Source organism: Nomascus leucogenys, chromosome 19, assembly GCF_006542625.1.
Source record: "Nomascus leucogenys isolate Asia chromosome 19, Asia_NLE_v1, whole genome shotgun sequence".
NCBI classification, from domain to species: Eukaryota; Metazoa; Chordata; class Mammalia; order Primates; family Hylobatidae; genus Nomascus; species Nomascus leucogenys.
In genome coordinates, this window is record NC_044399.1 from 62,350,905 (window position 1) to 62,422,993 (window position 72,089).

The 72,089-nt window shown below is 41.9% G+C and overlaps 1 protein-coding gene and 1 non-coding gene across 2 annotated transcripts; one reads left to right on the plus strand and one right to left on the minus strand.

Moving 5' to 3' along the window:
* Positions 1-2,535: 2,535 nt before the first annotated feature.
* Positions 2,536-33,483, minus strand: TEKT3 (tektin 3). Its single transcript, XM_030799795.1, is given in 10 exon segments — positions 2,536-2,732; positions 5,783-5,835; positions 6,000-6,045; positions 6,048-6,232; positions 10,728-10,882; positions 14,315-14,537; positions 16,146-16,289; positions 21,067-21,143; positions 30,058-30,186; positions 32,905-33,483. Coding segments are annotated over 10 exon segments (1,788 nt in total).
* On the plus strand, positions 13,403-13,505 carry LOC115831680. The gene has a single exon (XR_004027187.1). It is a non-coding gene; the product is annotated as a U6 spliceosomal RNA (small nuclear RNA).
* Positions 33,484-72,089: the final 38,606 nt, after the last annotated feature.

Genomic DNA, 72,089 nt, shown 5'->3' on the forward strand with positions numbered 1-72,089 from the left:
CACCTCTGGGCTGGCTATTCTGTGCTTAGAGGGCCTTGCTTTGTCCTGTTTCCTAAATAGGTAAAAACTTTTTTTTTTTTTGAGATGGAGTTTCTCTCTTGTTGCCCAGGCTGGAGTGTGATGGCACAATCTCCACTCACCACAACCTCTGCCTCCCAGGTTCAAGCGATTCTCCTGCCTCAGCCACCCGAGTAGCTGCAATTATAGGCATGCACCACCACAGCTGGCTAATTTTGTATTTTTAATAGAGACGGGGTTTCTCCATGTTGGTCAGGCTAGTCTCAAACTCCCGACCTCAAGTGGTCCACCCACCTCAGCCTCCCAAAGTGCTGGGATTACAGGCATGAGCCACTGCGCCCGGCTGAAAAGTATTTCATTTTAGCCTGCTATTTCTAGGGATGGGATGTGCTCAATTGCCTAGCCAGCACTACCTGCACTCTGGGGAACTAAACAGTCTGAATTTCAGAGTGGAAAATGACCATTCATGTTACAGTCCCTGCATTCAGCTGTTTCTTCTGGTTGGTGCATCAGTCAGGATAGGCTAGGTTAGGCTGCAGTAACAACTCCATAGTGTCCATGGCTTATGACTACATGACTATATTTCTTCCGCATGTTGAATGGCTGCAGTGGGTCAGCAAGTAAGTTCTGTTTATTGTGGTGGCTCAGGGAATATCTCAAATGTTCTTGGTTGTCATGTCAAAAGGAAGAAAACTTTGGACAATCTCACACTGGCAATTAAATATGCAAGTCTGAAGTGACTCACATCCCTTCTGCTCGTTCAAATGGATACTCATCCACAAGGGACTAAGGAGGTGGAAGGAATGCTGTAAATAGTTTAGTAGTCTAGGCCACTAATGGCTACCAGGGTTGGTTTTCAATGACAGAGTTCTGGAAATCAAATAATTGTACCTCACTCAATCTCTTCTAGCATCCTGTTGGCAATACCCATTGACATTGATGAGTTGTGGGACTAGCCTCCATATACCTTTTATCAAATTGTCAGGGAATGGTTTTCTCTATCTGAAAAAACAGAGTACATAGATACTCAGCTCTTATACTTAAATTCTACTTAAAGATAGAATCGAAGAAGTTTAGAGCTAAGACTTGGCAATACTATGGTAAAATTTATTGTACTGATGGTATTGATTATTTATAATAAAATATTACACCTTCATGAATATCTGTTGGGATATTAAAACATTGGTTTTAAAATAATTTTCCTTTAAAAACGCAACTTTTGAGGATGTCTAATTCATTCTAAACAGCTTAGAAGAAGGCACTGTAGCATGATAGCAAAGAACTTTGGAAGCAAGCTCATCTGAGTTTAACTCCTGATTCTGAAATGTGCCCCTGTTTGGCTTTGGGTTATTTTCCTTCCCTAAGTCTCAATTTTCCCATTTTAGAATATAAATAATTAAATGTATGTACGTTAGCCATGATGTTGAAATAATACACGTACAGTTCTTCTGCTCAGGAAAAGCTGGCTATCATTATCATTACATGTATCAATCTCAGGATAGGATCAATGACACAGAAGCTGGATCCCACTCATGTTTTAATTTTATACACATTTTCCAAAAGTAAAAATTTCTTAAATGCCTCTGTCCTCAGTTCTAATTCCAATAATACAATCATTTTACACATTTTTTGTTGTTGCTGAGAAGGAAACCACTGTCTGGGATTACTCTCCTCTCAGAGACCAATGAACAGTGTAGGATGGTAGTTAAGAGCTCACATCCTAGTATCAGCCAAGAGGACTCAGGAGATTGTCATGTTATATGATGGGATCATAGTAAGCACTCCACAAATGTTAGATGTCCTTCCTCTCCAGGAATTTGATTTCTGAGAATCCAGTGAAAACTTTAGTTGTCTATTGTCACGTAACAAATTACCTAAGAACTTAGTAGTTTAAGACAACAATCTATTATTTCTTGAGATTCTGTGGGTTGACTGAGCAGCCCTTCTCTCTCGCATGGGATCAGCTGGGGCACTAGGAGAGTGAGAAGATCCCAAATGGCCTCACTCACATGGCTACCAGTTGGTGCCTGCCTAGTCTGAGAGCTCATCTAGGGCTGTTGGCTGGGGAGCCTCTCCATGGGCTGCTTAAGCTTCCTCAAAGCATGGTGCACTCAGGCTAGTCAGATTTCTTATATGGCAGCCAGCTTCCAAAAGCAGAAGCTTCCAGGCCTTCTTAAAGCCTAGACCTAGAATTGACACAGTGTTACTTCCATTGCACTCTATTTGTCCAAGTGATCACAGAGTCCGCCTGTATTCAAGGAGGGAAGACGTCACAAGGACGTGAGTATTTGGAGGCATGGTTATTTTCCCACAGGTATTTCCCACCAATATCAATGATATCTACCTGAGGGAACTGGGAAATTTGGTCGCCCCTTCCCGCACTGCTGCAAAGCACCAATATGTTAATCTTTCAGATTGTGCTACAAGTGGTGCTCATGGGTGTTGTCTGTGGACCTGGCTTATTATTTTCCTCTCAGGTTGCCTGTCCTCCTCTCTCTTCAGGAGCCCCTGTCTTTGCTACACCCATGAAGAGCACCGGGGTTGAGAGATGAAGACAACCAGCTTGTTGCAAATAAATGGGTGGCCCTCAATACAGATATGGATTTTCATTATCAGAAAATATGCAGTTTTGCTAAAGAGCAGGTTCTTGGGCGAGCAGGGCATCATTTTTATGGAAGTAGGGAAGGCGTTCTTATGTCTGAGTGACTGCAGGGCTAAAATGCCAAAGACGGGAATGTTGAAACTTAGTCTGAAGATTTCACATCACCTTAAAAATTAACCTTTACTTTACAGGGAGGGAAAAAAGTAATTGCAAAATAAAAGTTATTTTTATGGTTCCCACAGCCCTATGCATACACAAGGGGATATTATTTAGAATAGCTATGAAAATCTCCCTGTTCCCAATAAGCTCTCCCCTCACTCTACCATGACGCCAACTGAGTTGTTCAGGAGTCATGGTGATGTATTTAGGGGTCTTTCCTTGCTAAACGGAAAGCGTGGGCTGCAGAAAGGGTCTCCTTCTAGCTCCTAGCAAAATTAGCAAATGGGTAGGTCCTATGGGAATGAGCCAGAGGTCACAAGACAGATCCTTCTGATGTTGAAAGCCAAGGATCTATCTGAGCTGAGAAAGAATTCAGAGCTGTTTAGAGAGAGGGGTGAGGGAATGTATGCAGCCACTTCCCCATTCGGGATTCCCTGCAGATGGAACTGTCTCATTCTGTAGCCCAGGCTGGAGTGCAGTGGCATGATCACAGCTCACTACAGCCTTGACCTTCTGGGCACAAGTGATTCTCTCACCTCAGCCCCTCAAGTAGCTGGGACCACAGGTGTGTGCCACCATGCCTGGTTAATTTTTTTTTATTTTGTAGAGAAATGGGGTCTCCCCATGTTGCCCAGGCTGGTCCTGAACTCTTGGCCTCAAGCAATCCTCCTGCCTCAGCCTCCCAAAATGCAGAAGTCCTAAGATTCTTACACAGGACCACACTTCTGAGCCTTGGAGCTCTTGGACTTCAGCATGAGCCATAGCACCCGCTTCATATGGCACTATCTATTGACCTCTCAGGATCCTTCTCAACTCAACCTTCCAGATAAACATTCCCAGTGGTCTAGGACTGGCCCCCAAGGTGAATCGATTCACCATTCCTGGGGAAGAGATTGAGTATTGTTTATTTTCCCCATGAATGCATGAATACTTATCAGACCATATATATTAATATAGAGCTCAGATAATATCAGAGCACTCTGCATAGAAGGCTGGTCTTGGCAGTTGGCGCCAATGGTGAATCCAGCCCTGCTGGGAACAGTTTCAGGGCCGGGGCTAGAAGAGGGGAGGCTGCAAGGGAAGACTCAGGCACAATGATGAGCAGCAGCTTCACCTCCTCCTTTGTGCTTTGGGTTAGCCCTGCATACAAAGGGAAGGAATCCGCCCCTGTTTTTGGTGCAAAACAAAAATTATAACCTAAAATCAGACCCCACACTTCAGCTATTTACAGCATGAACTCAGGACTCAAAAGTGCCAGGTGAGGTGTTTATGACAACACTCTCCGGAGACATAAATGGAAATTACTAAAATTATAGGTGACTCAGTTATTTAGGGGCAATTACACACATTTCTAAATCTGAATGATGCTTGGGTAAGTGGAAGCCTTTGACATTCCAGCAGCCCTTCTTAAAGCCACATGATATTAAAGATAGTTTGGGCTTAAATACATAAAGCCAGATCATGTGCCAGTATTTGTAGTGCTAAGATTCTTAAACAGGACCACGCTTCTGAGCCTTGGAGCTCTTGGACTTCAGCATTAGAATATTTACCCTCCTGGAGTAGCTGCAACATTTTAGATGAGAAACCAAATGTTTATTTGTGGAATTTAGCCTTGCCCACGGTTTACCAAAATAACAAAAAAACTTTCTATGTCTGAATTACATTTCCTTCCCATCACAGTCTTGTAATGCCAGGAATATATATGCCTCAGTAAAAGGACTATATAAGCATATATTCCTAAAAAAAATACAGTTCATGAAAGAAGTCAGAAAGGTTTTACCCCAAACACATAACAAATAAGAGATATGCTGAATTTATGTTTATTCCCACTATTGTCTAAAAGTCATAACTATCAACATTTGGTTACTCTCATTGCTAAAAATTTTAGTGGAATTTATATACCTTTGTTTCCATTAGAGGCAAAAACAGAAAAACTAAACCTACAATTTGATTTCTAAAATGATACACTGAGACCACAACACGACCCCAATACAAGCTTCTCATCTGAACGTCCACTCTTCTGGCATTCTGAGATGATTTGTGAAATTGACTAACCAAGGTCTTAAAACACTTTTAAGAAACAGAGAGAGAGAGAAGGAAATGGAGTTGGGGTTAATGGACAGTGGTTAAGGCAGAGCAAGGAGAACACAAGGATACAGAGAGAGATGCTAATAAGAGAGAGAGACGCACAAGCGTGAGAAATAAGAGAGAAAAGAATGAAAACCTTGCTCCCCTCCTGGTTCATCTTCCCATTTCAGAGCTCCCAGACCAAAAGGATTCAAAACTAGCATGCTTTCTACACCATCTAAACATACATTCCAGGTGATTAAATGCCACTTTTAAACATACAAAATAATTAGAATAAATTATAAATTATCTTGGGATACAGAAGTGCTTTCTAAGCATAATTCCAAAGGCATAAATCATACAGAAAACATTGACACATTTTTAGTTCTGTACTTTAAAAAACCATAAACAAAATGTAAAGGTAAGTAACATATAAAGAATATATGGTCAGTACATAGGACAAAAGTGTCACAGATGAAGAAATACAGTGGGTGAGGTGCCTGGAGAAGTGGGGCAGCGGGTGTTCAACTCCAGGTTCAGGGGCTGGGGGAACTGAGGAGTATCTCTGAGCATGGAAATGGCTTTATGAAAGCAGTGCTCAAGTAATGAAAGTTTGAATTGGAGAGATGAGAGTGTAATAAAAAGAGACGTGCAGAACACATTATGAATTATGCATTACGAATCACAGCCAAGCTGGCCCTGCCTACTATTGTTCCAAATGCACTCTGTATTTCTCTACCTTTGTTTCTGATCAAATTACCCCAACTACCTCATACCCAATGGCCTTTCCCCTTCTCACTGTGGATCCTTTAAAGCAAAACTCAGAAACCACCTACTTCGTGATTCCTGACTGCCTCAGAGAGAATACAGTCCTCCTTTCCAGCCCATTCGGATTACACATAGAATGACAAGAATCACACCAGTTATCCTTTTTACCTTCTCTACTAGACTGATTATATTTCTTCATATCCTTCCCATAACCCAGACGCCTAGTAAATAGAAAATTAAGGTTTGGATGCAAACAAAAGGCTTTCCGAGACAGGAGGTTGGTACATTTCCATCAGCATAATCCTTTAATAAGTGACTATATTAGCACTTGGTTCAAATGCTGAGACAGTGCTCTGGCTCAGCCTTAACTTAGGGGTATCAAAACCACACCCGGTGGGGTCCCCAGCAGAAGCCGACCAGCCGGAGGGTGTTGGGTAGCTCTTGCGCATGCTCATGCATTTTTCCTGGTCGATGTACAGGGAATTGGCTTTGACAGCCAGATCACATTCGAGGATGGCTTTGGTGTGGACCAGCCCCTGCAGGGTGTCCTCTGCATCCCTCAGGCGCTGCTGCAGGGTCTGGATGGTGTCGTCAACCTCGTGTACCTCGTTAACAAGGCTGCAGCATAAAGGAATCAGCATGGTTAGGTCAGCCTGTAGCTTACGCAACTCCAAGTACATCACATTGTAACCAGTGATGCAAAGCTCACATTTTCTTTACTTTAGGATATATTTGTCAGCAAATGAGAGGTGCATGAAATTAATAAAATATAAAGAAATATAAAGAGAATGGTGACAATGAACCAATGGGAATGTAGATGTCCCAGGAGGTAGAAAAGGATTTCATAATTATAGAAAAATATCCAGACCATTTTAAAATCATTATGCCAAGGCAATTCTATAGTTTCACAGAAATTCACAACTGGAAAACGAATTTAGAGAGGTCACCAAGCCCAACTTCCTTGTTTTACAGACTAGGAAATAGAGCCCAGGGGTTCATAAGCTGCCCTTTCCATCGACACGGGGCCCACATATGTTTGTAAGCTGTACCTGCTTATCCAGGAAGCTAAGAAGGAAATACAGAGGTTCAGTGGCCATAATAAGAAACTGGGTCCCATTTCCTGGCCCCATTCCCCTCTCAGCTCCTTGAGACAGAAGAGTAGAAGCAGAGACCCAGGAAGACCCATCTCATCATCCGCAGACACATCCTGGAATATGTTTGCAATTTCTCGGACCTCAAGGGCTTCACTCTTGCTGTCCCCTAAGCTCAGAATGCTCCTAACCCCTTCTTCATCCCGCTAATTTATCCCATCCTCAAATCCTAGGTGAATTAACACTTCTTCCGGAAGTCCCTCCCTTAACCCGGAGACCATCCGCTGCCCAGTGCTGTGACTTCCAAGAGGACCAAGCCTTTTACGGCACTCAGGGTCTTGTGATTGTCTGCTTGCAACATCTGCTGTCCTTGCCCGGGGCTGCATCTACAGCCGCTCCTGCAAAAATACAGGTGTGCAAAAATTAGTTATTGGGTGAAGACCAACTTTCATGTCCTAGGTGAAACGGAGGACGTCTTGGGAGGCAGGGAATTGCCCAAAGGTCTGAATCCATGGGATCTACTAAGAACAAGACCCAGACCCAAGGCAATAAAAAGGAAGGAAAGGTAGGACGGAGCCTGGAGCATTCGCTTCCAAGCCACTTCTAGGTGGCCTAAGAAAAGCAAGGCGCTGGTAAAGGCCCCCATGCGAGCTGACTGAAGCAACAGGCCATGGGAACATATCCACGCTGTGAAACACCTTTCATCTTACAAGCTCTACTGTCTCCTGCTTTCCAATGGGGAGGGGAAGAATTAAAGTTTAAGTGCCAAAGTTTGGTTTTGTCTGGGGACGGTAAACACAAAATCTGAGAACTCATCAGAAAGCAAATTTCTTGTTATTGTTTAGGTCAAACTGAATTTAAAAAGAAAGCCTTTTGAAAGATCCCAGGGTATAAAATATCACTAGCAAAGAAACAGATCTTCGCCGAGGCTGCCGCAGATGGCTGGTATTGGGATTTTTGATGGTGGATTGTTTACAATCACACGGGGCCTGCCTCTTGTCTCCCACCCTCCCTGGCTTCAACAGGAACCCTGAACCCCAACGTAGGAAACAGAGCAGGATGACATATGTGTCTTTACTCCTTTCAGGCAAATACGAGTCTAGTGGAAATTTTATCTGGGAGGGAATGTTTGAAAATATACATGTCAAAACATCAATGCTAAAAAAGAAAAAAAAATCAAGAGATATAGAACGTAGGCAGTTAGAATACTTGTTTTCACACTGCTGCATGGACACAGCTAAGGAATAACATGCTTCCACTTCCCTCAGCGTTAATTAGAAATATGTTGTTCATCATCTTCAAGGCCCTATTTCACTCCCAGTTTCCTTGTTCTTGGCTGATTGCAGAGAGCTGTTCTGCTGAAGTCACTCTTTCTCTTTCTTTCTTCTTTTTTTTGGAATTACAGAACCACAAAATGTCTTGCATTCAAATACAAATAAAGCTACCACAGTTTATATATATATATATATATATATATATATATATATATATATGTGCATATGTGTATACATAAAGATTATTTAAGCAGAGCAGAGCCTGGTCTGTCTGGCCTGCCACCAAAAATGCCAAGAATGTTTAGAATCACTTTTGAAATAACTTGTTTAGAACATTTTTAAATAAAAGTGAGTCTTCCAATGAAAACAGCAATTTTTCTCAGTCCCCACTCCCCTTAGTTTATGATCTTTATTTTTTCTAAATCTAGACCGCTGAAGGGCTGCTCTCAGAACCATCCATTTAAAAAGGAAAGTAATCCCCTCCCCCAATAATAATCCTAAAGATTTTTGGCAAGGATATTTTAACCAGAAAACTTGAAAGAAACAAAAGTAGGTTTTGTTCAAAAGTCAATAAAGGAGCAGAGGAAATAGACATACCATGAAGCCGGCAGGAAGTGAAAGAAGCAAATTCTGTTTAGCAGGAAAAGGAAAAAAAAAAAAGAGTGAAAATCTTTCAGCTCCTCAGGAGAAGCTGTGAATGCCTCATTGTTTGATAATTCCAAAGTCCTATTAGACCACTACCCAAAACCCATTTTAAAAGCAACCCTGTGTTTGTCTAACAGCAGTATAAACAATTTATTTGTTCCCATCTCCACTTTTGATGACTCTGCAGAGATTTTTGGAGAATGAAACATCAGCTCAGCTTCTCCTAATAACATTTACATAAAGTCAAAACTGGTGATCTAACTCTAATAGGCCAAGTGGGTGTGTGCTCACTGCTGGGTTCTTCTAAAGCAGAGAGGTGCCTCCAGCTGGCTGTCTAGGGGCCCATCTAGTCTCTGGAGTGGAGAGCTGCTTATCCTAAATAATGAGCTGTGCATGAAGAGGGGTTCTATGGAACCCACTTTGAAAAACATGCAGCCTGAGTGATCTCTTCTGTGGCTATGGCCTAGAAAACAGCTCCACCAGGAGAAATACAACTCATCCTGGAAATGAAGATCCTGTGCGTACAACCTAAAGCACGCTTCATGGCACTCAACACAGACAACATGCGTGCTATACACGTAAGGTGTTTCATCATAATGATCTCCTCTGTGACCTTCAGTTTCATCCTCTGTGTGAGAGAGAGGAGAATGCAGCATTTACTTTGCCAACTCTTCTCAAATGAGATCAGGTACCTGACAGGGGGATGGTAAATGCATTACATGACGTAAAAGACAGGAGAAAGAGAAGCAAATGGCTTGGTGGAATAGAACTCTGGGGTGAGACAGGCAAAGACTCAAACTGCAGCTCTCTCACCACTAAATGTGGCCTGTGCCAAGCCACTCACCCACTCCTGCCTCGGTTTCCTCACTTGTAATATGAAGGTAATGAATGAGATAGTATAAAGTGCTTAGGGCAGTGCCCAGCATTGAGTCAGGTTAAGAGATGGTAGCAGCTATTATTATCATTGCATTGATTATCCTCATCATTATCTTTACTATTATTATCATCATCAGTGTTGGCCTCACAAGATCCCCCTTCCTTCCACTTCAGGAAATCCACTGTCTCAAACCACCACTTATTTCTTTGTTTTATCCTTAGGATTACTCCTTCAAGATAAGAGAATTTTATCGTGGAAGCAGAGCGAGTGGCATCTCCCCACTGCACCAGAAAGGCTTCTGGAGTTCATGCACTGCCACTTGGCTCCTGCAGTTGCTATCAAGTTGATTTACTTCTGCATGGAGCATTTTAGGACCTAAGAATAGCAATGATGAAACCCAGAAAGAAAAGGCAGACTCACAGGTATTGGGAAATTGGAAATGAAGCCAGATTGTGGCGGGGGTAGGGAGGGAATCTTGGCCAGTTCCTTACAAGTCCATCCCAAAATGAATCTTCAAAGTGAAAATAATAATAAAATCCATGTAGTGTTTAGTAGATAAACTGTGGGGTCAGATTCCTCCTGCTGTGTATATATAGGAGCTGTGCTCGATGAAGACCAGCTGGCTTTGATTTCTACTGAGAATGAAACACATTGAAATAAACTTAAATGAGATCCTCAGTCACAAAGACAGCAAATGAGTAGATAGGAGTCAGTGGAATTGGTACTGAAAGTCCCTTTTCTGTTGCATTCCCCATGCTGAGAAATACACAGAAAGTCACAAACTGCTGCTTATAAGACAGGAGTTCTGGAAACTCCGAAGACTCCAAGGACGTGCGAAGGAACCCGAACACCACACTGGCCTCCCTGAGTGAGTTAAAGGCTTAATAGCACTTTTTTTTGTGTGTAGCGTTGATGTCCTTTCCTTTTTTAAGGATTTGTGGTAAAATACACGTAACATAAAACTTTAACCAGTCTTAAGTGTACAGATCAGTGGCATTAAGTACATTCACACTGTTGGTGCAACCGTCACCGCCATCCATCTGCAGGACTGTTTCATCATCCCACACTGAAACTCTTCTGCATTCAACATCTCCCCATTACTACCATTCTCACAGAAGGCTCCTACACCATGTGTATGGCCAGAAAGCAGCTTTCTAAAGAGCCCGGCGCCACAGTCAGTCTGGTGGCCCTCCGAGCTAGCCCCAAGCCATCCCCTCCCACCTTACCGTAGCTGAGCCATGTCTCGGCACAACTCAATATTCGGCCACCGCGTACGCTCGTCCAGTCTGGACTGAACCACCTTCAGGAAGGCAGTCTTGTCCTTAATGGCCTTTTTGATGGATTCTATGGTCATTTCAGTCTGGAAAATCTCCTGCAGGGTCTGTGACAAAGAGAAGCAACAGCCTGAGGCTTTGGTGTAGTCCCTTCAACAACCCGCCTCCCACCTCTTGCCTGTCCACTCCATGTCCAGCACCTGCCTCGACCTCACTGATGAGGAGGTCCCTTCACCTAGACCCTCCATCCTTCCTAGTCCTGCCCCAGGGAACCCACATGTCTCACTGGAGCTGGCATGCACCTGCTCCGGAGAGCGGGCGGCGCCTCTCTCCCCAACCCTAGGCTCAGCGACCTCATTCTGGTAGCTGGAAATCAGCCAGAGTGGGAGTATTTCAACCAAAGAAATTGGCAAATGCTACAAATCAGGGGCTCCCTGCAAGCCGCCCCCAATGGCCGTTGTTAATTACTGACCAGCACACATCTGTGTTCTGATAAAAGTGAGGCTTTGAGTGGCCCTGATCTCCCTCCTCACATCTATACATCTGTGCGTCTCTTCCCACTTCCTCTTCCTACCAACTTGAGCATTGCTTTCTTCCTCACAGAGGATTTCCCTTGCAGCAAATCTGGCTTAAGTTTCAGGGTACCTCACTTGCAACAGAGGAGTACTGGCAGTTTTGTATTCCTGATTTTGTATTCATTTTTTCTTAAAGAGGCCACTACCCCAAATTGCATAAACATGGATCCCCCTTTGGTTCTCCCTCCTCTTTCTCTGTAAAGAGAGTCCCTGTCCTATGCTCTGAAAAACCTCCCTTCTCCTCGCATCTTGATCTCTGCACTCCCATAGCTCCACATCCTCCCCATTACTGTCCCTCTTCCTGGGTTCCCTTCCGTGGCCTGGAGACACAACCAAGAATCATCTTTTTTCTTGAAACCCTATGTTTTTACCACCACTCTCCCATCCAGTCCCAACTGAGTCCTCTGCCAAATGTATTCAACCATGGCTGTGCCCACTCCCTTCACTTCCCACCCACCCAGTTTCCCAGTGGCCCTGGATTTTGTCCCTGGCCCTAGTGGCTATTATGAAACTTCAGTTTCAAAGCCAACATCGAGGCCTCTCTGACACCTCCCTCTCCCTGAGACCCTCATCTTGTTTTCTCTGGCCAAGTGCTGTTCCAACTCCCTCCTTTCCAACTACTCCTCATTCCCTTCCAGTGCCAGGCTTTGTCCTTGGGTGATGTCTCTGCAATATCCTTTCTACACTACAGAGACCTCATGCAATCATAGATTTAGCACTTGTGTCATCCAGGCACTCTTCAGTCTGTCACTTGAGCTTTGACCTCTCTCCCAAGCTAAAAATCATTTCACTGTTTCTATCACTAAGGCCTTCTTCAGATACTATGTGCTCCATGAAACCATCTTGATCTCTTGCCAGTGGAAACAACTGCCCCTTCTTGTAAACTGTGTTCACATTTCATCTGTGTTTCCAAGTTCTTTCTACACCTTTCTGATGCAACTTCCCATTTTCTATGTGCATGTCTTGTCTCTAAGACATGAGATGTATGTACATCCCCGAGTGCCTAGAACAATACCTTGGGTGTACCTGTTAGGGCTGAATAGTGCCTCTTCCCCCAAAATTCCTATGTTGAAGTACGAGTCACCAGTGCCTTAGAAGGTGACCATATTTGGAGATAGTGTCTCTGTGGGGGGTGATTAAGTAAAATGAGGTCTTTAGAGTGGCCCTAATACAATACAACTTTGGTGTCTTTATAAGCAGAGGAAATTTGGACACAGACACACACAGAGGGAAGATGATGTGAAGACACAGGGAGAAGGTGGCCATCTACAAGCTGAGGAGAGAGGCCTCAGAGAAAACCAACCCTGCCAGCACCTTGATCTCAGACTTCCAGCCTCCGTTAATTAATTTCCTCTCTCTCCAGTGAGAAAATTAATTTCTACTGTGTAAGCCACACAGTCTGTGGTACTTTGAGTTAGGGCAGCCCTAGCAAACTAACACATCAGTAAATGAAAATTTGTTGAAGAAGGAACTCTGTCACACTGGCCTTCTAAAAGGCCTTTAGAATGTCTTCTTACAATTGTCTGACCCCATTAACCTTCTCATCAGCATCTTCTACAACCTGTCTTCAACCTACTTTTCCACGTTCCTCTTCCAGGGCACAAACCATCTACACCAGCCACACACCAGACTCTTTACAGACCTCAACTCATCCTCTGATTTGCTGTCTCCAAGGCTTTCTTCAAGATGTGGCCCCACCTGGAATGTTCACTTCTCCCTCCAAACCCCCAAATCACTTTTGTATTTGTTATTTGATAATCATGATTTGCAATATTCTGTTTGTATTGTTTATGAGCTTTTCATATGCAAGTATTTCTTCTCTGTAATGTAAACTTCCTAAGAACAAAAACTACATTTGATGCTTCTCTCTGCCCTTCACAGCATGGAGCACACTGTCTGGCTCAACTAATATTTGTTGCCTAGAGCAGGCACCATGAGAAGGAAAGGTAAATCACTGCAGCCTGAGAAAATGTGGTACCCTCAACTGGGTAAAACCATCATAGGCAACATGGCTCACGGTGCAAGCTTCTTAAAAATGAGAAACAGCATTGCTTGCTTCAGCAGCACATATACTAAAATTGGAACGATACAGAGAAGGTTGGCATGGCCCCTGAGCAAGGACGACATGCAAATTCATGAAACGTTACATATTTTTTACTATAGGTAACAACAATACATTATATAGTTTCAAATAGCTAGAGGGAGGATATTGAATGTTTCCAACACAAAGAAATGATCGGTGTTTGAGAGGATGGATATGCTCACTCATTACCCTGACCTGATCACCATACATTAAATGTATCAAAACATCACTGTCCACCCATGAATATGTACAATTATTTTTTGTCAATTTTAAAAAATAAGACACAACAAACTATATGCAGCATAATCCACAGAAACAGTAAGAGCTCTCAGACTGATATTAAGGAAAGGAAGAGCTCCTTGTTTATCTTGAAACATATGAATTCTGCTGGACTCCTTCATTTTATAGTCATTGTAAAACTCTTAGGCTTACAGCACTTAAAATTTTTCAATATCAGAGACACTTTGAACTACCTAACAGTTTCCTGTATTTGGTTTTGTATTCCAGAAAAGGGGTCTGAAATAATTTAACAGAAAACATTTCTACCATATGTTCTAATAATGAATTCACTTTCTAGCTATATACAGTGATTCATTAAACTTTAATAATAATATTTTTGTTTCTATTAAAGACGAAGAACCTTTCATTACATAGTGCCTTCTTTGTGTTTCAAATACCAGTGGATTCCAATTTCATTTTGACACCTGGCTACCTGGCTGAAATAAATGGCATGCTTTGTGCTGTTTTAAATTTTTCTTGCTCTGTGTGGCCCGGCTGTCACATGCCTATGGTGCCTCTCTGGGAGTGGTGAGAGATTTGTGGTCCCAGAGCACACCGCTCCGTCCAGGTCAACTAAGGGGTACCACTGGCGGTTGATTTACCTTTGCTAAGTGCATCTGAATCTTATTCTTAGCATCTGCACTCTCAGCAATGCGATTAGTGAAAGACAAGTTCACTTTGTTGAATTGATTCCACATCTCATTGGCAGTCACAACCAAGAGGTTTTCAATGTCATCTCTTAGCTTAGTGGAAGCTGACCGTTCACTGTGGAAGCGGAGTATATTGTCATCTGTAAATTTGGCCCAGGACTCGGGCACTGAGACACTGAAAAAGAGAAGCAGAGGCAGACGACGGTGAGAGTGATGAATCAGCCGACAGGATCGCTAGGCAACTATTTATCCTGTGAGAGAGAAACCCCCAGGTCGCTGATCCTAGCTTCATTATATAAATGTAAATATCAGAGTGAGGCTTATTTTAAACTTTCCTTAATTATTCCTTATTTTACTGCTAATCAGCTTTCTATATATCTAAAGCATAAGCTAGTTCTTCTGCCAGTTTCAGGGGCAAAAGGATTAATGAATGATGTGAATGTGTAGGTTCATTATAAATGTGTCACACATCACATCAATAAGCATATGACAAAATACTCAACCTCAGGGGTAATCAAAGAAGCATTAGTGAAAACAGCCTACTAAGGAAATATTAGCAAAAGTAGAGAGAATGATCATTTGCAGTGCTGGCGAGCATATTTAGAAAAAGTTTCTCTCGTATCCTACAGATGAGAATGTTGAATTAGTACAACCTTCCTGGAGGGTAAAGAGGCAACACAAACCAAGAGCCTTTCATTCAAATGTGGAAAACCCAGAAATTCCACTTCTAGAAATGTATTATAAGGAAACAATGTACCCAAGGATATACGTGTGAGGATATTCCTTTCAGCCATATTTATGCTGATCCCTGAAAAATGAGAAAGAACCTAAATGCTAAAAAGTTTAAAACAAAAAGGTTGATTATGGTATATTCAAAAAAGTAATCCATATACCAGGCAAATTCATGTTAAAGTAGAATATTTATTTTACAAACAATGTTACTGAAAAATCAGACAGGCTATATTTCAACTGCGTGCATTGTATGGTATGTGAATTTCACCTCAATCAAGTTAACTTTTTTAAGGGACTGGCTGGAAGAGACCATGGATCCTGCCCAAAATTGCATCCAGGGGCCTGGCAAAGAAACCACTGATGGGGTAAGCTGAACAAGCTGTGGTAGGAAAGGCATCAAGCTGTTTTCAGCCTGTATCCCACAGCATCCAGGGCATGCTATACAATGGCAACGTGTGGCTTGTCTGTGTTTTTCTTTTTTTCTTTTTTGGAGACAGAGTCTCACTCTATCACCCAGGCTGGAGAGCAGTGGCACGATCTCAGCTCACTGCAACCTCTCCTCCCAAGTTCAAGCGATTCTCCTGCCTCAGCCTCCTCAGTAGCTGGGATTACAGGCACCCACCACCATGACTGGCTAATTTTTGTATTTTTAGTAGAGACGGGGTTTCACCATGTTGGTCAGGCTGGTCTCGAACTCCTGACCTCAACTGATCCTCCCACCTCAGCCTCCCAAAGTGCAAGGATTACAGGTGTGAGCCACTGCACCCGGCCTTGTCTGTGTTTTTCTAGGACTTCTGCATCAGGCAGCATTATTTTCACAGTTAGAAAATATAAACAACAAATATTCCTTTACAAAAGAATTCAGGATGCAATGATCAAGGCCTGACCACAGAACGTGTTTGCTTACTGGAGACTTGTCCAAAGCTGGGTGTGTTTCCCACCTTCAGATATCTTACCATGCTTTCCCTTCTAACCTGTAAGCTGTGTGCTTTCGAAAGGAGAAAGAGTTAAATGACATCAAAATCACGGCAGTGGCATGTGCCTGACTTACGTTGCATCGACCCTCTCCACTCCGCGGAAGTAGCCAACACCATCTGACATGTTGTGCAGGTGGTGGCATTTGTTGTCAATCTGGTAAGCCATCTGCTTGTCACTCAGGTCCTTCTCCAGCTCATGCTGGGACGCTCTGTCAGCCCTATAACACAGAGTCAGGAAGTGGAGCTTCACACTCAGGTGACAATGTCCTGCAAGGACACATGAGTGCCCTTCCATATTGGGACCTCTCTCACTGTTGCTCTCACCATCTCTCCCTCTTCACACAATGTTCAATGTCTCAGTCAAAACGAGTACTCTCTGGACATGCCCATACTTGTACGTCACTGGGACCCTAACTCCCACCTTGTCTACACTTCTCCTTTCATAGGGTGGGATGGAAGTGGATAGAGCAGGTGAAGATAAACAGGGGTCCAGGATCTGCAGCCCCAGCTGGGGCCCGTCTTCCTAACACACACAAACTCTTCCAGACAGGACACGGGTTCAAAGTAATCTGTCCACATCTGTGCCTTCCATTCCTTCCTTTTCCTTTTCTACATCTCAGCTCCCTTTTCCTCCATTATTTGAATATAAATCCCCAAGAAATCATGAGGCCTTTATAGCAGAGCCTCCTGCCATCCATTGGTAACCTTGGTTTGTAGTCGTGCAATGGCTAAGAAGTTTGCCGGGAGATAAAAACCAAGGATCAAAATTAACCTCCAGGGCAGGAGTGAGAGAGGACTTCAGCAGAGATCGGGAGCTAATGGTCCACCCAGGCTCACACACTCCAGCAACCACCCTGCTGGAAGGAAGAGGCCTCGGTGAGCTCTGAGATGTGTGGTCTTGCCTGCACTGCCAGGCAGACAGGGGACCCATGGCTTATTACCAAAGACAGACCCTGGGGGCAGGCATGGGTGACAGGTGAGCCACGTGGAAGACTTCACTGGACAAATAATTACTGAGTGCCTCCTATGTGGCAGACACCATTCTGCGAGCCCAGGATGCATCAGTGGACAATACCAACATCTCTTCTCTAAGGAGCCGACATGCTTCTGGGAGGAGACAGCACATTCAGTGCATCGGCAATTTGTGTGGTTCGAAGAACAATGCTAAAAACAAGGCAGGAAAAAAGAGACCAGGACTGTGGTTATGATTTTAAAGAGGATGGCCAGAATAGGTCTCAGTGACATTGAGCAAAGACATAAAAAAGGGGGAATCAGATCATGCAGGGCCCTAATGGACATGGGAATGAGTCAGGTTTTCCCTTGAGTAAAATTGGAGGCCATTGACTTACAATTTAAAAGGATCATTCTGGTGCTGGGCTGAGAACAGACTGCCGGGGGCAGGAAGACCCATTAGGGGGCCACTGCAGTTACTCAGGTGAGAGATGAAGGCGGCTTGGACCAAGAGGATGAAAATGAAGGAAGCAAGAAGTAATAGAACCAAGAAAATCTCCTACGAAATTGAACACCAGTGAGAAAAAAAAAAAAAGAGCTTGAGTCGTTGGAATAATGGAATTCCATCGACTAAGAGAGGGGGTTGGCTGGGGAGGGAGAAGCTAGGGGAGAAGATGGAAGTTCAGTTGACATAGTTAAACTTGAGTGTTCACTGAACATCTACATGGGAGACATGAAGGAGGTTGTTGGAATTTGAAAGAGACGTCTAGGCTGGAGATAAAAAGTAGGGAGCCACTGGCAGATAACTAGTATTTGAAAAGGTAGGACAGCTGAATGAGCTTGGGAATTTCTATATTCTCAGCACCTAAAAACGGTTTTGGTAAAGCAAAGCCGTTCACTCAGTAAAGGCTGCATTGAATGGAATGAGTCAATTCTAGCTGCAGTTTCCCTTCAACTTAGCCGGTGCTTTCGAGCAAATCACTTGACCTCTCAAAGCTGCTTTTCTTATTTGTAAAGTGTAAATGAGAGTAGCAGCATGCAAATGATCTGCACTTTGTGAATTCTAAGACAGTATACATGTGCGAAGGATGAAAATGAAAAAGCTCCCTTCCCTTGCCACTTCTGTGCTGAGGCTCTTGCCTTAGGTGATTATGTTGAAATTCTAGGACTAGAAGGCCTTTCTCCTTTGGTCTGGGACCAAGATGTCCCACAAGCTTCCTGTCTTAAGCTGAGACCCTGTTAGAGAAGGGGCTGAAATGTTCATGAAGCATCTATTGTTACAGTTCACCTCTTGGGAGGTGGGGCTTGGGGAGGTGGAATAGAGACTTCACAGTCTTTTACTTCCCATCACCTCAAGGGAAAATCCCTTCTTGTGCACACTCCCAGGTCGTGGCTGGAACAGTGGTTGAAAACACATGCTTTGAGAGTGTGGAACGATGAACAGTGGGACTCAAAGGAGGGGAGGGAGGAGGGTGGGATGTTGGAAGTTTGCTTAGTGGTTACAATGTGCATTGCTCCAGTGATAGATGCTCTGAAGGTCCTGATTTCACCACAGTGCAATAAATCAATGAAGCAAAATTGCACTTGTACCCCATGAATATATACACATTTTACAAAATTAAAATGTTAACAAAAGCCATATGCTTCAGCATCAGACAGCCCTGGTTCAAATGTCTTTGCTACTTGCGAAACCTGACCAGAGGCAAGTTATAAACTAATGGTAATAATTAGTTTACCATCTTTCCAAGCTGTCGGGAAGATAATTATGTGCCTAGCAGATGCTAAGTGCTCAGTGTTAGGTCTTGTAATATTGTAACACGGGTGATTTTTATGACTTTAGAACTGGGGCTGCCTGGACACCCTCTGAGCTGGCCTCAGAGTCGGCTTGGGCAGGCATTTAAGGCAGCATCCCATCACCACGTCTTACAGCCCAAGATGGGAAGACCTTGGCTGCCCTGTTAGTGCCTAATGAGATTCTATTTTCAGCTGAGATCCAAGCTGAGGGTTTCATTGCTCCTTCTGAAACACGTGTAGTTGATAAACTCTCTTCCAGTCACCTGCCCTGGACAGAGCACAGTGGCCCCCCACAAATCCTGGAGAAGCCATCCCAGAAAGCGAGGTAGGCATTATGCCCACTGTGTATTAAAGGAAAGCCAATCTCCTTAAAGGATCAACAACAAAGATTCCAAACAGGTACATACACACAGAACTTTCTGCAAAGGTCTGCAATGCAGCCAGTATTCAGGCAATTTGTAACAGGGATTTATATGAGATGAGGCTGTTCCACGGTAGAACAATCTAGGCCAAGAACACAAAAGATGGGCAGCAAATTCCAGACTACGAAATAAAATCCGAATTAGGAACTAGAACCAATGCTTTGAACCACACTAAACATGTTTCTAAAATTCCTAGGGAGCAGAAACCATGTACAGTCATTCTTAACTACTCTTTTGCTTCTCCTCACCAATTTCCAAATTAAAAAACCCTTCCAGTCACAGCTCGAGAGAATCTCAGCATACAAACCTCGCCAACCTTCGTGGTGTTCAGATCCTGACGCACGGGGTGGGCAAATTAAGTGAGCAGCACGGACGCTTTTATAACACACATAATCATCTCTTTTACTGGGTGGCATATTCGACACCACTTCCTTCTGTGGCCATAAGCAAATGGCACTGATCTTTCTACTTAATGTTCGCCAACAGTCTTGGCCAATACTTTTCCTATGCTGACAGCTGTGATCATTGCCTGAGACCTTCTTTATTATTATTCTTCCCCCTCCTCATCCCTCATCCCACCCCCAACCATAAATATTATGTACCTACTATTGGCAAGAAAAGAGAGCCCATCCCCTGGAGGAATGTATATTCTAGTGAGGAATAGGATGGGTTAACAATTACAATGCTGTGGGATGCAGGGAGCATTGCAAGGGTGTAATCATTGCAGAGGTCGGAACTTTTTTTTGTTTTCTTTTTTTGCTGAGACAGAGTCTCGCTCCGTTGCCCAGGCCGGAGTGCAGTGGCGAGATCTCGGCTCACTGCAAGCTCCGCCTCCCGGGTTCCCGCCATTCTCCTGCCTCAGCCTCCCGAGTAGCTGGGACTACAGGCGCCCGCCACCACGCCCGGCTAATTTTTTTGTATTTTTAGTAGAGACGGAGTTTCATCGTGTTAGCCAGGATGGTCTCAATCTCCTGACATCGTGATCCGCCTGCCTCGGCCTCCCAAAGTGCTGGGATTACAGGCGTGAGCTACTACGCCCCGTCGCAGGAGGCCGGATCTTTAAGGAGGTATGGAAAATAAACATTCAAGTAAACCACCACTCATTACTTTTTCAAATGTTAGAGCTGAACAAGTGTAAGTCAATTTCTTACGTTAAAAAATGCCAGTCTTTTGAGTTAAAAGAAATCTTAGTTACACTCAAGTGAGGGCAAAAATCCTTCCCACAGCATCTCAGAATTATTTATTTAAATAAAAATTTAAAGCAAGTACTCCATGTACTTATTTTTTAAAAATATATATTTTTTGAGACAGAGTCTCTCTCTGTTGCCCAGGGTGGAGTGCAGTAGCACAGTCAGAGCTCATCACTGCAGCCTCAAACTCTTGGGCTTAAGCAATCCTCCCACCTCAACCTCCCAAGTAGCTAGGACCACAGGCACCTGCCACCATGCCTGGCTAATTTTTATTTTTTAACTTTAGAGATGAGGTCTCGTTATATTGCCCAGGCTGGCCTTGAACTCCTGGGCTCAAGCGATTTTCCTGCCTTGATTTCCCAAAGTGTCTATTTGTATTATTTTAAAAAATGTTTATGGGTACATAGTGGGTATATACATTTGTGGGGTACATGTGATTTTGATACAGGCATACAACGTGTAAGAATCACATCAGAGTAGCTGGGGTATCAAATAATCATCTTAATTTTTGAATAAAAATATGTGTATATGCCTGTGTGTGTGTGTGTTTGTCCCTATAAGAAATTAAGAGAAATTTGAATGAGAGGCATGAAAGTATAGTTCAATGATAGATTTAGAATTGTATAGAGACATAAAGCACTTCCGCAAGTTGGGCAATAGCCTTATCCAAATGTAGCTTCATTGTTCCTTGACAACACAGAATAGTATCAACTTCCTACTCAATTGGAAAAAAAACACATTAATGTTTTCATTATTGAATATAACACTCAAAATCAGCAATGTAACAAAACATCAATGAAAGAAAATTTTGTTTCTTATAATACTGTGAAGTTAAACAAGAAAACCATTTTGCTTCCACTTATTTATCTACATGCTCTGTGATACTGCAATCTAGATATCAGATTAAGATGCAGCCTTTATAGGTCGGTCCATGGGGAAATTATATTATGGAACAAGTGGGGACACGGTTAAAATTTTAGGATTTTTCTCTCTTTTTATCCCTGTCCTTAATTAAAACAGTAAAAAAAAAAAAAAAATTCTGGTAATATACAAGGTCAAATTTAAATGCACGGCTTCATCTATAATAGCTATTCTTCCAAGACAAAGTAAGTCAGGGAGGAAAAAACACAGCCAAAAGAAGCTTCTCTCTGGCAGTACATGTATCCTCCAGATGACAGTGCTTGGGTCCAAACATGGAGGCTGACTTCCACCCTGGGAGGTCGCCCTCCCGTCCTGCTTGTGTACTGCAGCCCAGGGCCTGTCCTTGTACAAACACCTGTGCGAGTCAGGCCTCTCTACTGGACCACACACGTTGCTTTTGATGCTGCTGGGATGTATCCACTAGCCCATAACATGTCAGAGACTATTAAATCAACATTTATTTCCCCCTTGAAATTTCTATGCACATTAGAAAACGTAGGAACTCAGAATAGCACCAAGATATTTAAAAAGTGCACATCGTTACTGTTATTTTCTCAGCCAAAAAGCTGTCATACTATGCATACTGCTTTGGGACATTTTAAACTTAAACATTTTCCCATGATATTAAAAAATACTGTGATGAATGACCTTGATCAATATTTAGACACCACCGAAGAGTATGCCTTTTTCCAAGGTTTTGACAAGTACAGCCAAATTGCCCTTCAGAAAAGTGGTCCCCATTTACAACAACAAATGAACATGTGTTTTCTTGTCTTGCCCAGCAAGTGGCCACTGTCGCTCCTTTCCATCTTCACCAATGTGATGGAACCACACCCCCACCGCCCCACCAAAAGCAGCAAACCTGCCTAAATTTGCAAGCCGATATTATGAGTATTCATTTGTTCACCATTTGCATTTTTTGCTTGTGTCAACTGCCTGTTCACATGCTTGTCCGCTTTTTCTGTCATTTATTTTTTCTTTTTCATTTGTGAGGGTTATAAACATGTTTAAAATTCAGTCTTTCGTATTATATATGTCACAATTTTTTTTATCAATTTGCCTTTGCTTTTATAAATGTGTGTGGTGCTTTTGATATAGATGTTTCTGATTTCTATGATGTCAAATCTATCAAATATATCTCCTTTTGGTTTCTGCCTTTGTTACTTAGATAATAAAGGCCTTCACCACTCCAATATGAAGTATCACTCACCTATGTAGTGTTCTTCTTTTATTGTTTAATCGTTTAACATAAAAATATCAAATACGTCTCGAGTGATCACCCTACTGTCTGGTTGTTTGGTATCTGAATTAATGGAATAAAGGAAGAGCTAAATTCCCTTCACACATTGACACCAACCTTCTCCCCGCCTTGATAAGCAGGCAAGATTTCCCAGCCTCACAGTAGGTTGCGCATCAGTGTTGGTATTTTTGTGTTCAGTTTTTATCTTTCTCAATGCCTCGTGTGTATGTGTACCTGTGTGTACTTTGATGAGATTTTAACAAAAGATGCATGGAGTCCTGCTTAGAAAGGACCATTTAAAACCCCAAATTGTGTTTTTATCCTTTGTGTACACAAAGCACAGAGTGGAAATTCTTAGGACTTTTAGTGGGGAAAAAAATGCGTTTAATGAGACTCTTGCTGTAAAAAATTCCTATAACAACAAAAATTTTTTTTTTTTTTTGAGACGGAGTCTTGCTCTGTCTCCCAGGCCGGAGTGCAGTGGCGCGATCTTGGCTCACTGCAAGCTCCACCCTCCGAGGTTCACGCCATTCTCCTGCCTCAGCTTCCTGAGTAGCTGGGACTACAGGCGCCCGCCACCACGCCTGGCTAATTTTTTGTATTTTTAGTAGAGATGGGGTTTCACCATGTTATCCAGGATGGTCTTGATCTCCTGACCTCGTGATCCACCTGCCTCGGCCTCCCAAAGTGCTGAGATTACAGGCGTGAGCCACCGCGCCCGGCCAACAATAATTTTTATATGTGAATTTAAATAATGTCATAATGATGAATGTCAGATGGTTGGGGGCAGAAGGGTTCGTGAGAATACAAAAAGCCCAAAGCCAAAGGCCTCTGGGACTGTCCCCAATGCCATCTTTTCCATCCATCTGTACCCATACAGGGAGGTGGCCTTGAAATACCACAGTACAGCAATAGAAGGACAAAGTATTCCCTCACCTGCCCATGGGAAGAAAGTTTGCAAGAAGGTGGTGGATACACACAGAAAGCAGAAGAGTAGGAAGAGCCTTCATCTAACTAGATCTCTGGCTGCTGCCTCACACCTAAGGAAGTCAACTGCACATTTAGGAGCCTGGAAAATGGGTCCAACATTTCCAGATCGCGGACTTAGGGAGAAATTACAGGCCCCATGAGTTACAGGGTCACACTGACTTCATTGAGATTTTCAGATTGCAGTGACCAAAGTGATTAAAATGCAGTTTCATTTGCAGGGCTTCGGATGAAAACAAAACATGGAATCATGTCCAGTTGCTTGAAGAACCTTGAATGCATCCTACTATTTGAGCGGCTGAAATGTTCATGAAGCATCTATTGTTACAGTTCACCTCTTGGGAGGTGGGGCTTGGGGAGGTGGAATAGAGACTTCACAGCCTTTTACTTCCCATCACCTCAAGTGAGAATCCCTTCTTGTCCACACTCTCAGGTCTTGGCTGGAACAGTGGTTGAAAACATATGTCTTGAGAGTGTGGAATGATGAACAGTGGGACTCAAAGGAGGGGACGGAGGAGGGTGGGATGTTGGGAGTTTGATTGGTGGTTAAATGTGCATTGCTCCAGTGATAGATGCTCTGAAGGTCCTGATTTCACCACAGTGCAATATATCAATGTAGCGAAATTGCACTTGTACCCCATGAATATATACACATTTTTTACAAAATTAAAATGTTAACAAAAGCCACAAGCTTCAGCGTCAGACAGCCCTGGTTCAAATATCTTTGCTACTTACTAAACCTGACCAGAGGCAAGTTATAAACTAATGGTAATAATACCCGTCTTTCCAGGCTATTGGGTAGATAATTATGTGCCTAGTAGATGCTGAGTGCTCCGTTAAGTATTAGGTCTCGTAATACTGTAACATGGGTGATTTTCATGACTTTAGAACTGAATCCTCGTGTAAGATGTGGGCTCTGCTGTACTCTCAGCTGAGGAATATGCACTACATCACAGAAACACTGAGTTTCAGCCACAAATGCGGATGAGTGCTGATCCTGCACTGTGGCCTGAATTGTGGACATAAAATCATTACTTGGATGTCCTTGTTAAACTGAGACCCTGCTCCCACAAGTTGAGGCTTTATATGTGGTTCTATTTACCTGTGTTAATTGAGTCTTTTTAAGTTTTGGGAAAGTGGGTAAACCGCCTGTCTAACAGGTGAACGGGCTACTGAAATCAGATCTTCAAAGTCAAGCTGCAAGCCTGCATTGAGTCTAGCTAATAAGCGAACACCACCTATAGGTGCAGATATTTCGTTTCCACATACAATGTTTTTAATGATAGATTCACCAAATATTCTTGTCTTCTCACTTATCCTTGAGTTTAGTTAGCAGAGGCATTTCCTTTCATTAGAGATCTGCATTCTCAGTATTTGTTCCTGAGTTCAGCCGAGATGACCCATCAGCTACCCTTTCTGGCATGGCTGCTTGTGAGAAGCTTCTGGTCCCACAACCTGCTTAGAGGCAGAAACCTAGGTGAGGAGTGTAGTTCTTATTACTGGGGGTCACAGCCCACCCAGATCCTCTTTCCGTGCTGGTTGCAGGGTTTCTATTCAATCCTGTCCTTAGAGGAGAACCCCCTTGGGCTGGACTGGGCTGAAATGCTGAAATGTCTCTCCAGCAGCAGGTCTGACATCTCTGGAACTCATTGGTTGCATTCTCAACAAACCTCTGACGCTGGAGTATTTTTGCTTTCTGCTTCTGCAACACGGAGGAAGGAAAAGCCTCTTGTGGGAAGGAAGCTGGCCAGCTGGGGCCAGGCCCAGAGCCTCAGCCTGAGTTCTGAGCAGCTGTCTCAGTCCCCATCCCAGAGCCAGACCAGGGCAGGCTGCAGGGTAGATGACTTTGCAGGTTCATTTGGCTCTGAAGTCCAAGGAGTCAGCATGGTCCGAGAGTGCTAAGATAGTACCACGATTGACTCCTCAACAGAAGCCATTCTGTAAAAAGTTATCAACTATCACTGACTGAATGTAATAGTCAACAGAATTCAAAGAATTCATAAGAAAATATTTCGTTGCATCCATGTTTTTCAAATGTAGGCCTTTTAAGGTTACTTAAGTAATTGCTTAATACTCTAAAAATTAAGACCTATTTTGGTAAAAAATAAAACATACGCCAATATCACTACCTTGAATAAGCCACAGAATACATTCACTACTTGAATTAATTGGCAATGACCGAAGCATCTCCCTCAATTCATGAACGATTACTCTAATTGCACATTCAGTTTTTTGAGATAAAGCAAAAAAAAAAAAAAAAAAAAAAAAAAAAAAAAAAAATTGCCGTGGCCTTATCCAGCTTCAGTGAAGATATGAAGGACTTGCAGTAAATGCCACCACCCCTGGCACAGACTCCTCAAAAAAAAAAAAAAAAACCCCTGTCAGTTTTTAGAGATAAAGCCCCCCACTGCTACTGACCTAGAAACTAGAAACCTCTAATGCAGTGGTTCATGTTTTTAAGAAACAGCTTTGTTGAGATAGAATTCATAGACCATATATTCACTTGTTTAAAGTGTGCAGTCTGATGGTTTTTAGTATATTCACAGAGTTGTATAATCAGCACCGGAACCAAATTTAAAACATTTCCATTACCTTCCAATGAAATCATGTGCCCATTAGCTGTCACCCACAATTTCCAATCCCCCAAGCCTCCTTTCATAATAATTAACCACAAATCTACTTATAGTCTCTATAGATTTCCCTATTCTGGAAATTTCATATACATGGAATTACGTATGTGGTCCTTTGTGATGGCTTCTTTCATGTAGCATAATGTTTCCAATATTCATCCATGTTATAGCAACAGATCAGCACATCATTCCTTTTTTTGGCAGAATAACCTATTGTACGGCTATCCTACATTTTTCTTTTCCATTCATCAGTTGATAGACATTTGGGTTGTTTCTACTTTTTGGCTGCTATGAATAATGTTGTTATAAATATCCATGCACAAATTTTTGTTTGGGCATATGTTTTCTTTTCTCCTGGGCTGATGCTTGGGAGTAGAACTACTGGATCCTATGGATCATACAGGGTCATTCATGCTTAACCATTTTCCAAAGGATCTGCATCATTTTACACTCCCACCAGCAATGTATGAGGGTTCTAATTCCTCCACATTCCAGCCAACTTGTTATTTTCTGTATTTTTTATTATAACTATCCTAGTGGGTATGAAGTCATATTTCATTGTGAGATCCTTTGCCCATTTTTAATTGGGTTGATTTTTTTTAATTGTGAGAGTTATTTATATATTCGAGATACAACTCTTCACTTTGTTGCTAGTGTTCTTCAAAATACCACATTTTTAATTTTGATGATGTCCAATTTATCTGCTTTTCCTTGTGTTGTTTGTGCTTTTGATATCACATCTAAAAAACCGTTGCCTATTCCAGTGTCATGAATATTCATGCCTATGTTCTTTGCTAAAAGTCTTACAGTTTTAGCTCTTATGTATAGGTCTTTGATCCCTTTTGACTTAACTATTTTGTATGTTGTGATTTGGAATCCAACTTCATTCTTTTGCATGTGGATATCCAATTGTCCAAATGCCATTTGTTGAAGACACTCTTCCCATTGCATTGCCTTGGCACCATTGTCAAAGATCAATAGATGGTAAATGTGACGATTTATTTCTCAACTTTCAAACTGTGTCTATTGTTATGCAGGTACTACACTGTCTTACATATTGCAGCTTTATAGTAAGCGTTGAAATCAGGAGGTGGGAGTCCTCCAACTTTCTTCTTTTTCAATATTATTTTGGCTATTCGCTATCCTTTGAATTTCTATATGAATTTTAGGATCAGTTCACCAATTTTTACAAAGAAGTCAGCTGGGAATTTGATAGGAATTGTGTTGAGTCTATGAATCAAGTTGAGAAATACTGCCATCTTAACATGAACATCCATGTTTATGGATGTTCCCATCCATAGACACGATATGCCCATTTATTTAGATCATCTTTAATTTCTTTCAGCAATATTTTGAATTTCTGAGGCACTCGTTCTTAACTCTGCCTAGTCATTAAGATTACCTGGGGGATATTTTAAAAAGATCAATGCCTAGTCCCCACTGCAGATTTGAATCAGCATCTCTGGGTGTGGGATCCAGCCATTGATATTTTTAAAACCTTTGCCAGGTGATTCTAACGTGTAGCCAGGTTTGAGAGCCACTACTCAAGTAATGGAAACACTAAATGTAGCTAAGTACCAAAAAACTCTGTTGGAAATATCATAGTGTGTTTGTGGGCAAGCTGACGAAGTTAAGCTGTTAGAACTGCCTTGTAATTTATTTCATGCAGAACATCTCAGGATTAGTGAGAACAAAAGGCCACGGGAGAGACGATGGTAAATTCCTATCCAGTTAGGATGACAAAGTAGATGACAGATTATTTTAAGACTTGTGAGATTCATCAAAGGCTGGGAAAGAAGAACCAGAAGAGTGGAGACCCATCACTGCAAAACTATTTCATTCACAATGTTCTCCTTCTAACCACTCCTGTCTGGCAATAGGGACAGTGACTTTTACAGTAGATTACAAAACCTTTCTGTAGTAGCCAAAGCTTTCCTGAGTATATTATTTCAACTCAGGGTTCTCTCAGAGAACCAGAGAGTAAAGGAAAGGAAACAGCAAAGAAAAAAAGTCTGCTTGTCATCTTTAATGTCATGGGTCACTAAGAAAATCTAAGCAATGTTAAAGCAGGGTGTTGATGCCGTGTGGGGATAAAATTACTCTGAGGACTCGGCTGCTACCTTGTCATACTTACCTTCCTACCAAGGACTCAATTCTCACCAAGGACCAATTAAAAAAAGGCAAAGAGGTGGGACCCTGCAAAGCTTGTGCAGGGACAGAGAAGATGGATTCACCGCAGCAGAAATTCTGTGAAATCAGGCAGGGAAATGAAGCTGAGAAATGAGGAGGGAGTCAGACAAGAGAGGCCTTAGTGGATTTTTCTCCTGCAGAAATTAGGAAGTCAAGGAAGAGTTCGTAGCAGAGGGAAGAAACTCATGAGAATGTATAGGTTAGATCCAAGGGAAACTTGGGGAAGGAAAGGTGCTTTGGAATTTCTTATTAACTAGGTATTTTTTTTAAAGAGCTGGAAATGGATTAAAGGAGTTTGGGAGACAATGGGCAGCAAGCCATGGAGATGAAGGAACACTGGTACCATCAATAGAAAGGGACAGGCAATAGGCTAAGCAGGCTTTATGAATGTGAACCAGAAAAAAAAGTTACCAAACTAAAAAATGTTTGGCAAGTACTTAGGAATGAAGAACTAATGCTCTATAAAGTGCCTGGGCTGAAAAAAGAGATTGGGAAGGGCTCCAGGTACATGATACCTGAAATCCTAAGAAATGATAGAGATCTGTGGTAACAAGTCTAAGAAGTGAAGATCAGAGAAATTAGAACTAAACCAGATTTAATTGGTGGAAGGTGGAAGAGAGATTAGTGGGAGAATCAGCGGAGTAGTGCAGATGCAACTGTAAGTTTCTGGATGGCAATTTGGCTACACATCAAAAGCTTTCAAATGCATAGAACCTTTGGCACATCAATTACACTTTCCAAAATATATTCTAAGGAAATAATCAGAAGTACCTACAGTTATCAATAATAATATTTTTGTATACTGCAGTGCTATTAAAATAGGAAAACAAAGGAGTGGGATAGGGAAGCAACCTAACTATGTAAGAGAGGATAGATTGAAAAAAAAAAAAAGATAGCACCTTTACATTGTAGAACACTGCGTAACCATTAAAAATCATGTCTTAAAAGAATATCTAGGCTGGGAGCAGTGGCTCATGTCTGTAATCCCAGCACTTTGGGAGGCTGAGGCAGGCAGATCATGAGGTTGGGAGTTAAAGACCAGCCTGGCCAACATGGCGAAATCCCATCTCTACTAAAAATACATAAATTAGCCAGGCATGGTGGCAGGTGCCTGTAATCCCAGCTACTTGGGAGGCTGAGGCAGGAGAATCTCTTGAACCTAGGAGGTGGAGGTTGCAGTGAGCCGAGATTGTGCCATTGTACTCCAGCCTGAACACTAAGAGCAAGACTCCATCTCAAAAAAACAAAAAACAAAAAACGTATCTAATGATATGGTAAAAATTACCCCAGGGGGTGAGTATACACTATTCAAATTGATAAATACAATGATTTGAATCTTGGAGACATATCTGAGCATCATTGTGTGAGTTAGGTGGTGCCTATCTAAGAATGATTAATAAAAAGATGCAACAGAATGGTAGGAAAAAAGCATGATTAATAAAAAGACTGAAATACTCCAAAATTAATAGTGATTTCTGTCTAATAAAGCTTCAAGTGATTTTTTATTTACTCTTGTTTGCATTTTCATATTCTCATTGAATATATCTTATAACCGAGAAAAACATGTCTTTGCTAAATGCTATCAACATCTGATACGATAATGCTTTACTTATAAGTCATTTTATGTAACATCCTTTTTTGCTTCTACATATTCAACACACCTTTACAACTAAGCTGCCTGTGACTGATGCATTTCCCCCGTATTTACCGTCATGATGTTTTTCAACTTCATTGTGAACTAGATCGATTCCCATTCTCTTTTCCCGCTCAAATAGACATTCTTGGGCTACCTACAGATACACAGATAATGGAAAGCACTAATAAAAACTGACAATCCATGACTAGCAGCTCTAATAATTTGTTTCAAAAATAAGTCAATAGATACTCCCAGTACCAACTTTTCCAGCCCTTTTGTGAAAATCTAGCCTGAAACAGACTGTAACAACTAAATGAATCTCTGCTGCTAGTTAAAAGGTAAAGAGGTAGCTCTTCAAAATAGTTTGAAAATATTCCTAACTTGGAAAGTTGACAAAATGAAGCAGATGGCATTTACTTGATCCCCACAAATTAGCATTTGAGGGCATTAGTTGGCATTACTTTCTTCAGGTGAGACAGTTCAATAACATGAGACACAAGTCTTCAAGATATTATTTCTAAATATTTTCTACAGAGAATAGGAAGAAATGAATGATTATCTTTAAAAATGCCAAAATATTTGTGTTGCCAAAAGTCCCAGTGATTATTTTTAAAGTGTCATTTATTGTTTTCCCAATTATCAAAATAATATGCCTTTACTCACTAAAGAGAAAAAATATAGAAAAGTAGAAAATATGATTTAGCCATACTCCTATTACTACTTTGTTCGTTTCAACAAGATAGAGGTTATAATGTTCTTACAAGTTTATATTATGCTTTTTAGTATTGACATTAAATAGTAGACCCAAATCATGAAATATTCTTTGAGATAAAGTATGTTAGTGGCTCTAATGGAAAAGAGCTTAAATTTTTAACAATAAATTATGTATGAAAGAACATTATGTAGCAGTTAAAATGCTTTTCTCAAAGACTATTCCATAACATAGGACTCCCAAATAATATTAAATTTTTAAAAGCATAAAATATAATGGTATGTATATTATAATCCAGATATACTATCAGTGAACAAAATCTTTGAGTGAATCTCTAATTGTTTAATAGTATCACTTACCAGAAGAAGAATTAACGGGTAGAGTGGAACTGATTATTTTAATATATATTACCAAACTGCTTTCCAGGAAATTTCTACCAATCCGTAGCCCCACCAGTAATATATCAAAGTGCCCATTTTCTGCTCTTATGCCAGCTCTAAATGTTATGCGTTTTCATTATTGCAAGTTTGATAGGCCAAAGGTAGTTATTTCATTGATTTAATTTGTATTTTATCATTAAGCTTTAACATTTTTTCTTATATTTGTTGATCGCCTGTATTTTCTCTTTGGAGGCTTATCTGTTCATGTGACTAATTTTAAAAAGGACCCTCTAATACTGTGTTGACAATAAATTTTCGAAAAATGGTGCTAGCTGCACTCATCAAAATGTATACTTCTAAAATAATTTGTATAATTTGCACATCTTCAAACATGGAAAGTCTTCTTTCAATGGAGGAGGGTGGAATGGGGTTGGAGGGCCCATCGCATAGCCTGAGGGTTAGAGGTGATCTGAGGCCAGGCGCGGTGGCTCAAGCCTGTAATCCTAGCACTTTGGGAGGCCGAGGTGGGCGGATCACGAGGTCAGGAGTTCGAGACCATCCTGGCCAACATAGTGAAACCCTGTCTCTACTAAAAATACCAAAAAAAAAATTAGCAGGGCGTGGTGGCGGGCGCCTGTAGTCGCAGCTACTCGGGAGGCTGAGCAAGGAGAATGGCATGAAACCGGGAGGCAGAGCTTGCAGTGAGCCAAGATGGTGCCACTGCACTCCAGCCTGGGGGACACAGCCAGACTCTGTCTCAAAAAAAAAAAAAAAAAAGAGGTGATCTGAGCCCATTCAGAAGCCTGGTCAGAGGCTAGTAACCAACTGAAATGCTCCATACATTACTATAGCAACTGGCCTAATCTCAGCCCCATTTTTCTATTTAATCAAGCAAATTCCATGTCCTAAGATGGTCTCATTTGATGATGTCACTACATCCTGAAAGGGAATCATAACATATACACAGGAGGCGTTTCATGATACAGACTAAAAAACTAAAGTTTTTGGTCTCAAATATTGTTTATTTTAATTTAGTGACAGCAGTGATAAAGCAGCCTATTTAAGAGATAAGATGGTCATATGGTTTAGATCTGTGTCCCTGCACAAATCTCAAGTCAAATTGTAACCCCCAATGTTGGGGGTGGGGCCTGGTGGGAGGTGATTTGATCATGGGGGTAGATCCTTCATGAATGGTTTAGCACCCATCCCCTTGGCGCTGTTCTCAGGATAGTGAATGAGTTCTCTGGAGATCTGGTTGTTTAAAAGTGTGTGGTACCTTCCCCCCTTCTTTCTTGCCCCTGGACCCTTCATTTAAGATACCTGCTCTTCCCTTGCCTTCTGCCATGATTGGAAGCTTCCTGAGGGCTCCCCAGAAGCAGAAGCCACTATGCTTCCCCTACAGCCTGTAGAACCAGGCGCCAATTAAACCTCTTTTCTTTATAAATTACTGAGTCTCAGGTATTTCTTTATAGCAATGTGAGAATGGCGGAATACAGATGGCATGTTCACCTTAAAACATCGTGTGTCCTAATGGTGTCTCTTTAATTGGCCTTCTTTGCTTTGCATTCAGAATTATCTCTTAAAGTGGTTGTTCTTAAAATGTATAATGCATTAAAAAAAATAGACAGTGGTTTTGCCATTGCTGAAGCCAGTCACAGATTTATTGATAGATGGCTTCAACAGATGAAGTAAAACATAAGTCAATATATAAATAACCACAGTAACTCAACCAGTGGGTTATAATCATAAAAATTCAGTGCGTTCTATCATAAGGTCTTACCTGAAGAGGGGCTTCAGTCTCCATCAAAGCCCGCTCCAGTCTTTTCTTCACATCAGTAAGTGCATTTGTCTCTCCAATCATTTCATCCAACTCATGAATGATTTCAGATTTCCAAAACCCTATGTCATTGACACGTTCTCCCAGATTTTGGGCTGTGTCTGCCTGGGTTTTTCTTGTTTGTTGATATTTGTCTTGAATCAGGCGAGATGTATCCACTCTTAGTTTCTCCGAATTATGTCGGGAAGTGTTGGACTCTTGATAGTTGGTTAAATTGGACCTGTACCAGTCATCCGGTGTGTATCTTGGGAAGAAAGTGGTTCTGTTGGAAACAAAGGGAAGCGTGGTATTCTCGGACACCCTCTGTGATATGGTGCAGTACGGGGCCACGTTTGGGGAATTGGAGGCAACTTTGTATTATGTGCTCGGTCTCCAAGGAAGGCTCAGGCTATGGGTCAAATTGGAGTGGGGAAAGCGGTCCCTGTAGCTTGAGGCCATGGTACTGATGGCTGGTAGAAAGTTGGTTGGTGTTGGTCTAGGGTGGGCATAAGTTGCCGTTAAAGTACAATCTACACATTCCATGATGCCAAAACACTATTTGTAAATCTCTCCTGTTAAAAAATAAAAAGTAAGATAGTCACATAAAATAATCTCTGGTGAAACATACAGATAAAAGGCAACATCTGACTTAGTATCAGTTGCAGAGGCCCCGAACACATTAGATGCTTGTTCTCATTTGTTATCCACATTCACCATTGATAATATATTCCAACAAAGTTTTTTTTAATCTCTATGTCTCTAGAATGTATTAAGATCACATTTTTATTGGCCATTTGAACTTTTGAATTTTTGTGAAAATTATGAGAGTAATATTGTCTTGTAACAAATTCAGATTAGGAGCCTAAACTATGCATCTTAATGGATAGGGATTCAAAATAGATTTCTCACTTGAAGTCAGGAGTTCGAGACCAGCCTAGCCAACAAGACGAAATGTCGTCTCTATTAAAAATACAAAAATTAGCCAGCCGATGTGGCAGGCGCCTATAATCCCAACTACTCAGGAGGCTGAGGCAGGAGAATCGCTTGAACCTGATGGCGGGGGTGGGGGGCAGATAGATTGCAGTGAGCTGAGATCGCACCACTGCACTCCAGCCTGGGCTACAGAGAGACTCCGTCTAAAAAATAAATAAATAAATAGATTTCTGTCTCAAACCATGATAGACTAATAAAAACTAGACTTAGCCTCTTATATCTAAAAATCTAGACAAGAAACTACTGATTTCAGACATTGGACAATGGACAGCACAGGACTCTCTGAGCCATGAGAAAAGAGAAACTAGGTGAGCCCACCTATTTACTGGCTATGTGACACTGGGCAAATTACTTAACCTCTCCGTGCCTGGGTTGCTTCACTTAGAAATAATAGGGAATAAAAATAGCACTTCTTTCTTTGGACTGTTGTGAGCAGTGGTAGCAGCAGGGGGTTGCTTGGCAACTCCCCACCCCTGCCCCCACAAGTCATCCTAAATAAACACTCCATCTGGATAACAATGGTGTAGTTGATATGCAAACGCAGCTCGAGGCAAGTACCTGGATCTCCTTTCCTGGCAACCTACAACCTGTAAGCACCTCCAATGTATAACAGAAATCCTAGGGAAGCCATGGGGTTATGAGGGCTAAGACAATGCTAAGTATTTAGAAGGCTTAGCACAGTGTAGGACACATAGAAAGTGTGCAATAGATCTTAACTTTTTAAACTGCTACCTCAGAGAAGTAGATAAAGTAAAAGAAAAGTATCTTTCCTCCCTGCAAAGGTGAACTCCTCAGAAGTAGCCACTAAATAGTTCATTAATAGTTGTATCTTTCCAGATTTTTCCTATTCATATACCAACATGTGTATTATTTATATTTTATATACCTCTACCGATATACCATCTGTACCTATATATAAAGCTTTTTAATACAAAAGCTGAATTATCCTAATCATTGCATATATCGTTGTAGATCATGGTTTTTTTTTTAACTTAAGTATATTTTCTGGGCCACTCCCCCGGTTAGAACACACAGATCTACTTCATTCTTTTTACCAGTTCCATTGTCTGAAACTTTTGGTCATTATTATTCCAGAAAGCCAAGGATGCCACAGACCATTACATATCTTTTAGCATTTAAATGTCATTCTGTTTTGGGGTTAATGTCTATAGACTTTTTTACTAAAAAGCAAAAATACAATCAGATCCAATTCTATGCACTGCTCAGAAAAACAAAAATTCTTTAGTGACTACTTAAATAGCTATGTCTTGAGGACTTTGGTACCCAAGTACAAAATAATCTATCTGTAGAATTGCGTTCAAGTCAAAATCCACACAGATCACATGATAAAATAGCTGCCCATGGCCCTGTGCTTATAGAACCCTGGTTCTCTTTCTGCTAAATTCTTCCTTCCTACAGCCCCCAAACATGTTATACTGGCCAAACTTACAGACTGATGGTGAAAACAAAAGCCTTAGTTACCACTTGCAGTTCTTTGCTTCAATTTGAAACTTAAACATTACTTTTTGAAAAAGGACATTTAAAGTACTGAGGCCTTAGGGTTCTTAAAGTTGTCTTTAGTTCCAACCCCTTCCCCATGTCAGATCAATAAATAATCTGGTTTACTTCTAGCAAGAAACTTCAACTGGTGATGGACCACTCCTACTGCAAGCTCCGCCTCCCAGGTTCACGCCATTCTCCTGCCTCAGCCTCCCAAGTAGCTGGGACTATAGGCGCCCGCCACCACGCCTGGCTAATTTTTTTTTGTATTATTTAGTAGAGACGGGGTTTCACCGAGTTAGCCAGGATGGTCTCAATCTCCAGACCTCGTGATCTGCCAGCCTCCGCCTCCCAAAGTGCTGGGATTACAGGCGTGAGCCACCGCGCCCAGCCAGTCAATTCTTAAGAAAGCATGTGCAGCACATACTAAGATCATTAACTGATGCTATAAATATCTCATATTCACAAAGAAACTGAGCAAATTCTTTGGAAAAATGACTGAAAATAGCTATGGAAAAATCCCCTAAACTAGGCAATTGCTTATTAAACATTTAATCATGATGTTTTGGTTTGAATGTTCCCCTCTAATTGATTTTTTGTTGGTTTAAGTTTGGACTGAGTACATGGATTCACTCCTGGGTTCACTCTACTTATTGTGTGAAGTATTTTATTTTAAGGAAGAAAAAAGTGGAATAGTTTGTCAGTTACCTCAAAACATTTTCGCCTATTAGTAAAACTATATATTTTTTCACAATAATCAAACAAATAATTTTACCCATTTCCAAGATGTGTATTTCTCTACAATACCATATACATCCAGGAGAAAACAAAAAGGGGTTTGGTCTAAACTGCCCAAACACAAGCAAAAGCTTTGCAGCCAGAGCTAAACAGAAACGGCTTTGGGCGGTGAGAGAACAGCTTTGATCTGAATTTCAGGAGCTCTGTCTACAAGACCAGGTGATTGAACTCTCCTCCCCGTGGCTGCAGATCTGAAGGCTCGGCTATTGAAGCAGAGGGGACGAGGAACAGCGTGCAGGGCGGCCAGCACCGCAGTGGAAAGGCACAGCGCTGCTAACGGGTAATAATTAGAAATAAGAAATTAAACGAATTAGCACAGTGCCGGGGGTTCAGATGCCCCTTCCCTGGTTCCACATTTAGAAATAACTTCTCAACCCTTGAAAAGCATCAGAAAGGTAAATTACGAGGAAATAGACGTCTGGGTGGGAGGTGTCTGTGGATTTGTACGGTTTTCATTTGGAAAGAAAAGTGAAGATGGCGGGGAGGAATTGCAGGGTGTCCGCGACCTCCCGCGATCCTGAGGCCAGAAATTGGAATCCTGGTTGGCGAAGGGGGATCCTTTGGGGTCGTTCTAGAGGCAGGCTGACCCCAGACCACTCGCCTGTCGGCGGATGCCCGGCGACGGGCAGTTAGGGGCGGTGGGAGGAAGGGGTCGCAGCCTACCTACCACCTGCAGCCCTCGACTGGGGCCCAGACCAGTACGACCTTGGCCCCGCCTTTCCTATCTGTGACATCGCAGCGCCTGAGGCCGCCCTGGCCGGCTCGCCGGAGCTGATTGGCCAGTTATAGGAGAGGCGGGAGCTGATAGGCCAGGAGGGAAAACCGTCGCGCGGCGGTTACTATGGTCGCGCTCACGCTTAGTAACAGAGGCTCCCCGCCCTCCGGGAGACCTGTTTGGTTTGGGAGGTGAAAGGGGTGAAGAGTAGCCCAAGGGAGAGGCCTCGGTGATTTCCCCGCCTCTCCTGTGAAGCCTGATTCGGAACTCTTCCAGCTGCGAATAACTTGGCCGATTCTAAGGCACATCAGGGCTGCCTGGAACCTTAACACCTGCCTAGGTGTTGACAAGCCCCCACGTTTCCTGACAAGCCTCTCTTCTCTCCAGCAGAGCTTCTCCTGTGACAGAATTATCTAGTGTTCCTTCCCTCCTTCCTCACTCTAAGAAAATGGTTTGGGCTTTCCCTCTCTCTCTTCAGCAAATACTCCCGTAAACAGCAGCCCTTACTGTTTCTTCCAGGTGCTGGCCCACATTTTTACATACACACATCATTGCTCATCCATGCAACCGCTTTCCAACCCTGTAAGAGGGGTTTATATTGTACAGATGAAGAAACTGAAGTTCGAGAAGTTAACTGACTTAGACAATGTGACTCAGTGGCAGAGCTAACACTAAAACTCAAATCGGTCAAACTTCAAGGCATCTTTCCATGAGGCAGCAGTCTAACCGTGTGAGCAGCAAGAGGATTCACTGAGTTACTTTGGTAACTAGTAATGCTGAAGAAAATAAAGCCCTCCGTTAATTATTTTTGGCTTTTCTGGGAATCACTGTGTGGCACTCCACCCCAGGCTGAGGCTGAGGGACTTGCCAGGATCAGGCAGGCTGCTCGGCCCCTAAGAGACCTCAGTGAAGTGACTTCAAGTTGGGGGCTGGTCCTCAGCTTTGCCAATTCAGACTCTTGGTTATGCCAGTGTCCTGGGTTTATTAGCGGCTGACTCAGGCCAACCGAACTCATGGGAACCTAATCTAGAAAAGTTGGAATGCTGCGTCAAGTGTTTACATTAAGCAACACCACCCCTCTAACTGTGGAGATCAGCCCAGGGTATTTTCCCCAAGGAGGAAAACCACAGAAAACACCCAGTGCTCAGAGGCTACTCATTTGCCTGGACACAAGACTAGACAAGGCTCCCATACCCCACACCGGGGCACTGAAAATCCTGACTCGTTTTCCCACTATGTTCCTTATCAGCAACTTTTTCTACATTCGGCCTAAGAAACATTTCACTCTGAGCTGTCTTTTTTTACTTTTTTCTCATGCACAGTGTTCTGCATTTTGTATTTTCAGTATTCAGGACGGGCTTTGCAGATGCCTAGAATCTGCAGACAACGCAGCAAATGATGCCATGTTTGTTCTTTGGGCCAAAAGACTGGCAACTGTTCTACAGTAGATCTAATTGCCCGCAAACTCTTTAAAGATGATGAGCAGTCTTTGTGCTTTGCACACATCAAGATGCCCAATAGCATTGCTAATTGAAGATGAAATTCATTCAATGTCTGATTTAAAAATAAACAGGTGAAATTATAGCCGAGTTTGATCTTTTCAATGATACATTGAATCAGTGAATTTCAAAAACCTCCTGATTAAAATTTCAGGTTAAATTGATCAACTCTGTTCTCCACAGAAAAGATTGAATGATGTTTTGGAAATAATTTAGACATCCTCTCAAAAAAAATTGTTTCATGATTATCAAGTATTTTCCGGAAGTAAGAGGTTAATGCTCACCCTTCAGTTTTACGGTACGATAGAGACCTCCTACAATGCTTATAAAACAAAATAAAGCAAAACCACTAGGATTCAGCTATTCAACCTTACTTTCTCAGCAGCTCCACAAGTTCAGGAATGTGTGTTTCAGTTCATCTCTGTATCCCCAGCATGGGGCTTCCTACCTGCCATGAAAGAGGGACTCAGTCAATGCTTGTTAAATGAAAGCATGAAGTGTGATGTTTAGTGGGGTAGGAAACTATCAAAGATACAGAAGTGGAGAAGCAATAAAGCAGACTTTGCCTATTTTATAACTTTGCCTTAGTCACTTTCATAACTTGAAGTCATTTTTATAACTTCCTTAGCTGCTACATTTTCACTCTATTTAGAGCCGCCAAACCTCCTCTCCAGTCTTTCTGAGTCTTCCTATCACTCAACCATCACCCTTCATCAAGATGCTATCAGCCCCTTTCAGCTGTCTGTCCTTATCAGAAATCAAGTGTGGGCCTAGTCCACCCCTGGACTTCCACCCCCGTTCCCATCCTCACAGTGACTCACGTCCACAGCCTGCTTTCTCCATTTCTCCTCCAGCACTAAAGTTAATCATTGCATTCTTCCTATTCCCCTGACCTCACCCCATGCGTCTCTCCCCCTCACTCACTGCATACTAGCTACACTGGCTTTTTTTGTTTGTTTGTTTATTTTTGAGATGGAGTTTCACTCTTGTTGCCCATGCTGGAGTGCAATGGTTGTACGATCTCTGCTCACCATAAATTCTGCCTCCCAGGTTCAAGGGATTCTCCTGCCTCAGCCTCCCGAGTAGCTGGGATTACAGGCATGCACCACCACACCCAGCTAATTTTGTATTTTTAGTGGAGACGGGGTTTCACCATGTTGGTCAGGCTGGTCTTGAACTCCCAACCTCAGGTGATCCGCCTGCTTTGGCATCCCAAAGTGCTGGGATTACAGGTGTGAGCCACCGCACCCAGCCTACACTGGCTGTTATTCAGGTTTCTTGATGCTCTAAGCTCTTTGCCACCTCAGGGCCTTTGCACATGCCTTTGTGTCATTCCAGTTTCCAGTTATTTATTTTGTGTGATTATTTAATTAACATCTAAGGTCCCTTCCAGAATATGAGTGTCAACAGGGGAGGGGCGGGGAGGGAAGGAAGCAGGGCTGTTTTGCTCAACACTGAAAACTCAGCAGTTCACCTGGTGGTGCTGAGGAGGGCAGAGTACTGTGAGGAGGCCCACTGCACCTCTGACAGCTCCTAAGGGGGATTAAAACAAAAGCACAAAACCGAAAACATCTCTCCCACAGCTGAGCTCACAATTCAACAGAGGGATTAGAAGCCAGACTTTCTGGTTCCAAACCCTGATGTGGATGATGAGAGGAAAGCTCCCGGCTCTGTCACAGCTGCTCCAGTGTTCCCAAAACCCAAATGTTCTGACAGGAGCCCCCTATACATTTATTTGATGTCCTTGCTACGTGTCTGGCCCTTTGCCAAGTGCTGGAACGGAAACAAAGTGGGGTCACGACCCCAGTGGCTCCACCACAGCGCTGCTGGTGAGATGGGGAGCAAGTTCATTCAGGGATGAATCTTATAATTATCCTCTTCCAACCTTTGCTGGTTCCTCAGAGTTTGAAAAAGGAGGTCTCAACTCAGATCAGCATCCAGAGCTCTCCACGATCTGGTCCTAGCCTGGCAGTGCAGCCCCGTGTCCACACTCCCCGCTCCCTGATCCCAAACGTGAGTGAACACACAACCCTGCCTCTAACATCCTGCGATTTTTCTGATCCCTGACTTGCTCATGCTGTTCCCTGTACCTAGCATCTTCTTCCTCCTTAATATTGCCCCAAATTTATAGAATCTACTCATGTTTCTATGTCAATGTCAAATGCTACCTCCAAAATAATGTTTGCCTGTCAAAATTAATTTATTTTCCCTGTGTATATTTGTGTAGCGTGTACAATCCACTTGACGTTATACTTATTTACTGATGTTTCTGACTCCATAGGCTGAGCAGTCCTTGCATCTGCACACAGAAACACACACCCCACCATTGCTCTGCACTAATACAAATCATAGTTACTATTTATTAAACCCTCACTTTGTGCCGTATATCATATATTATGCTAGCTTTACATACAGTATTTCATTTATGGCTCCTAATACCACAATGGGCTAGGCCATTATCATTTCCGTTGTCGAAATGAAGTGGAGATGCCAGTGGAGAGGTTAGGTAGCTTGACCAGTGCCACACAGACAACAAGAGGAAGAGCTGCGTTTTGAATGCAGTTATTTCTGGCTTTCAATTCTGTGCTCCTCACCTCTGTACTAGAAGTGCAAAGTACCAACCATGAAGAAGTAGCTTTTAATGATTATGCCATGCCAGGAACCACTCATTCCATCCACGAACTCCTCCAACTTTTTCAACAGCCCTGAGAGGCAGGTATTACTTCACTAGCACCTAGTCAATAAATACTAATGGCTTGTTGAATTACTTTGTGTGAGAGTGACAACAGCAGACAAAGCCAGTACTGAGACAGAGGTCCCCTGTTAGGAGGTCCTAAAGTCAACTTTTGTAGGGATGAAAACCTTTAAAAAGGCAGTCAGAATAATGACACTCTCCAGACAGGAGAGTGAGTGGTCCACAGAGTGGCCACAGAGCAGGTGGCTGGTCCAAGAGAGTTTAAACAAACCCCGCCCCCACCCCCCCACCCCCCACCCCCCCCCCCACCCCGACTCCCGCCCCGCCTCCGCCCAAGATTCTAGGACTGGAGTCCTTACAGGAGATGTTTGCTGTTAGCACAAAGTCCAGTGGAACCACAAGAGTACTGGCTGAGACGGCTGAAGGTGGCCACAACTACTTTGTGAGATCCCTTAAAGATCTGCAAGATTATAATAGGGCAATGGAAAAACTTCTGCTCATTCTGGATGGCAGAGCAGGAGACAGTGAATGGGAAGCTTGTTAGACACGCAAGTGGATGAGAAAGCGAGCAGGGAGTGCCAGCACAGTCTGCTTCCATCAGAAGAGGGGCGGCACTCGGGGCTGAAATGGAGTCAGCGAGTTCCATTCTTCAGCTCTGTAGCACACAAAAAAGAAAATTCTTACTGCATTAGATTGGTGTTTCTGGAAGTGTGTTCCCTGAACTATTCAATCAATCGCTAATAAAATAATAGTTCCATCATCAAATAAATTTGTGAATTTCTAACACAAAAAAGTTAAATACGTTTCTTTAACACAAGAATCCTCAGAGTCTGTAATGTGTCAATTTATGTTTTCCCATGGAATTCTAACCACAGAGTTTTTAAAACTCAGAACATTTTAACATCCCCCAGGACACTCATGGAACACAGTTTGGGGAACCTGCTTTAGCATAATGCAGCAATTCCAAATTTTAGCATTAACGTGCCCTAAAAATATATTTCAGTCAGAAAAAGAAAAATTTTTGCCCATATCTAGCTTATTTCAGACATTCTCTAAAGCAATATAGAAATAACTGACTTATCTGTGTATTCAGTATAGAAAACTCCATTGTGATTTGATGACAGTTTCCTTATTAAGCATCTTGTCTAGAAGTGTGTGTGTGTGTGTGTGTGTGTGTGCATGAAGGTGATTCATGGAAAATTAAAGAACAAAAGAGTAAGAGAGGTGAAAGAGGTATAGTCGTCCTTTGGTATCCTCTGGGAATTGGTTCCAGGACTCCATAAATATCAAATTCTCAGATGCTCAAATCCCTTATATAAAAATAGCATAGTATTTGCACATAACCCACATATATCCTCCTATACATTTTAAATCACCTCTAAATTACTTATAATACCTAATACAATGTAAATGCCATGTAAATAGTTGTTATACTTTATTTTTTTAATTTGTATTATTTTTTATTGTTGGATTGTTGTCTTTTTTTAAAAAAAAAATTTTCTATCCACAGTTGGTGAATCCAAGGATGTGGAATCTATAGATATGGAGGGCTGATGGTATATGGGGATGTGAGTAAGGAGTGGAAGGGGAGGGCTGATGGTATATGTGGGTGTGAGTGAGGAGTGGAAGGGAGGGCTGATGGTATATGTGGGTGTGAGTAAGGAGTGGAAGGGGAGGGCTGATGGTATATGTGGGTGTGAGTGGAGTGGAGTGAGGAGTGGAAGAGGGAGGGCTGATGGTATATGTGGGATGTGGGTGTGAGTGAGTGAAGGAGTGGAAGGGGGGGAGGGGAGGGGCTGATGGTATATGGGGTGTGAGTGAGGAGTGGAAGGGGAGGGGGGGGGGGGGGGGGGGGGGGGGGGGGGGGGGGGGGGGGGGGGGGGGGGTGGGGGGAGTGAGGAGTGGAAGGGAGGGCTGATGGTATATGTGGGTGTGAGGAGTGATGGTAAGGGGTGTGAGTAAGGGGAGGGCTGATGGAAGTGGATGGGTGATGGAAGGGGATGTGGTGGAGTGAGGAGTGGAAGGGGAGGGCTGATGGTATATGGGGTGGGTGGAGGGGGGGGGGGGGGGGGGGGGGGGGGGGGGGGGGATGGATGGGGTGTGAGTGAGGAGTGGAAGGGGAGGGCTGATGGGGTGTGAGTGGGAGTGGGGGAGGGGTGGAGGGAGTGGAAGGGGAGGCCTGATGGTACATGGGAGTGTGAGTGAGGAGTGGAAGGGGAATATTAGGAAGTGGAAAAAGAAAACACTGCCTTTATAGCCAAACTGTCTCTAACCTGCTTATTTCTTCTAAAACCTTTTAAGTCCATACTTACATTTATAGCTATTTAAACAGAGAAACTGGAAATGTTTGCACTGTAGGAGAGGTAACCGAAATGTCTTCCATCTCAATTTTATAGTAATGTAGTTTCTAGACATGTGTTTTTTATCACTGTTGTTGCAAATCACTTAGAAGAAAGCAGTATTTTACTCAAATTTGCATCATCAAAATCAATGGTATTATTTTCCTTGATTTCTGCGCTGGGAATCCGTACTTTTGGAAACAGCAATGTCAATCTATGAACTAGATGTGGGATCTGAACGGACTTAACATGCAGAATATGACATTAATATTTACATAAAAGGGCTTCATGGAAGATAGGTTAGGAACCTCAACTGGGTGTGTAATGCATTCATTGAGAATTTTTATCACTTACAATGACAAGGTGATACCAGTTGTCACGGCTGTGTTTTGCTTATGTTACTAAGCTATTAAAAGGGGTGTGTATCACTGTCAGCTTTTTGAATTGAATAGACTTTTTCAGAGCATGAAATTGCAGGGCACGCCTTGCTGGGAATGCTTCCAGAGAGCCAAGATGTGTAAACTCAGTCAGGGTTATTCTTATCTGAAAATCTATCCCGTGTTTAGTAGATGGAAGTGCTATGAGTCAAGAGGTTAAGTGATATGCCCAAGGTCACAGTCACGTTTTTGCTCATGATCAGTCTCCTGACCAAGTAGAAAGTGGTGGGTTTCCACAGTGCTCTCTTTATGCTTCTCTGAGAGCCATTATGTTATTGTTGTATGTTTTCACAGATTGCCACTCCTGTTAGACTATGAGTCCCATGAGAATAAGGACAGTGTTTTTTCAGGCTTCATCACAGGAACCATTTTTGAAGCACCTGCTCTGTGCAAGCCTCATATACCTCATTTATATCTCTCAGAGTAACCCCATGAGATTTATAACAGTATTTCTCTTTTACAGAGACTTAGAGGTTAGGTAACTTGACCAAGGCCACATTAGCTAGAAGGTGATATAGCTGGAATTCAACCTAGGATGTCTGACCCCAAAGCCTATGATCTTTCCCCTACCTCAAATGGCTGTACATTTTTCCTGTGCATTCTCCTTGTTAGTCCTTAGCACTGACTGACCATCGGGCTTGGCCTGTGGTGCACTTCTGCTATGTGTTTATTGAATGAATGCATGGATGGATGAGAATCATAACTTGGGAAATTATGACCAGCTTTCCTCCTGGAACTTACTGGTGGTATGGTATTGGGCAAATCCCCAGATCAACTGGATCTCTCCATAAGAAGATAACAATGCCTCACTAGTCCAAAGGGAAGATAATGAATCAGATGCTCTGTTGAAGTCTTTTCCAGAAAATAGACTAAAGCTGGGATGCTCACTTGTGAATGGTTCTTGGAGAGCCCATCAGGCATGGCACCTATTTCTATAGGAACTGGCTGCTTCTCTTTTTGTCCTGGGAGAAATATAACTCAAGGGAAAAGAAATCAAGGTTGGAGTTATCAGGTGAGTTGTGTTATGAGTTATCAACAACTTCCCCAGCAGCCAAGATGGCTAGACAATCAGTCTTTGTGGCTGAAGACTTTCTTATACATCTGGGACTACCCTGAACTTTAACCTTAAAGTTTCACTTAGAAGGTCCTGGTATTATTCACCAACAGTCCTATGTCATAAATTAATCATCATCAACAACAAAAATGACTCATATTAAGCATTATAGGGAGATCCTTATAACCTAAAGAAGCAGATAGAGACACAGATGGGATACTTATAGTGGGGAAAAATGCTTGGTTTAATGTTGTTAAGAGTCATTAAATGGTAACTGTTGGCTTATGGATAGTGTTGTGTTATAGACTGTATTTTGTACTATGTATTTAAAAAACAGGGAACTATACCAAGGCTACCTAAAAAGATCTGACATTTTAAGATCTGAGGGCATTTATAATATGCTCTCTATGATTCTGTAGAAACCGTGTATTATTAAAGCAACATTGACTACTACTAACAGAAGGACACAAACTGGTCTAAGGAGGCTGATTTTTTTATCAGAAGTCCATGGTGTTTCACCCAGATAAGCCAATAGGACCTTTATTAGTTTAGAAAAATTACCTTTTGAGCTCAGCTACTCCCACTAGTAAGATGTTAGAATTTTCTCAAGAAGAAGACAGAGCATGTCAAACAGAATCAGAGAGTCAACATCTCTAATTCACCATCAGTCATGCAATCACTGAACATTTTTAAACTCTCAGTAGCATGCAAGACAATGAATTATGAAATGTGAGTGACAGTGGTGTACTGGAACTGGGTCATACTGGCTTGCAAGATTATTGTTAAATTTTCAAGAATTTTGCAAGCTCATTAAGCACAGCCATTATTAAAAACCACATTATATAAATTTACTGTTAAGTAAATTATATTAAAACAATGGCAACAGATACCCAAAATTTATCACCTTCTAATTATTTCACAATATTTTGCTATTTTATGTCTTGAAGTTTATTTTCATCTATTGTATCTTTATAATGGAAACACTTTACCATGATGTACTACTGAGCATCTCTTCCCAACTCTGACATCAGCAACATTGGTAGCTTGAAAATGACTACAGTGGGAGTATTTACATCATGGAAATGATCAACAGCCACAAAGCAAGCCTTGATTTATACTTTTATTGATTGTCTAGACTCAGGAAAGTGATAGAAAGTATAATGCACATTAAAGTATCTCCTGTTTGTAGCCATGAAATTGTGACAGGCACACACACACACACACACACAAAATTGAAGCTACATTCTCCCACTATTTGAAAATAATTATCTGATTCAGCAAAGAAGTCATTCGTGTCATTAAAGTTTCCATATACATCTTCATTTTTGTCTTGTTAATGTAAACGGAGCTGTCAACCAACATTCATGTTGGGCTCCTCTTATTCATTAATTGCAACTACAGGTTGGTTAGAAATACAAGAGTTTGGCAAAAATCAACAAAATAATCCTGTAAAAACCAACTGGCTATATGGAATTTATAATACAGAGTATTTGTATATTTATTACTATTTATAAATTATATGCTAAGAGTTTAATATCATTAAAATATAATAAACATTATGTACAGATACATACATTTTTCCCCAGAGATTCAGCTGTGAAATGTTTGCATCACTGTGAATGGGCCCCTGTTTCTGTCCTTCAGCGGTTAACATTTGGTGGGACGTGGGCCTACCACTGCACTGTGGTCCTACAGTGCAGGCTCTGGTGTGGTCAAAGCCATCAGAAAGAAACCCAGTCTCTTGGGAGCTCAGAAGAGGAAAAAGCACTGCCAGCCAGGAAAGCCTGAAAGTTTTCATTTACGGGCTATAGAGAAAATTGTGTAGATCTTTAAACTGACAAGAGTTTGTGGAAACAAAAGCGAAGTTGGATATAGATAGATGTGCTGTATTTTTATAAAATATTTGAAATGTCATTTCTCAGTGATTTAATAAGAAAGTTAATTTATTTTTGTTGACATTGTTGGAAATAGTTTATCTTTTGTTTATAAACTAGAAACAGCCAGAGTCTGGCATGTGTTAACTTGAGTCTGATTTGTGCTGGTCTTTGTCTAATTTACGTTTGCTTCAGTCAGCCAGTTATGAGGCTGCCAGGCTGTGGAGATGAAGGTGGCAGATAGCGGGCTGAGTCTTCCACAACCTGACCGCAAGCTTCCAACACGGCTTGTCAGGCTATATAGGGAAGAATCTATTCAGCTTAGTGTGTCCATGCAGACTGTGGGCCCCTGGGGAAGGAAGCCTGTCTAGCTATCTCTTTACGAAGCTATAGCAGACGCTGTCCACGCTTCAACCCATGTCTCCTCGGACCCTTTGATCATTTTCCTGAGCACAGACTCCCCATACGCTTATTCCTACATCTCCTTGAAGATGAACTGTCCTCAGGCTGCCAGAATCTACTTTGCTTATGCAAGAAAGCCTGGGAACTTGTGCCTCAGGCCAATCCATAACCAAAGACTAATGAGTTCTGGGGTATAAATACCCCAGATGCTCTTCTCCTGAGGCATGACCCTCTGAGGCATGACCCACCCTGTTTCCAGAGCTCCTCCTGTGGAAATGAACCAAAGTTACCCACCTGGGACTTTGCTGGATACCACATTCCTGCATCTCCCAACTTCCCTTCTATAATAGATCCTACTTCCCCATTTCTTTCCCAGTTTTCCCCAGTAGAACATTTCTTGATAAATCACTTTCACACTAATCCTTGGAGTCTTCTTCTGGTGAACCTGACCTAAGACAGTGGCCGTGTTTCATGCGGTGTGTTCCCCACCCCCATTTATTTGCCATGAATGTTTGGACCACAGGTAAACACCCAGCTCAAAGGTGGCCCCTCTGTGGACTGGCCAGTGGATTGAGGTGGCATAGCTCAAGAGCCAACCTAGGCAGATCCTCTCTCTGGTGGGGTTTGATATTGAGTCATATAGAGAGTGGCTGAGTCATCATATTTGATATTGCAAAACTCTGGCTGAGATTCACGACTTGGTCTGCCAAGAAGCAATGAGATAACCCTCATTGGAGCCTTCTTGCATTCTGAAGGACTTTGCCATTTGCAAACATGCTCCCATTTCCATGGCATTTCTTAATTCTATGTGATTCCTTCCTATAATCCTCATTACTCAAGGTAGTGGGATGTCTCTGGTCCTCAAAAAGCCTAAAATACAAGCTAGGAATCACCTCATTGAGGGACCCAATTTTCTGGCCATGTATTGCTGAATTATTTAGGGAAAAGGTCATGAAAATTATCAAAGAGGCCATAATGATTTGAGTAGAAGGAACATGGAGCCAAATTAGCATTCAAATAAGTTGGATAATGAAGATAGGAGGAATCTATTTGAGATATTAAAAAGCTGAAAGGAAGCAGACTAGTGTTCTTACCTGAGGTAGAAAAAGCAGCTGAACCTCCTTTTGTCTTCCATATCTTCTGTCTTCCCCTCATTTGCAGCAGCCAAGATGGGGCTATCAAGTTGGGGAGGAGATGGTAGAAACAATGAGGGAAGAGGCTATATACTAGGAGTGTTGGAGCCCTTGAGTTTACAGTCGCCCTTTAAGTCTTTCAATGTCTTTTACTCAAGAAAGCACTTTAGCTCTACTGATGGAAGAATCAGGCTAAACCAGAAACTGAGGCATGCCGTCTAGGGCTTGTTCTCTATCTAGATTAAAAAGGAGCTTTTGAGGCAGCCCAGATCACCAGGGGCAAAAAAGAGACAGGGATTCAGGGCAGATATTTTGTTCAGAAATGCAGGTCGTACAATCTTTGGGGTATCAGGCCAGTTGGGTATGGAGATGAGAGGTACCAACTCTACAATTCTCCATATTGAAAATGGAAGGTCGATATTTTATAGCCACAAGCAAATGCAAACAAATACGATTCATGTTTGCCTGGAATCAACATCACCTCCCCCTCTCCCACTCTGCACTTCTCTGAAATACTCATAAAAATCCTAAGTGCTCCTCAAAAGCCAATAATTAGCTCATCAGAGTCACACTACACAGACATATCTCCTCTGCTAGTACATTCCCTAGTGCAGGACAAGACACATCAAAATTGCCCAGAGAGCTTTTAAAATGTAGATTTCAGGGTCTCATTCCAAGAGGAACTGATTCAGTAAGCCAAGGGTGGGGTCTGGGAACCCATACAAACTTTGTTACAAATGAGCAGTTTACTTGGATTTGAGCAATGATACTAGATCTTAAATTTTATACAGATGATCTTACTGTATGTTAATCTTAAGGATTTTTAAAGCAAAGAAACTATCTTTATTGATTTCCTTTGTTTGAGGTGGATATTTCTATGTGTTCATAAACTATATTATAAACAGTTGCCAATTTTTGGCTAGTGAGATTTTAAAAGTAGTTATTTATAGGTCTAATTTAAGTTTAAATGTTTTAAAGTCTCTAAGAGGAAGCCTCAAATCTCTCCTGTTTCTCCGTCATCTGCTCTATGAAGCACACGTTGTCTTTGAGAAGAGGTTTCAGATAATGGAATTGAAGTTAGTCAAATCACAGAAAGTGAAACCTAGACGGATTTTAATAGCTCCCCAGTTCAGCCCCCTCATTAGATGAGAAAATTGAGGCCAAAAAGTTTAACTGATTTGCCCAAAGTCAGTCAAGTGCTTGAGACAAGTGTCTCCAACATCGTTTGGTCTCTCCCTTATACCCAGGAGGCCTGGTGTGAATATTCTCATTGGAATTTTATTTCTGGTGCCATTCTGCAAACAGCACTTTCTGGCCAAATTGAGCAGATGTGAGTGTGCTATCCCTGAAATCACCCCATCTAGGCAGCTCCATCTCCCATCTGCTACAAAGGATCTATCCACCACTGCCTATAGCCTTCCTTAAGGAAGAACCTTCAAAATTCGAAGTTAAAAAAAAAAAAAGCAAATTTCATCATGCCTCAAAATACTGTAATGTTTCTCACTTACCTAAATCTCTGGGGCCTGCTAACACATATCTGCTGAGCATATCTACCTAGACATTCTCTTTATATATACATATATAAAAGGTATTTATATAAATACTGTAGGTATTTATATATACATATATACACATATACACACACTTACACACCTACATATCTACATGTATATCTCTACTTCCCTGTAAATTATTTGTCTGAGTCCAAAGTAAGAGTCATAAACTCCACACTGTATTAGTTTTTCTTATCTTATCCAGCACAACCACCTTTGGATTGTCATTCAACTGAAAAATAAACAGAAAACACAGTGGGCACTGTGATGATCTGTAGGCAATCTTATGCCACCTCTCCATGTCCAGGGCCAAGCGGATTACTCATAGCTGCCCACAAGCCAAGTGCCATTCCCGTTGCTTCTACCCCACCCTTCAAAGTCACCGATGCTCTGAGGATGCTAGGTATGTCATTGATGTGAATTCCAAAAGGGATCATCTACTGCTTAGCCCCTGTAGAAATCTAGTACTGCAGAGGCCCAGGCAGATAGTGGCTGCCCCCGTGAGACAGTGTCTGAGGTGCATGTGCACTCTGCCCTCTGCCATGTGTCAGAGCCCCAGCTTCCATGCTTTGGGCAGGCGACAAGTGTGTTGACTTATGGATGCCCCAGTTGTTCAGTAGCCAGGTCAAGGTCAACTCTTTGCTCCCAGTTTTGAACAGCTTCTTCTTTTCTGTATAACCCAAACTGCCAATTAAATGCTTCCTTTTGTCCATGTGCCGTGGTGTGGAAAGGGCTGGGAAGTGCTGCTCAGGATGTGCATCTGCTAAGCATTCCTGAGGGCCACAGTCACCTGCTGTAGCAGCTCCCCAATCCCCCATCTGGGGTCCCCACTGCAGTGAGGGAGCTGTGTGCTCCAGCAGGACAAGAGTGGCAGGAGACATTTTTCTATCTAAGGTGGCTCCCTTGGCACAAAGGAAAGAACACAGGCTCAGGAATGAGACAGACCTGCTGCACTGGTAGCCTCGGTTTTGCCCCCTACTCATGCAAGACATTGAACAAGCCATTTTAACCTCTCTGAGGTGGTTCCAAAATGGCCGAATAGGAGCAGCTCCCGTCTACAGCTCCCAACGTGAGAGACGCAGAAGACTGGTGATTTCTGCATTTCCAGCTGAGCTTTGAAGAGAGTAGTGGTTCTCCCAGCATGGAGTTTGAGATCTCAGAATGGACAGACTGCCTCCTCAAGTGGGTCCCTGACCCCAGAGTAGCCTATCTGGGAGGCACCCCCCAGTAGGGGCAGACTCACACCTCACACAGCCGGGTATCCCTCTGAGACAAAACTTCCAGAGGAATGATCAGACAGCAACATTTGCTGTTCAGCAATATTCGCTGTTCTGCAGCCTCTGCTGCTGATATCCAGGCAAACATGGTCGGGAGTGGACCTCCAGCAAACTCCAACAGACCTGCAGCTGAGGGTTTTGACTGTTAGAATGAAAACTAACAAACAGAAAGGACATCCACACCAAAACTCCATCTGTACGTCACCATCATCAAAGACCAAAGGTAGATAAAACCACAAAGATAGGGAAAAAACAGAGCAGAAAAACTGAAAATTCTAAAAATCAGAGCACCTCTCCTCCTCCAAAGGAACGCAGCTCCTCACCAGCAACGGAAGAAAGCTGGATGGAGAATGACTTTGACGAGTTGAGAGAAGTAGGCTTCAGACGATCAAACTTCTCTGAGCTAAAGGAGGACGTTCAAACCCATCGCAAAGAAGTTAAAAACCTTGAAAAAAGATCAGACAAATGGCTAACTAGAATAACCAATGGAGAGAAGGCCTTAAATGACCTAATGGAGCTGAAAACCATGGCACAAGAACTACGTGATGAAAGCACAAGCTTCAGTAGCCGATGAAATCAGCTGGAAGAAAGAGTACCAGTGATTGAAGATCAAATGAATGAAATGAAGTGAAAAGAGAAGTTTAGAGAAAAAAGAATAAAAAGAAATGAACAAACCCTTCAAGAAATATGAGACTATGTGAAAAGACCAAATCTACGTCTGACTGGTGTACCTGAAAGTGACAGGGAGAATGGAACTAAGTTGGAAAACACTCTACAGGATATTATCCAGGAGAACTTCCCCAACCTAGCAAGGCAGGCCAACATTCAAATTCAGGAAATACAGAGAACGCCACAAAGATACTCCTCGAGAAGAGCAACTCCAAGACACATAATTGTCAGATTCACCAAAGTTGAAATGAAGGAAAAAATGTTAAGGGCAGCCGGAGAGAAAGGTCAGGTTACCCACAAAGGGAAGCCCATCGGACTAACAGCTGATCTCTCAGCAGAAACTCTACAAGCCAGAAGAGAGTGGGGGCCAATATTCAACATTCTTAGAGAAAAGAATTTTCAACCCAGAATTTCATATCCAGCCAAACTAAGCTTCATAAGTGAAGGAGAAATAAAATCCTTTACAGACAAACAAATGCTGAGAGATTGTGTCACCACCAGGCCTGCCCTACAAGAGCTTTTGAAGGAAGCACTAAACATGGAAAGGAATAACTGGTACAAGCCACTGCAAAAACATGCCAAATTGCAAAGACCATTGAGGCTAGGAAGAAACTGCATCAACTAATGAGCAAAATAACCAGCTAACATCATAATGACAGGATCAAATTCACACATAACAATATTAACCTTAAATGTAAATGGGCTAAATGCTCCAATTAAAAGACACAGACTGGCAAACTGGATAAGGAGTCAAGACCCATCAGTGTGCTGTATTCAGGAAACCCATCTCACATGCAGAGACAGACATAGGCTCAAAATAAAGAGATGGAGGAAGATCTACCAAGCAAATGGAAAACCAAAAAAGGCAGGGATTGCAATCCTAGTCTCTGATAAAACAGACTTTAAACCAACAAAGATCAAAGGAGTCAAAGAAGGGCATTACATAAGAGTAAAGGGATCAATTCAACAAGAAGAGCTAACTATCCTAAATATATATGCACCCAATACAGAACCACCCAGATTCATAAAGCAAGTCCTTAGAGACCAACAAAGAGACTTAGACTCCCACACAATAATAATGGGAGACTTTAACACCCCACTGTCAACATTAGACAGATCCATGAGACAGAAAGTTAACAAGGATATCCAGGAATTGAATTCAGCTCTGCACCAACTGGACCTAATAGACATCTACAGAGCTCTCCACCCCAAATCAACAGAATATACATTCTTCTCAGCACCACGTTGCACTTATTCCAAAATTGACCACATAGTTGGAAGTAAAGCACTCCTCAGCAAAGGTAAAAGAACAGAAATTATAACAAACTGCCTCTCAAACCACAGTGCAATCAAACTAGAACTCAGGATTAAGAAACTCACTCAAAACTGCTCAACTACATGGAAACTGAACAACCTGCTCCTGAATGACTACTGGGTACATAAGAAAATGAAGGCAGAAATAAAGATGTTCTTTGAAACCAATGAGAACAAAGACATAACATACCAGAATCTCTGGGACACATTTAAAGCAGTGTGTAGAGGGAAATTTATAGCACTAAATGCTTACAAGAGAAAGCAGGAAAGATCTAAAATTAACACCCTAACATTGCAATTAAAAGAACGAGAGAAGCAAGAGCAAACATATTCAAAAGCTAGCAGAAGGCAAGAAATAACTAAGATCAGAGCAGAACTGAAGGAGATAGAGACAAGAGCCCTTCAAAAAATCAATGAATCCAGGAGCTGGTTTTTTGAAAAGATCAACAAAATTGATGGACCACTAGCAAGACTAATAAAGAAGAAAAGAGAGAAGAATCAAATGGACGCATAAAAAATGATAAAGGGGATATCACCACCGATCCCACAGAAATACAAACTACCATCAGAGAATACTATAAACACCTCTACGCAAATAAACTAGAAAATCTAGAAGAAATGGATAAATTCCTCGACACATACACCCTCCCACGACTAAACCAGGAAGAAGTTGAATCTCTGAATAGACCAATAACAGGCTCTGAAATTGAGGCAATAATTAATAGCTTACCAACCAAAAAAAGTCCAGGACCAGATGGATTCACAGCCGAACACTACCAGAGGTACAAGGAGGAGCTGGTACCATTCCTTCTGAAACTACTCCAATCAATAGAAAAAGAGGGAATCCTCTGTAACTCATTTTATGAGGACAGCATCATCCTGATACCAAAGCCTGGCAGAGACACAACAAAAAAAGAGAATTTTAGACCAATATCCCTGACGAACATTGATGCAAAAATCCTCAATAAAATACTGGCAAACCGAATCCAGCAGCACATCAAAAAGCTTATCCACCATGATCAAGTGGGCTTCATCCCTGGGATGCAAGGCTGGTTCAACATACACAAATAAATAAACATAATCCAGCATATAAAAAGAACCAAAGACAAAAACCACATGATTATCTCAATAGATGCAGAAAAGGCCTTTGACAAAATTCGACAGCTCTTCATGCTAAAAACTCTCAATAAATTAGGTATTGATGGGACGTATCTCAAAATAGTAAGAGCTATTTATGACAAACCCACAGCCAATATCATACTGAAAGGGCAAAAACTGGAAGCATTCCCTTGGAAAACTGGCACAAGACAGGGATGCCCTCTCTCACCATTCCTATTCAACATAGTGTTGGAAGTTCTGGCTGGGGCAATCACACAGGAGAAAGAAATAAAGGGTATTCAATTAGGAAAAGAGGAAGTCAAATTGTCCCTGTCTGCAGATGACGTGATTGCATATCTAGAAAACCCCATTGTCTCAGCCCAAAATCTCCTTAAGCTGATAAGCAACTTCAGCAAAGTCTCAGGATACAAAATCAATGTGCAAAAATCACAAGCATTCTTATACACCGGTAACAGACAGAGAGCCAAATCATGAGTGAACTCCTATTCGCAATTGCTTCAAAGAAAATAAAATACCTAGGAATCCAACTTACAAGGGATGTGAAGAATCTCTTTAAGGAGAACTACAAACCACTGCTAAAAGAGGGTACAAACAAATGGAAGAATATTCCATGCTCATGGATAGGAAGAATCAATATCATGAAAATGGCCATACTGCCCAACATAATTTATAGATTCAATGCCATCCTCATCAAGCTACCAATGACTTTCTTCACAGAATTGGAAAAAACTACTTTAAAGTTCATATGGAGCCAAAAAAGAGCCCGCATTGCCAAGTCAATCCTAAGCCAAAAGAACAAAGCTGGAGGCATCATCACGCTACCTGACTTCAAACTGTACTACAAGGCTACAGTAACCAAAACAGCATGGTACTGGTACCAAAACAGAGATATAGACCAATGGACCAGAGCAGAGCCCTCAGAAATAATGCCGCATATCTACAACTATCTGATCTTTGACAAACCTGACAAAAACAAGAAATGGGGAAAGGATTCCCTATTTAATAAATGGTGCTGGGAAAACTGGCTAGCCATATGTAGAAAGCTGAAACTGGATCCCTTCCTTACACCTTATACAAAAATTAATTCAAGATGGATTAAGGACTTAAATATTAGGCCTAAAACCGTAAAAACCCTAGCAGAAAACCTAGACAATACCATTCAGGACATAAGCATGGGCAAGGACTTCATGTCTAAAACACCAAAAGCAATGGCAACAAAAGCCAAAATTGACAAATGGGATCTCATTAAACTAAAGAGCTTCTGCACAGCAAAAGAAACTACCATCAGAGTGAACAGGCAACCTACAGAATGGGAGAAAATTTTTGCAATCTACTCATCTGACAAAGGCCTAATATCGAGAATCTACAAAAAACTCAAACAAATTTACAAGAAAAAACAAACAACCCCATCAACAAGTGGGCAAAGGATATGAACGGACATTTCTAAAAAGAAGACATTTATGCAGCCAACAGACACATGAAAAAATACTCATCATCACTGGCCATCAGAGAAATGCAAATCAAAACCACAATGAGATACCATCTCACACCAGTTAGAATGGTGATTATTAAAAAGTCAGGAAACAACAGGTGCTGGAGAGGATGTGGAGAAATAGGAACACTTTTACACTGTTGGTGGGACTGTAAACCAGTTCAACCATTGTGGAAGTCAGTGTGGCGATTCCTCAGGGATCTAGAACTAGAAATACTATTTGACCCAGCCATCCCATTACTGGGTATATACCCAAAGGACTATAAATCATGCTGCTATAAAGACACATGCACACGTATGTTTATTGCGGCACTATTCACAATAGCAAAGACTTGGAACCAACCCAAATGTCCAACAATGATAGACTAGATTAAGAAAATATGGCACATATAACACCATGGAACACTGTGCAGCCATAAAAAATGATGAGTTCATGTCCTTTGTAGGGAAATAGATGAAGCTGGAAACCATCATTCTCAGCAAACTATCACAAGGACAAAAAACCAAACACCGCATGTTCTCGCTCATAGGTGGGAATTGAACAATGAGAACACTTGGACACAGGAAGTGGAACATCACATACCGGGGCCTGTTGTGGGGTGGGGGGAGGGGGGAGGGGTAGCATTAGGAGATATACCTAATGTAAATGTTGAGTTAATGGGTGCAGCAAACCAACATGGCACATGTATACTTATGTAACAAACCTGCACGCTGTGCACATATACCCTAGAACTTAAAGTATAATCAATATACATATAAAAAGAAAAAATCTATAAAGAAGGCAGAAAAACAGAATGTCTAGAAGAAAAAGTTAAATAATGAGCAATATTCTTATCAATAAAAACAGTTGCCAGAAAACCACTGAAACACTGTTAACATAAAAGTTTATACCTAAATTATCACTCAGAATAAAGGCAAAAATAAATACAAAAAAAAAAGTCTCTGAGACTCAGTTTCCTTATCTATAAGATTGTGATACTAATACCAACATCACAAGTTGCTATGCAAATGAAATAAGAAGAGGCGAAACGGCCGGGCACGGTGGCTCACGCTTGTAATCCCAGCACTTTGGGAGGCCGAGGTGGGCGGATCACGAGGTCAGGAGATGGAGACCATGATGAAACCCCGTCTCTACTAAAAATACAAAAAAAAAAAATTAGCCGGGCGTGGTGGTGGGCGCCTGTAGTCCCAGCTACTCGGAGAGGCTGAGGCAGGAGAATGGCGTGAACCCGGGAGGCGGAGCTTGCAGTGAGCCGAGATTGCGCCACTGCACTCCCGCCTGGGCGACAGAGCGAGACTCCGTCTCAAAAAAAAAAAAAAAAAAAAAAAAAAGAAGAGGTGAAATAATCTCTCTCTTCCTCTAGGTAGAGCATATTGTTGTTTCCATGGGAAAAAAGGAGGAATAACTGGGGTGGGGAGGTGGATGTTTGTGAACCTACACAGCCACATACAGCAACTATTTTCTCCCGGTCTCCTCCTCCCACGGTAGTGTGGCGGGAAGGAGAGGCTGTGTCATCTCGCTGCTGAACCACGAGATGCAAGACAGAACTTAATTATACGTGGCTGCATTGTAGCCGCAACACTGGATGAGCTCATCGGTTCTTACAGAAAATGACCCAGGGATTCTTGAAAGGTGACAACTATTTTTAAATACCTGGACTTTTAAAAATAAAACATTTCCTCTCTCTTCTCTCGGCTTAAGGCAGATTGGCCCAAGGTCTAATTTAGATCAGGGTCTATTGTGAGTCACATAGCTGATCTTTCTTCCCCCGGTTCTATATTCCTAAAGTTTATATGCACTTCCAAGCATACGGCTTATAAATAATAATAGAAGCATATCACTTGATTCCTGACATATATACCCAGGAGGTTTCATTTATCCACTACTATACCCTTTATCCAGAGTCTCCAAGAAAAGACTCCAAAGGTCAGAGACACGATGAGCCTGCCTTGACTGTGAGGGTGGTTGTTACGGACTGCAGGGCAGTGAAAAGAAACAGGAGCAGTCTCAGCTGGGTCTGGGATGTCATCTGAGACGCAGTGCACGTCCCTTCTCCAGCCCAGTGGAGACTGCTGAGCTATGGGACAAGGCCACTGGAGGTCCCGGAACACCTCCCAGGGGGCCTGTGGGCACTGGGAAGGTTCGGGAGCAACAGTTTTGCTTCAGTACATATCCATTCCTACATCTAATCTGCTTCAGGAGGAGCAGGGTCCGGAGTCTCCCTGGTTCTCTGTCCCTGTCACAAAAGCCCTTCTTCCCACTTATGGTCACAAGTTGCCCTCAGGTGTAAAACATTCCTGGGTGACAAACAAAGGGACAATTCAAAAACTTAGTGATGGGTTCAGAAAGTATATCACTCTCATGACTAGTTATGAATTATTTTGCCAATGAAGTAGTTTCTGCTTTGTTTTCTACAAAATAGAAGGAAGACCTAGATGGTTGTCCTTTCATGAAATAATTTTTGACAATAGCTGATCTTGTTATTTGGGGCAAGTAACTCAGAAGGAGTTACATTTTAAATTGAGTAGCATTGACATAATAATACTGCCTTCTGTCTACTAATATGTTTGAATGCAGTTTCAAAGCACCAACGTCTATAAAAATAAGGCATTGGGGTAAAATTGATACTGAAACACAGCTCAGTTTAGCAACGGTAGTTTAGAGATACATGTTACAACACTGTGATAAGTAAATTCATAAATGTCTCATCCATCTTATTGAGAGGCACGTAAATAATACAATTTTGCTTTGGGAATTTATTAATAAAATAAATTTATGTTTTTTAGATCAGAATATACTGAACATGAAAAATATTAAATTGTTGCACTTAGACCCTTACTTAAAGGCTATTAAAGACTCCTGTTTAAAATTCTTTTTTTAGAATTAAATGTTTTGAATTTTTTATATACATATTTTTGTAGCAGAGAATTATGATAGGTTGTTCAATGGCAGATTTTCAAGCCTAAATATATAGTTCATTAAGATGAAATTCTGTGGTGGAAGTAGAATAAGAAAGTAAATTCGAAGAATGATGTAAAACGTTGACTACTAAGAAAAGCTGGGTCCTTTATTTATTTATTTATTTATTTTTGAGACGGAGTCTCGCTGTCGCCCAGGCTGGAGTGCAGTGGCGCCATCTCGGCTCACTGCAGGCTCCGCCCCCCGGGGTTCATGCCATTCTCCTGCCTCAGCCTCCTGAGTAACTGGGACTACAGGCGCCCGCCACCTCGCACGGCTAATTTTTTGTATTTTTAGTAGAGATGGGGTTTCACCATGTTAGCCAGGATGGTCTCGATCTCCTGACTTCGTGAGCCGCCCTCTTCGGCCTCCCAAAGTGCTGGGATTACAGGGGGTCCTTTATTTTTAAGTCGATGGTGGTAGGTATCATTCACTATGCTATGTAGCTGAATACATTGAAAAGAATAACGTAACAGCTTTACTTTTAAATACCAATACTTCCAGAACACAGAAAATGATCTCTGTAACAACTTAAACTTACAAAAAAATTTTTACATGTCAACTTTAAGAACTGAAAGCATAGTTAGGAAGAAGGAATAAGACCTAGTATTTGATGGCACAATAGAGGGACTACAATCAATAATAATTTAATTATATATTTTAAACTAACTAAAAGAGAATAATTGGATTGTTTGTAACACAAAGGATAAATGGTTAAGGAGATCTGTACCAAAATATCTCATGTGCCCCATAAATGTATACACTTACTATGTGTCCACAGAAATTTAAACAATTTAAACAAATTTTTAAAAGTAAAAGAGAATATGAAGCTTTGCAAGATTCTTAAGTTGACAAGAGCCCAAAACTTTGAAGACTGCCGTTCTCAAGTACTCAGATAATGGTGACCTGGCTCCTCCTGTCCCTGCTGCTGCTGTTCCTGCCTCCCAAGGAACTTGGGTTCGCATCCTAGCTTTCTACCTTGAGGCAACTGATCACCATTCTGTGACTTGATGGCAGCCCAGGAATATCCTATTCATGAAGACACATTTTCACATTATACTTATTGGTCAATATCTTTCTACAAAAGGTAGAAATAATATGTGTGATTGCAGGGCTGCTTTTCAAGGCATAACTTTGAGATAAGAGAGGTGACAAAAATGTTGTGCAGGTCATAGATAAAACAAGGGTAGTTCCTAGGAAACATGAGCTCCATCTGGGGTAGCAGAAAAGATTACTCAGGGCCGGGCACAGTGGTTCATGCCTGTAATCCCAGCACTTTGGGAGGCCGAGGTGGGTGGATCACGAAGTCAGGAGTTCAAGACCAGCCTGGCCAATATGGTGAAACCCTGTCTCTACTAAAAATACAAAAATTAGCTGGGCATGGTGGCACGTGCTTGTAATCCCAGCTGCTTGGGAGGCTGAGGCAGGAGAATCAGTTGAACCCAGGAGGCAGAGCTTGCAGTGAGCCAAGGTCACACCACTGCACTCCAGCCTGGGTGACAGAGAAAGACTCTGTCTCAAAAAAAAAAAAAAAGGATTACTCAGGGGCAGGGAGAAGGTAGGTGGCACCCACCTGTGCTTGGGTGGGAACTAGAGCAGAGAGAGAAGAGACAGAGGTGTTCCCAACGCCTGTGTGTCCCTCCTCCACCCACACTCAGGGGCTCCAGCACCTGCAGAGAAGCCTGCCCTCTCCCCAGTATCACCATGGGTCAGGACTCCCTTTCGACATGTAAGGACAACTGCATGGCCATCACCATAAGATCCTTGTCCAACTTGAAGGGAAACAAGCATGGGTCCAGGACAAAACTGTATGCCTGAAACTGGGCAGGAGCATGCCACAAAGTTGAAAACCCCTGCCAAAAAGTGGATATTAGAGCTAATGCAACCGGCTGGCAGCAGACCCATCCCAATGTTGAGAAAGGAGCAGGAAGTATCAGGCAGCAGTCCCTGAGCCTCGTGAGGTCAGGGAGTGGCCTTCATTTACCAAAATAGGCCACCAAAAGCAGAAGCTGGACATGCTGGAGGAAAACTTGGTCAGTTGGATTGCTGAGGCCTGGCCCTCTGTGTTCTCAACTGGGTTGAAGAGAGTAGAAATTGTACAGACTGGTGGCTTAGGTCATGCACTGAGTCACAAGTGTACTATATTATGAAATATTTGCTCTTCTTACACAGCACATGGGCATACATACCTATTCATAGTCCACACATGGATTCTGAAGAATTTCACTTTCATGTAGCTGCCTTCATGATCAGAAAATTTTGTTCACAAGTAATTTAGTAATCAAAACATCAGAAAATTTAGAAATGATGATATTAGCACAAATAATAGTACAGATATTCCCTGACTGTGGTAGATACCCCTTGGGATACCTGCATAGGCCCTGATTATATTTATTTATTTATTTATATTTTATTTTTTTGAGACAGAGTCTCGCACTGCCTCCCGGGCTGGAGTGCAGTGGCACAATCTTGGCTCACGGCAACCTCCGCCTTCCAGGTTCAAGCAATTCTTCTACCTCAACCTCCCGAGTACAGGCACCCACCACCACGCCCAGCTAATTTTTTTTTTCTTTTTCTTTTTTTTTTTTTGTATTTTTAGTAGAGACGGGGTTTCACTATGTTGGCCAGGCTGATCTCGAACGCCTGACCTCATGATCCACCCACCTCGGCCTCCCAAAGTGCTGGGATGATAGGCATGAGCCACCGCGCCCGGCCTAAGCCCTGATTTTTAAAGCAACTCCCCTGTTCTGCCTGCAATAATGGACCCATGCCCAGCCCCATGGCCACATTCTTTCTACTTAAAGTGTGGTTCATGGACCAGCAGCAATGGCATCACCTAAGAGCTCATAAGAACTGCAGAACCTGAGATTCTGCCTTGGTGACAGATCTAAATACTCAGAATTTTTTTTTTTTTTTTTTTTTTTTTTTTTTTTTTGAGACGGAGTCTCGATCTGTCGCCCAGGCTGGAGTGCAGTGGCACGATCTCGGCTCACTGCAAGCTCCACTTCCCGGGTTCACACCATTCTCCTCCCTCAGCCTCCCGAGTAGCTGGGACTACAGGCACCCGCCACCATGTCTGGCTAATTTTTTGTATTTTTAGTAGAGACGGGGTTTCACCGTGGTCTCGATCTCCTGACCTCGTGATCCGCCCACATTGACCTCCCAGAGTGCTGAGATTACAAGCATGAGCCACCGCGCCTGGCCAATGCTCAGAATTTTAACAATACCACTAGGTGAGCTGCGTGCACATTAAGGTTTGAGAAACACTTGACAACATGGCATCACTGCTCTAGATTTAGCTCATTAGATTCAGGGTGAGCTGGACTTGAAGAAAATTGTGCCAACCACAATCTTCATTGAGAATCTTAACTAAGAAACAATAATGGCAAGGGAAACGAGATCACATTCGTGGCACACCTCCAGAGGGAAGGTTTGAAAAGTTCCGCTAGGCCCTCAGTTGCCATACTTGCTGGGATGTCTTACAATAATATGCTTATTTGGACAAACGTTCTGTTTCAAATGACTTGGAGCAGCTTGGATTTTTGGTAAATCATAAATGTGTTAGAGTATCTGTGTGCACAAACACATATAACACATAAAATGTGTGTGTGTGTCACAAGAAGACTACAGATCAGTGTTTTTCATGAATATAGATGCAAAAATCTTCAATATGGTACTAGCAAAACAAATCCAACAGCATACTGAAAGGATTATACACCATGATTAAGAGGGATTCCTCCCAGGAATTCATGGGTGTTTCAACATTTTTTTAAAAGACAATAGAGATAATTCACTGCATTAGTAAAATGAAAGGAAAAAATCCACATGATCATTTGAATTGATGCTTAAAAAACATTTGACAAAATACAACACATTTTCTTAAAACGCTCAGAACACTAGAAACAAAGGGTAACTTCCCAATAGGATAAAGGGTATTTGTGAAAAGCCCATTGCTAGCATCATATTCAATGGTGAAAGACTGAAAGCTGTCCTCCTAAGATCAGGAAACAGACAAGAATGCCTACTTTCAGCATTGATACTCAACACTGTACTGGAAGTCATGGCCAGAGCAATTAGGCAAGAAAAAGAGATTAAAGACAGCCAAATAAAAAGGAAGTCACAAAACTATTTCTATTCACAGGTAACATGATCCTATATATATAGAAAATCTCAGGTCCCTGTATGTAGGATCCAAAGAAAACCTATTGGAACAAATAAATCAATTCAGCAAAACTTCAGGTGTGATCAACACTCAAAAACACATTATGCTTCTTCTATATACCAGCAATGAACAATCTGAAAGAAAATTAAGAAAACAATTCCACTTATTATAGCATCCAAAAGAGTTAAATACCCAGGAATGATCGAGAATGTGAAAAACCTGTACACCAAAAATTATAGGTTCCTTTTTTTATTTTTGAGACGGAGTCTTGCTCTGTTGCTCAGGCTGCAGTGCAGTGGCACTATCTTGGCTCACTGCAACCTCCACCTCCCGGGTTCTAGCAATTCTCCTGGCTCAGCCTCCTGCATAGCTGGGACTACTGATGCACACCACCACACCCAACTAATTTTTTGTATTTTAGTAGAGATGGGGTTTCACTGTGTTGCCCAGGCTGGTCTCGAACTCCTGAGCTCAGGCAATCCACCAGCCTCGGCCTCCCAAAGTGCTAGGATTACAGGCATGAGTCACTGCTCAGCCTACAGGTTTCTTCTTACACAGGGCTCCAAGTGGCAACACCAACCTACAGGGACTATGGTGACCTAGGAAATATCACAGGCTCAGAATTTGCATATATTGAGGCAGAGGGCACTTTGCCTGTTTTTCTCCCCAATGTGTTTGCTTGGCTACAAATAATATTTAAGAACATGTTTTTGAATTAAATATTAGCTAACTTTTTGTTTGTTTTGAGACGGAGTCTCACTCTGTTGCCCAGGCTAGAGTGCAGTGGCACAATCTTGGCTCACCGTAACCTCTGCTACCCGGGTTCAAGCAGTTCTCCCGCCTCAGCCTCCCCAGTAGCTGAGATTACAAGCGCTTGCCACCACGCCTGGCTAGTTTTTTGTATTTTTTAGTAAAGATGGGGTTTCACCATGTTGGCCAGGCTGGTCTCGAACTCCTGACCTCAGGTGATCTGCTCTCCTCGGCCTCCCAAAGTGCTGGGATTACAGGCGTGAGCCACCACGCCCAGCCAATATTAGCTAATATTAATGAGTAATATATTTAGTACAGTTGCCTCAGTGTCTGCTAGCTTCACCAGAGGGGGCTCTGGATGCCACAGAATAGTCATTTCAGCACCTCAAGAAAGATGATAATTAGAATGTTTTGATAATTAGAACATTTTTTCTCAACTTAGTTCAGTCTCACAACAGCAGCACACGTAGACGACCCTCTATTTAGTGTCAATGATTATTCACAAACAGAAAGAATAACAGACTTTTAGAACTGGAAAGGAGGCCAAGTGGCTTTATTTTTATTAATGTCTTATCCTGGCATGAATATTTTGTTCCCCAGGAAGTGAAAAGTATACATACTTGCACTTTTTTTTCTGGGAAAGATGAATCACTGAACTCTTTCTCTTGTTCCACAAAGCAAAGAATATTAGAAAGCAAAGGAAACTAAAAATCATCCAGTTCAATCCCATTTCTTTACAAACGAGGAAACCAAAGTAAAGCTTAGAGACATTCAACAAGTTGCTTAAAGCCACACAATTGGAAGAATCTAGACCCAAATCCAGGTACTCCGATTCCGGGGTGGAACATTCCTAGCCCAATCTAATGTGGCTTTCGTGGAGCACACGTGAGCTTCACTTGATGGTATCAAGACTGTGTGGGAGTTCATTATCTTCACACCTGGGGATGGACATCTAGGCTTTGCTCTGAACTTTCAGATTTATCAATGTGCAGACAAGCTTTATGAAGAAATCCTCCACAAAAAGAGGTCCCAATGCAAACTAGGTGCAGATCCAGCTAGAAATGACAGGAGGATGAAGTGTCGGCTCACTTTGAAATAAACTTCAGGGTAATAAGGAAATACCGGGTGACCTCAGACTTGAACCACACAAAATACAACACTGAGTAGAGTAAACTGTGTTTAAAGAGCACTTAGAGGGTGCCCTGTCTTGAATAACCTGGCTATGTGACTTTTTAATTCTTTTTAAATTTAAACTTAGCACATGTCTGTATCCTCCTTGTAGCAAGTCAAGAGACACATCAGCTCCTGGAAGAAAATCTAACAATTTTCTCGTTACTCCTCCTCCTCTCTCATCCCCTTCCTCAAAGGTGAACACCATTAACAGTCTTTTCTCTGGGCTAATGGGCTTTTAAAATGATTCTAATTGGGCTTTTAAAATGGGCTTTTAAAATTCTAATGGAGTTTTAAAATGATATTCTGGCCAGGCGCGGTGGCTCACGCCTGTAATCTCAGCACTTTGGGAGGCAGAGGCAGGTGGATCATGAGGTCAGGAGATCGAGACCATCCTGGCTAACACAGTGAAACCCTGTCTCTACTAAAAATACAAAAAATTAGCCAGGCGTTGTGGCAGGTGCCTGTAGTCCCAGCTACTCTGGAAGCTGAGGCAGGAGAATGGCATGAACTCGGGAAGTGGAGCTTGCAGTGAGCCAAGATCACGCCACTGCACTCCAGCCTGGGCGACAGAGCAAGACTCTGTCTCACAAAGGAAAAAAAAAAAGATATTCTAAATGTGCGTAGTACAAAATCCAAAATGTAGCTGTCTCCCTGCCCACTATCCACCCAGTTTGAATGGAGAAGGCAATTTTTTTTTTATCAGTTCTTTTAAGTCTTTCCAGAGATAGCCTGATAAGTATTTATTTATTTACATATTTCACACAATTATTAGTGTTCTCTACATACTACTCCGAATCTTTATTCTCACACAGACTGATAGTGTTTTCCCATTGATGTGTATAAAGCAGCCCCATTCTTTTTATTGGTGTCATCATTTATTTAACCTGCCGTGTTGAAAGATATTTAGATTGTTTTCAAACTTTAGAATTACGTTACAAATCTACATAAATATTTGCAGAGTAAGCTTCTGGAAGTAGAATTTCTGTATCAAAGGAGTGTGCATTCATAATGTTGATATCTATTCTGTTTCCCCCTAAAGACATTGCTTCAGTTTGATTTCCCTCTAGGATTTCCTGGTCCTGCCTGCACCTGCCACTCCCTCTAAATTTGTTAATAATATAATTGGGATTGAATTAAATATATGTTTCTCCACCCATGACAAACATTATGTGTCATTCAACTTTTAGAATTTTGGCAATATGATAGGTAGTTGCCTTTATGATTCTCTGATAATTAATGAGCTTGAGTATATTAAGGCCTATTTCTATTTTCTTTTATCAATTGCCTGTTCATATCCTTTGTCTGCTTTTCTGCAGAGTTGCTGGTCTTTTGTTGTTGTTTGTTTGTTTGTCATTCTTTATACCAGCGTTTCCCACTCAGTGAGCCACAGAGTCGCAAATGGGTACTGACCTCTGGCCCCAGGGTGACCGGTGGGACTCAGCCAGCCTGAAAAGTCCATATTGTGTGTATGTCCCAAGTCTGTGCACTGAACCACTATGCATGCGTCCTCTTAGGTGTGAGGGTGGATTTAATATATTTTATCATATGCAGTGGTCCTCAACCTTTTCGGCATGAGGGACCAGTTTCGTGGAAGACAATTTTTCCACAAATGGGGAGTGGGCAGGATGTGATGCTTTGGGAATGAAACTGTTCCACCTCAGATCATCAGGCATTACATTCTCATCAGGAGCATGCAACCTAGATCCCTTGCATGCACAGTTCCCAATAGGGTTCACCCTCCTTTGAGAATCTAATGGCGCTGCTGATCTCAGGTGGTAATGCTCGCTCGCCCACCACACACCTCCTGCTCTGAGGCCTGGTTCCTAACAGGCTGCAGACCGGTACCCCTACAACCAGGGGTTGGAGGCCCCCGATAGAGTAAGTATTCACCAATTCCCATTTTCCTAAGAGTTTCAGCAAGATTACATATTGAATATTTCAAATGTCTTTTTAGCATACACATTTGATTTTTAACTTTTATTTGGTTAATAAGGTGAAATACATTAATATTCTTTTCTTGAATTATCTTTTACGTGTTTACAAAAAGTTTAAAAATAAAATTCTTTTTTTTTTTTTTTTTGCGCTCTTGTTGCCCAGGCTGGAGTGCAATGGCATGATCTCGGCTCACTGCAACCATGCCTCCCGGGTTCAAGCAATTCTCCTGCCTCAGCCTCCCAAGTAGCTGGGATTACAGGCATGCACCACCATGCTGGGCTAATTTTGTATTTTTAGTAGAGATGGGGTTTCTCCATGTTGGTCAGGCTGGTCTTGAACTCCTGACCTCAGGGGATCTGCTCGCCTTGGCCTCCCAAAGTGCTGGGATTACAGACGTGAGCTACTGCGCCCAGCCCAAAAATAAAATTCTATGAAAAGATTTATAATAATGAAAAGCAGTTCCTTTACCCATCTCTTTTCACCCCCCAGTTCTACCTGTTAATTAATAGGCCAATTTTGTGTGTGATTTGTTGATGTCCTGCAATAGTAACTGATGATATTTACATCTTACATCTTCAGGACCACTCTCCCATCCACGAATTCTCACAGTAGAATTTTATTACCAAGAAATTTATTATACATTAATCGATGTTTACATGATTTCAATTAAGCAAATATTGTTCACTGCAAAGCCAAGTAGTAGTTTTAATATATTAAAATATTTAAACTTGCATATTTTTACTTGCTTATTTTTTCTTCACATAATTTCCCTATATGACTCTGTTCCATTTTGTTCACGTCTGCTGCACGCCTGCAAACCATGTGTTCCAAATGCTCAACGTATCGGATCATCTGTCAATTCCATTTTTGTCCCCCTAAGTTCTCAAGACTGGCTGCTCATCAGGCCTCTACACAGATTACATCCAGGGATTTCCACTTGCCTTTTTTTTTTCTCTATTAAAGACCCTGTTTCTTGGCTCCCTTGCCTTCTTCATGTTTGTTTTTTTTTTTCTCCCATTTTAGTGGAATAAATCCTTATAGTGTCCTATGCAAGGGTATGTTGTCAGTAAAATTTGCGATTTCCTGTAGAATCATCCATTGCTTAACAACAGGGATAGGTTTTGAGAAATGTTTCGCTGGGTGATTTCATCCTTGTGAGAACATCGCAGAGTGACATACACAAACCTACATAGTACAGCCTGCTACACCCCTGGGCTGTATGGTCTAGCCTATTGCTCCCAGGCCACAAACCTGTATAGCAGGTGATCGTACTGAATACCGCAGGCAATTGTCACACAATGATAAGCATTTATGTATCTAAACATATCTAAAAACAGAAACTGTACAGCAAAAATATGGTATAAAAGATTTAAAATGGCATACCTGTACAGGGCACTTACTATGAATGGAGGCTACAGGACTGGAAGTTGCTCTGGGTAAGTTGAAGAGTGAGTGGTGGGTGAATGGGAAGCCCTAGAACATTGCTGTATGTGACTGCAGACTTTATAAACACTCTACACTTTGGCTACACTAAATTCATTTAAAGAATTTTTTTCTTCAATAATAAATTAAACTTAGCTTACTGTTAATTTTTTTTTTTTACTTTATACACTTTACTGTTTTTAAACTTTTTATAATAACACTAAAAACACAAACACATTGTAAGGCTATTATAAAAATATCATCAGCCAGGCATGGTGGCTCATGCCTGTAATCCCAGCACTTTGAGAGGCCGAAGTGGGCAGATACCTGAGGTTGGGAGTTCGAGACCAGCCTGACCAACATGGAGAAACCCCATCTCTACTAAAAATACAAAATTAGCCAGGCGCGGTGGTGCATGCCTGTAATCCCAGCTACTCGGGAGGCTGAGGCAGGAGAATCACTTGAACCCGGGAGGCGGAGGTTGCAGTGAGCCGAGATCACTCCATTGCACTCCAGCCTGGGCAACAAAAGCAAAACTCCGTCTCAAAAAAAAAAAAAAATTCTCTATCTTTATATCCTTATTTTATAATCTATTTTTCATTTTTCATTTTTTACTTTTTTTTTTTTTACTTTTTAAACTTGTTTGTAAAACCCGAGATACAAACAGACACATTAGCCTACACAGGGTCAGGATCATCAATATCATTGTCCCCCATATCCACGTCTTATCCCACTAGAAGGTCCTCAGGGGCACTAACACACAGGGAGCTGTCATCTCCTGTGATAACAATGTCTTCTTCTGGAATACTTCCTGCAGGACCTGCCTGAAGCTCTTTTGGGGGAAGTGTCACTCTTTTCATCAATATGTTCATAGTGGTTTGCCTGGTTTGCTTTTTTATCATAGGTTTGCATGAGTAATGTGTTGTGCTATGACATTACGAACACTATGATGCCACTAGGTAATACAAATTTTCACCTCCATTATAATCCTATGGGACCTCTGTTATATGCAGGCTCATTGTTGACTGGAATGTCTTTATGTGGCAAATAATTGTATATCTAAAAATGTCATTATTCTTCATTTATACACTTGATTAGCTATTTGTCTCATTATTAAATTCTAGTTTGAAAATATTTTTCCTCCTGCCTTCCAAGGTTGTGTGAAACCACACTGATTCCTAATTCTTTCTTTATGAGACCTGGTTTCCCTTCTTCATCTTTCAGTGTCTTTTCTTAATTCCTACTGTTCTGAAATTTCATAAAAGATAGACTTGTCATGAGCTTGTTGTTGTTGTTTTTATTTGTTCATTTTGTTTGTTTTACTTGTAATAGTTTTTGATCCTTGCTTATCTCTTATTACCTGGACTGTCATGTCCTTCAGTTCTAGGAAGTTTTCTTGTACCATGTCTTAGATAATTTTCTCCATTTCATTTCCTCTGGATCTCCTATTAGATGAATTTTGTTTTTCTTAAATAGACCCTTTAGGTCAGGCACAGTGGCTCACGCCTGTAATCCCAACACTTTGGGAGGCTGAGGAGGGTGGATCACCTGAGGTCAGGAGTTCAAGACCAGCCCGGCCAACATGGTGAAAACCATCTCTACTAAAATTACAAAAATTAGCCAGGTGTGGTGGTGCATGTCTGTAATCTCAGCTACTCGGGAGGCTGAGGCAGGAGAATCACTTGAACCTGGGAGGCAGAGGTTGCAGTGAGCTGAGATTGCATCACTGCACTCCAGCCTGGGAGACAGAGTGAGACTCTATCTCAAAAAAATAAAAAATACATATATATATATATATATATATATATATATATTTTTTTTTAATGTTCTTATTGTTTCTCTACGATTTTCCATTTCTTTGCATGACATCTTTACATTCTGGAAGATTTTCTCAATTGTATTTCCCAGTCTTCCTCTAATGTTTATTTTGCTGTGATACTTCAAATTTCCAAGAGCTTTTATTGTTGTCTGATTTTTTTTTCTGAGAATGAGGTTCTTATTGTATGAATGCAATGTCACCTCTCACCTCTTTGGAGACATAAGTGTTACAGTATTTTTGAAGGTTTCTCCTCTGCCCTGCATAATTTCTTACCGGGTTTCTTATGTTTGTTTTGGACCCTTCCCCCAAATGTCTGATGAAAGTTGACTTCCCATGTATGTTTCAGAGTCTTAGGGGCACTAAGAAGATGACTGCAGGCTCAAAGTACACAGCCAAGACTTGTCAAGCAGCAGCTGCCACACTTGGGCACCTCCAGGTTTCAGTGAATGGAGCTATTTTCTCTGGGTCAGAATTTTCCAAATCACGTCCTTGTGTGTGGCTGTGGGCATATTGTGAGCAGAGCCAGGGAAGAGAGCAGAAGGATGCAGAGCTTCATTGTATGCCCATTTTCATCCCTGTACCACACCACCTCATTGTGCCTAAAATGTTCAAGACCAGAACTCCTTCTATCTAATCTGTCTGTAACATAAACCTCCAACTTTATACATGGAGCAGAGGTCAGGCTAGAGCAATCTGGAGACCCCCAACTCTGGATGAAGTCTGTGCTCCTGTAGCCTTTTTGCAGCCCCTAGCTTGCCTCCCACTTTCTGTGGGACCTGATGCTTTCAAGACCAGACTCTCCAAAGAGTTTTATGGACTCTATGAATGAAGTCACCTGTTTTCTTCCAGTATCCGCTACTCAACCAATTTTAGAATGCAGTTTTTGCCTCTTTGCTAGGTCAGTTTCTCTCTCCCATCTGTTTTCCATATTCCAGAAATTGGTTTAAATCTCTCACGCACTGGTGGCTCCTGTCTTGCCTTCTGAGCCCTCCTGGGAGGACTCAGAACCTTTTGTGTTTCTATAATGCTATGTTAGAGTGGTCTTGGGTGGAGAGTGGGGAAAAGAAAAAAAGCTACACATAGATACTTGATCTGCCATGTTTTAACAGGTGTTTTCTTTTTCCTTCTACTCTTGTCCAGTTTCAAAGTTATGCTTGTGACATGAATTGAGAATGTTTGCATTTTTTCTATGCTCTGGGAGAGTTAATATCACATAGTCTCTGGTAGAATGTGTCCAAAAAAGGATCCGGGCCTTCTATCTTTTTAAGGGTTAGATTTTTGACTGCCTTTTCAATTTTTCTGCGGTTATTGTTTTATTTAAGTTTTCCACCTCTCCTCAAACCATCTCAAATTTGGTATTTGGAGCTCCTGAATCTATACATATCTTACCTTTTATTTTATTCTTTCAATGGTTTGTTCTATAGCATAGAAGTCAGGGAATGGCATCAACAGTCACAATAGTCACAAGGTAGAAGCAACCCAAGTATCCACTGACAGATGAATGGATAAACAAGGTGTGGTATTTCAGACAAGGGAATATTATTCAGCCTTAGAAAGAAAGGAAATTCTGACACGTGCTACAACATGGCTGAACCTTGAGAGAATAATGCAGAGTGAAATAAGCCAGCCACAAAAGGACAAATACTGAATGATTCCACTTACATAAGAGACCCAGAGGAGTTAAATTCACAGAGATAGAAAGTAGAATGGTGGTTGCCAGGGGCTGGGTTGAGTTGCGGTGGGAGGTTGTTTAACGGGTACAGAGTTGGGGATTTGCAAGACAGGAAGGGTTCTCTGGATGGATGATGGTGATGGTCACACAACAATATGAATGTACTTAATGCCCCTGAACTGTGCACTTAAAAATAATTAAGATGGTAATGTATTTTACAACAAATTAAACTTGTTTAGTTTTAAATTTAAGAAAAAATTAGGAAGACTTTCTTGGTTTGGACGTTTAGCCCACTGATTCAGTTTTCACATTTGGTTATTCGTTCACTATACTGAAGTTTTTAAAAAGTCACCTTATTTTAAATTTGTAAAGTTTCTACTTGGTTTTGTTTTAT